Source organism: Colletes latitarsis, chromosome 5, assembly GCF_051014445.1.
Source record: "Colletes latitarsis isolate SP2378_abdomen chromosome 5, iyColLati1, whole genome shotgun sequence".
Lineage (NCBI taxonomy): Eukaryota > Metazoa > Arthropoda > Insecta > Hymenoptera > Colletidae > Colletes > Colletes latitarsis.
Window position 1 is genome coordinate 17,513,642 of NC_135138.1, and position 72,089 is coordinate 17,585,730.

The following is a 72,089-nucleotide window of genomic DNA, read 5'->3' on the forward strand; positions in this document are numbered from 1 at the left end:
GTCTGGGTTAGGTCCGGGAAATGCACGCATCTGGCTCATGATTTTGCCTTCTTCGCATACTTGTTGGCCAGATCCTGGGTTTTTTTCGTGTTTGAATCACGTAGGAATGTGGTAACACACTGAGGTAGTCAATTAAACCTGGTTTCGATCAGTATTTCAGAGGATAACACCGGTTAGGTCTGGGTTAGGTCTGGGATATGCGCGCATCTGGCTTATACTTTCGCCTTTTTCGCAAACTTGGTGGCCAGATCCTGGGTTTTTTCCGTGTTTGATTCACGTAGTAATGTGGTAACACACTGAAGCAGTCAATTAAACCTGGTTTCGATCAATATTTTAGAGGATAACACCGGTTAGGTCTGGGTTAGGTCTGGGTTATGCCCGCATCTGGCTCATGATTTTGCCTTCTTCGCATACTTGTTGGCCAGATCCTGGGTTTTTTTCGTGTTTGAATCACGTTGTAATGTGGTAAGACACTGAAGCAGTCAATTAAACCTGGTTTCGATCAATATTTTAGAGGATAACACCGGTTAGGTCTGGGTTAGGTCTGGGTTATGCCCGCATCTGGCTCATGATTTTGCCTTCTTCGCATACTTGTTGGCCAGATCCTGGGTTTTTTTCGTGTTTGAATCACGTAGTAATGTGGTAACACACTGAAGGAGTCAATTAAACCTGGTTTCGATCATTATTTTAGAGGATAACACCGGTTAGGTCTGGGTTAGGTCTGGGTTATGCCCGCATCTGGCTCATGATTTTGCCTTCTTCGCATACTTGTTGGCCAGACCCCGGGTTTTTTTCATGTTTGAATCACGTAGTAATGTGGTAACACACTGAAGCAGTCAATTAAACCTGGTTTCGATCAATATTTTAGAGGATGACACCGGTTAGGTCTGGCTTAGGTCTGGGTTATACCCGCATCTGGCTCATGATTTTGCCTTCTTCGCATACTTGTTGGCCAGATCCTCGGATTTTTTCGTGTTTGAATCACGTAGTAATGTGGTAACACACTGAAGCAGTCAATTAAACCAGGTTTCGATCAATATTTTAGAGGACAACACCGGTTAGGTCTGGGTTAGGTCTGGGATATGCGCGCATCTGGCTTATACTTTCGCCTTTTTCGCAAACTTGTTGGCCAGATCCTGGGGTTTTTCCGTGTTTGAATCACGTAGTAATGTGGTACCACACTGAGGCAGTCAATTAAACTTGGTTTCGATCAATATTTCACAGGATAACACCGGTTAGGTCTGGGTTAGGTCCGGGATATGCGCGCATCTGGCTTATACTTTCGCCTTTTTCGCAAACTTGTTGGCCAGATCCTGGGGTTTTTCCGTGTTTGAATCACGTAGTAATGTGGTACCACACTGAGGCAGTCAATTAAACCTGGGTTCGGACAGCATTTTAGAGGATAACACCGGTTAGGTCTGGGTTAGGTCTGGGTTATGCCCGCATCTGGCTCATGATTTTGCATCCTTCGCATACTTGTTGGCCAGATCCTGGGTTTTTTTCGTGTTTGAATCACGTAGGAATGTGGTAACACACTGAAGCAGTCAATTAAACCTGGTTTCGAACAATATTTCAGAGGATAACACCGGTTAGGTCTGGGTTAGGTCCGGGATATGCCCGCATCTGGCTCATGATTTTGCCTTCTTCGCATACTTGTTGGCCAGATCCTGGGTTTTTTTCGTGTTTGAATCACGTAGGAATGTGGTAACACACTGAGGTAGTCAATTAAACCTGGTTTCGATCAATATTTCAGAGGATAACACCGGTTAGGTCTGGGTTAGGTCCGGGAAATGCACGCATCTGGCTCATGATTTTGCCTTCTTCGCATACTTGTTGGCCAGATCCTGGGTTTTTTTCGTGTTTGAATCACGTAGGAATGTGGTAACACACTGAGGTAGTCAGTTAAACCTGGTTTCGATCAGTATTTCAGAGGATAACACCGGTTAGGTCTGGGTTAGGTCTGGGATATGCGCGCATCTGGCTTATACTTTCGCCTTTTTCGCAAACTTGGTGGCCAGATCCTGGGTTTTTTCCGTGTTTGATTCACGTAGTAATGTGGTAACACACTGAAGCAGTCAATTAAACCTGGTTTCGATCAATATTTTAGAGGATAACACCGGTTAGGTCTGGGTTAGGTCTGGGTTATGCCCGCATCTGGCTCATGATTTTGCCTTCTTCGCATACTTGTTGGCCAGATCCTGGGTTTTTTTCGTGTTTGAATCACGTTGTAATGTGGTAAGACACTGAAGCAGTCAATTAAACCTGGTTTCGATCAATATTTTAGAGGATAACACCGGTTAGGTCTGGGTTAGGTCTGGGTTATGCCCGCATCTGGCTCATGATTTTGCCTTCTTCGCATACTTGTTGGCCAGATCCTGGGTTTTTTTCGTGTTTGAATCACGTAGTAATGTGGTAACACACTGAAGGAGTCAATTAAACCTGGTTTCGATCATTATTTTAGAGGATAACACCGGTTAGGTCTGGGTTAGGTCTGGGTTATGCCCGCATCTGGCTCATGATTTTGCCTTCTTCGCATACTTGTTGGCCAGACCCCGGGTTTTTTTCGTGTTTGAATCACGTAGTAATGTGGTAACACACTGAAGCAGTCAATTAAACCTGGTTTCGATCAATATTTTAGAGGATGACACCGGTTAGGTCTGGCTTAGGTCTGGGTTATACCCGCATCTGGCTCATGATTTTGCCTTCTTCGCATACTTGTTGGCCAGATCCTCGGATTTTTTCGTGTTTGAATCACGTAGTAATGTGGTAACACACTGAAGCAGTCAATTAAACCAGGTTTCGATCAATATTTTAGAGGACAACACCGGTTAGGTCTGGGTTAGGTCTGGGATATGCGCGCATCTGGCTTATACTTTCGCCTTTTTCGCAAACTTGTTGCCCAGATCCTGGGGTTTTTCCGTGTTTGAATCACGTAGTAATGTGGTACCACACTGAGGCAGTCAATTAAACCTGGTTTCGATCAATATTTCACAGGATAACACCGGTTAGGTCTGGGTTCGGTCCGGGATATGCGCGCATCTGGCTTATACTTTCGCCTTTTTCGCAAACTTGTTGGCCAGATCCTGGTGTTTTTCCGTGTTTGAATCACGTAGTAATGTGGTACCACACTGAGGCAGTCAATTAAACCTGGGTTCGGACAGCATTTTAGAGGATAACACCGGTTAGGTCTGGGTTAGGTCTGGGTTATGCCCGCATCTGGCTCATGATTTTGCATCCTTCGCATACTTGTTGGCCAGATCCTGGGTTTTTCTCGTGTTTGAATCACGTAGTAATGTGGTAACACACTGAAGCAGTCAATTAAACCTCGTTTCGCTCAGTATTTTAGAGGATAACACCGGTTAGGTCTGGCTTAGGTCTGGGTTATACCCGCATCTGGCTCATGATTTTGCCTTCTTCGCATACTTGTTGTCCAGATCCTGGGTTTTTTTCGTGGTTGAATCACGTAGTAATGTGGTAACACACTGAAGCAGTCAATTAAACCTGGTTTCGAACAATATTTCAGAGGATAACACCGGTTAGGTCTGGGTTAGGTCCGGGATATGCCCGCATCTGGCTCATGATTTTGCCTTCTTCGCATACTTGTTGGCCAGATCCTGGGTTTTTTTCGTGTTTGAATCACGTAGGAATGTGGTAACACACTGAGGTAGTCAATTAAACCTGGTTTAAATCAATATTTCAGAGGATAACACCGGTTAGGTCTGGGTTAGGTCCGGGAAATGCACGCATCTGGCTCATGATTTTGCCTTCTTCGCATACTTGTTGGCCAGATCCTGGGTTTTTTTCGTGTTTGAATCACGTAGGAATGTGGTAACACACTGAGGTAGTCAATTAAACCTGGTTTCGATCAGTATTTCAGAGGATAACACCGGTTAGGTCTGGGTTAGGTCTGGGATATGCGCGCATCTGGCTTATACTTTCGCCTTTTTCGCAAACTTGGTGGCCAGATCCTGGGTTTTTTCCGTGTTTGATTCACGTAGTAATGTGGTAACACACTGAAGCAGTCAATTAAACCTGGTTTCGATCAATATTTTAGAGGATAACACCGGTTAGGTCTGGGTTAGGTCTGGGTTATGCCCGCATCTGGCTCATGATTTTGCCTTCTTCGCATACTTGTTGGCCAGATCCTGGGTTTTTTTCGTGTTTGAATCACGTTGTAATGTGGTAATACACTGAAGCAGTCAATTAAACCTGGTTTCGATCAATATTTTAGAGGATAACACCGGTTAGGTCTGGGTTAGGTCTGGGTTATGCCCGCATCTGGCTCATGATTTTGCCTTCTTCGCATACTTGTTGGCCAGATCCTGGGTTTTTTTCGTGTTTGAATCACGTAGTAATGTGGTAACACACTGAAGGAGTCAATTAAACCTGGTTTCGATCATTATTTTAGAGGATAACACCGGTTAGGTCTGGGTTAGGTCTGGGTTATGCCCGCATCTGGCTCATGATTTTGCCTTCTTCGCATACTTGTTGGCCAGACCCCGGGTTTTTTTCGTGTTTGAATCACGTAGTAATGTGGTAACACACTGAAGCAGTCAATTAAACCTGGTTTCGATCAATATTTTAGAGGATGACACCGGTTAGGTCTGGCTTAGGTCTGGGTTATACCCGCATCTGGCTCATGATTTTGCCTTCTTCGCATACTTGTTGGCCAGATCCTCGGATTTTTTCGTGTTTGAATCACGTAGTAATGTGGTAACACACTGAAGCAGTCAATTAAACCAGGTTTCGATCAATATTTTAGAGGACAACACCGGTTAGGTCTGGGTTAGGTCTGGGATATGCGCGCATCTGGCTTATACTTTCGCCTTTTTCGCAAACTTGTTGGCCAGATCCTGGGGTTTTTCCGTGTATGAATCACGTAGTAATGTGGTACCACACTGAGGCAGTCAATTAAACCTGGTTTCGATCAATATTTCACAGGATAACACCGGTTAGGTCTGGGTTAGGTCCGGGATATGCGCGCATCTGGCTTATACTTTCGCCTTTTTCGCAAACTTGTTGGCCAGATCCTGGGGTTTTTCCGTGTTTGAATCACGTAGTAATGTGGTACCACACTGAGGCAGTCAATTAAACCTGGGTTCGGACAGCATTTTAGAGGATAACACCGGTTAGGTCTGGGTTAGGTCTGGGTTATGCCCGCATCTGGCTCATGATTTTGCATCCTTCGCATACTTGTTGGCCAGATCCTGGGTTTTTCTCGTGTTTGAATCACGTAGTAATGTGGTAACACACTGGAACTGTCAATTAAACCTGGTTTCGATCAATATTTTAGAGGATAACACCAGCTAGGTCTGGGTTAGATCTGGGATATGCGCGCATCTGGCATATACTTTCGCCTTTTTCGCATACTTGTTGGCCAGATCCTGGGTTTTTTCCGTGTTTGAATCACGTAGTAATGTGGTAACACACTGAAGCATTCAATTAGGCCTGGTTTCGATCAATATTTTAGAGGATAACACCGGTTAGGTCTGGGTTTCGTCTGGGTTATGCCCGCATCTGGCTCATGATTTTGCCATCTTCGCATACTTGTTGGCCAGATCCGGGGTTTTTTTCGTGTTTGAATCACGTAGTAATGTGGTAACACACTGAAGCAGTCAATTAACCCTCGCTTCGCTCAGTATTTTAGAGGATAACACCGGTTAGGTCTGGCTTAGGTCTGGGTTATACCCGCATCTGGCTCATGATTTTGCCTTCTTCGCATACTTGTTGGCCAGATCCTGGGTTTTTTTCGGGTTTGAATAACGCAGTAATATGGTAACACACTGAAGCAGTCAATTAAACCAGGTTTCGATCAATATTTTAGAGGATAACACCGGTTAGGTCTGGGTTAGGTCTGGGATATGCGCGCATCTGGCTTATACTTTCGCCTTTTTCGCAAACTTGTTGGCCAGATCCTGGGTTTTTTTCGTGTTTGAATCACGTAGTAATGTGGTAATACACTGAAGCAGTCAATTAAACCTGGTTTCGATCAATATTTTAGAGGATAACACCGGTTAGGTCTGGGTTAGGTCTGGGTTATGCCCGCATCTGGCTCATGATTTTGCCTTCTTCGCGTACTTGTTGGCCAGATCCTGGGTTTTTTCCGTGTTTGAATCACGTAGTAATGTGGCAACACACTGAAGCAGTCAATTAAACCAGGTTTCGATCATTATTATAGAGGATAATACCGGTTAGGTCTGGGTTAGGTCTGGGATATGCGAGCATGTGGCCTATACTTTCGCCTTTTTCGCAAACTTTTGGCCAGATCCTGGGTTTTTTCCGTGTTTGAAACACGTAGTAATGTGGTACCACACTGTGGTAGTCTATTAAACCTGGTTTCGATCAATATTTCAGAGGATAACACCGGTTAGGTCTGGGTTAGGTCCGGGGCATGCACGCATCTGGCTCATGATTTCGCCATTTTCGCAAACTTGTTGGCCAGATCCTGGGTTTTTTCCGTGTTTGAATCACGTAGTAATGTTGTACCACACTGAGGCAGTCAATTAAACCTGGATTCGGACAGTATTTTAGAGGATAACACCGGTTAGGTCTGGGTTATGCCCGCATCTGGCTCATGATTTTGCCTTCTTCGCATACTTGTTGGCCAGATCCCGGGTTTTTTTCGTGTTCGAATCACGTAGTAATGTGGTAACACACTGAAGCAGTCAATTAAGCCTGGTTTCGATCAATATTTTAGAGGATAACACCGGTTAGGTCTGGGTTTCGTCTGGGTTATGCCCGCATCTGGCTCATGATTTTGCCTTCTTCGCATACTTGTTGGCCAGATCCTGGGTTTTTTTCGTGTTCGAATCACGTAGTAATGTGGTAACACACTGAAGCAATCAATTAAACCTGGTTTCAATCAATATTTTAGAGGATAGCACCGGTTAGGTATGGGTTAGGTCTGGGATATGCGCGCATCTGGCTTGTACTTTCGCCTTTTTCGCAAACGTGTTGGCCAGATCCTGGGTTTTTTCCGTGTTTGAATCACGTAGGAATGTGGTAACACACTGAAGCAGTCAATTAAGCCTGGTTTCGATTAATATTTTAGAGGATAACACCGGTTAGGTCTGGCTTAGGTCTGGGTTATACCCGCATCTGGCTCATGATTTTGCCTTCTTCGCATACTTGTTGTCCAGATCCTGGGTTTTTTTCGTGTTTGAATCACGTAGGAATGTGGTAACACACTGAAGCAGTCAATTAAACCTGGTTTCGAACAATATTTCAGAGGATAACACCGGTTAGGTCTGGGTTAGGTCCGGGATATGCCCGCATCTGGCTCATGATTTTGCCTTCTTCGCATACTTGTTGGCCAGATCCTGGGTTTTTTTCGTGTTTGAATCACGTAGGAATGTGGTAACACACTGAAGTAGTCAATTAAACCTGGTTTCGATCAATATTTCAGAGGATAACACCGGTTAGGTCTGGGTTAGGTCCGGGAAATGCACGCATCTGGCTCATGATTTCGCCATTTTCGCAAACTTGTTGGCCAGATCCTGGGTTTTTTCCGTGTTTGAATCACGTAGGAATGTGGTAACACACTGAGGTAGTCAATTAAACCTGGTTTCGATCAATACTTCAGAGGATAACACCGTTTAGGTCTGGGTTAGGTCCGGGAAATGCACGAATCTGGCTCATGATTTCGCCATTTTCGCAAACTTGTTGGCCAGATCCTGGGTTTTTTCCGTGTTTGAATCACGTAGTAATGTTGTACCACCCTGAGGCAGTGAATTAAACCTGGATTCGGACAGTATTTAAGAGGATAACACCGTTTAGGTCTGGGTTAGGTCTGGGTTATGCCCGCATCTGGCTCATGATTTTGCCTTCTTCGCATACTTGTTGGCCAGATCCTCGGATTTTTTCGTGTTTGAATCACGTAGTAATGTGGTAACACACTGAAGCAGTCAATTAAACCAGGTTTCGATCAATATTATAGAGGATAACACCGGTTAGGTCTGGGTTAGGTCTGGGATATGCGCGCATCTGGCTTATACTTTCGCCTTTTTCGCAAACTTGTTGGCCAGATCCTGGGTTTTTTCCGTGTTTGAATCACGTAGTAATGTGGTACCACACTGAGGCAGTCAATTAAACCTGGTTTCGATCAATATTTCACAGGATAACACCGGTTAGGTCTGGGTTAGGTCCGGGATATGCCCGCATCTGGCTCATGATTTTGCCTTCTTCGCATACTTGTTGGCCAGATCCTGGGTTTTTTTCGTGTTTGAATCACGTAGTAATGTGGTAATACACTGAAGCAGTCAACTTAACCTGGTTTCGATCAATATTTTAGAGGATAACACCGGTTAGATCTGGGTTAGGTCTGGGTTATGCCCGCATCTGGCTCATGATTTTGCCTTCTTCGCATACTTGTTGGTCAGATCCTGGGTTTTTTTCGTGTTTGAATCACGTAGTAATGTGGTAACACACTGAAGGAGTCATTAAACCTGGTTTCGATCATTATTTTAGAGGATAACACCGGTTAGGTCTGGGTTAGGTCTGGGTTATGCCCGCATCTGCCTCATGATTTTGCCTTCTTCGCATACTTGTTGGCCAGATCCCGGGTTTTTTTCGTGTTTGAATCACGTAGTAATGTGGTAACACACTGAAGCAGTCAATTAAACCAGGTTTCGATCAATATTTTAGAGGATAACACCGGTTAGGTCTGGGTTAGGTCTGGGATATGCGCGCATCTGGCTTATACTTTCGCCTTTTTCGCAACTTGTTGGCCAGATCCTGGGTTTTTTCCGTGTTTGAATCACGTAGTAATGTGGTACCACACTGAGGCAGTCAATTAAACCTGGTTTCGATCAATATTTCACAGGATAACACCGGTTAGGTCTGGGTTAGGTCCGGGATATGCCCGCATCTGGCTCATGATTTTGCCTTCTTCGCATACTTGTTGGCCAGATCCTGGGTTTTTTTCGTGTTTGAATCACGTAGTAATGTGGTAATACACTGAAGCAGTCAACTTAACCTGGTTTCGATCAATATTTTAGAGGATAACACCGGTTAGATCTGGGTTAGGTCTGGGTTATGCCCGCATCTGGCTCATGATTTTGCCTTCTTCGCATACTTGTTGGTCAGATCCTGGGTTTTTTTCGTGTTTGAATCACGTAGTAATGTGGTAACACACTGAAGGAGTCAATTAAACCTGGTTTCGATCATTATTTTAGAGGATAACACCGGTTAGGTCTTGGTTAGGTCTGGGTTATGCCCGCATCTGCCTCATGATTTTGCCTTCTTCGCATACTTGTTGGCCAGATCCCGGGTTTTTTTCGTGTTTGAATCACGTAGTAATGTGGTAACACACTGAAGCAGTCAATTAAACCTGGTTTCGATCAATATTTTAGAGGATGACACCGGTTAGGTCTGGGTTAGGTCTGGGTGATGCCCGCATCTGGCTCATGATTTTGCCTTCTTCGCATACTTGTTGGCCAGATCCCGGGTTTTTTTCGTGTTTGAATCACGTAGTAATGTGGTAACACACTGAAGCAGTCAATTAAACCTGGTTTCGATCAATATTTTAGAGGATGACACCGGTTAGGTCTGGGTTAGGTCTGGGTTATGCCCGCATCTGGCTCATGATTTTGCCTTCTTCGCATACTTGTTGGCCAGATCCTGGGGTTTTCTCGTGTTTGAATCACGTAGTAATGTGGTAACACACTGAAACTGTCAATTAAACCTGGTTTCAATCAATATTTTAGAGGATAACACCGGTTAGGTCTGGGTTAGGTCTGGGATATGCGCGCATCTGGCATATACTTTCGCCTTTTTCGCATACTTGTTGGCCAGATCCTGGGTTTTTACCGTGTTTGAATCACGTAGTAATATGGTAATACACTGAAGCAGTCAATTAAACCTCGTTTCGCTCAGTATTTTAGAGGATAACACCGGTTATGTCTGGCTTAGGTCTGGGTTATACCCGCATCTGGCTCATGATTTCGCCATTTTCGCAAACTTGTTGGCCAGATCCTGGGTTTTTTCCGTGTTTGAATCACGTAGTAATATGGTAATACACTGAAGCAGTCAAGTAAACCTGGTTTCGATCAATATTTTACAGGATAACACCGGTTAGGTCTGGGTTAGGTCTGGGTTATGCCCGCATCTGGCTCATGATTTTGCCATCTTCGCATACTTGTTGGCCAGATCCTGGGTTTTTTTCGTGTTTGAATCACGTAGTAATGTGGTAACACACTGAAGCAGTCAATTAAACCTCGTTTCGCTCAGTATTTTAGAGGATAACACCGGTTAGGTCTGGCTTAGGTCTGGGTTATACCCGCATCTGGCTCATGATTTTGCCTTCTTCGCATACTTGTTGTCCAGATCCTGGGTTTTTTTCGTGTTTGAATCACGTAGGAATGTGGTAACACACTGAAGCAGTCAATTAAACCTGGTTTCGAACAATATTTCAGAGGATAACACCGGTTAGGTCTGGGTTAGGTCCGGGATATGCCCGCATCTGGCTCATGATTTTGCCTTCTTCGCATACTTGTTGGCCAGATCCTGGGTTTTTTTCGTGTTTGAATCACGTAGGAATGAGGTAACACACTGAGGTAGTCAATTAAACCTGGTTTCGATCAATATTTCAGAGGATAACACCGGTTAGGTCTGGGTTAGGTCCGGGAAATGCACGCATCTGGCTCATGATTTCGCCATTTTCGCAAACTTGTTGGCCAGATCCTGGGTTTTTTCCGTGTTTGAATCACGTAGGAATGTGGTAACACACTGAGGTAGTCAATTAAACCTGGTTTCGATCAATACTTCAGAGGATAACACCGTTTAGGTCTGGGTTAGGTCCGGGATATGCCCGCATCTGGCTCATGATTTTGCCTTCTTCGCAAACTTGTTGGCCAGATCCTGGGTTTTTTCCGTGTTTGAATCACGTAGTAATGTTGTACCACCCTGAGGCAGTGAATTAAACCTGGATTCGGACAGTATTTAAGAGGATAACACCGGTTAGGTCTGGGTTAGGTCTGGGTTATGCCCGCATCTGGCTCATGATTTTGCCTTCTTCGCATACTTGTTGGCCAGATCCTCGGATTTTTTCGTGTTTGAATCACGTAGTAATGTGGTAACACACTGAAGCAGTCAATTAAACCAGGTTTCGATCAATATTTTAGAGGATAACACCGGTTAGGTCTGGGTTAGGTCTGGGATATGCGCGCATCTGGCTTATACTTTCGCCTTTTTCGCAAACTTGTTGGCCAGATCCTGGGTTTTTTTCGTGTTTGAATCACGTAGTAATGTGGTACCACACTGAGGCAGTCAATTAAACCTGGTTTCGATCAATATTTCACAGGATAACACCGGTTAGGTCTGGGTTAGGTCCGGGATATGCCCGCATCTGGCTCATGATTTTGCCTTCTTCGCATACTTGTTGGTCAGATCCTGGGTTTTTTTCGTGTTTGAATCACGTAGTAATGTGGTAACACACTGAAGGAGTCAATTAAACCTGGTTTCGATCATTATTTTAGAGGATAACACCGGTTAGGTCTGGGTTAGGTCTGGGTTATGCCCGCATCTGCCTCATGATTTTGCCTTCTTCGCATACTTGTTGGTCAGATCCTGGGTTTTTTTCGTGTTTGAATCACGTAGTAATGTGGTAACACACTGAAGGAGTCAATTAAACCTGGTTTCGATCATTATTTTAGAGGATAACACCGGTTAGGTCTGGGTTAGGTCTGGGTTATGCCCGCATCTGCCTCATGATTTTGCCTTCTTCGCATACTTGTTGGCCAGATCCCGGGTTTTTTTCGTGTTTGAATCACGTAGTAATGTGGTAACACACTGAAACTGTCAATTAAACCTGGTTTCGATCAATATTTTAGAGGATAACACCGGTTAGGTCTGGGTTAGGTCTGGGATGTGCGCGCATCTGGCATATACTTTCGCCTTTTTCGCATACTTGTTGGCCAGATCCTGGGTTTTTTCCGTGTTTGAATCACGTAGTAATATGGTAATACACTGAAGCAGTCAATTAAACCTCGTTTCGCTCAGTATTTTAGAGGATAACACCGGTTATGTCTGGCTTAGGTCTGGGTTATACCCGCATCTGGCTCATGATTTTGCCTTCTTCGCATACTTGTTGGCCAGATCCTGGGTTTTTTCCGTGTTTGAATCACGTAGTAATGTGGTAATACACTGAAGCAGTCAATTAAACCTGGTTTCGATCAATATTTTACAGGATAACACCGGTTAAGTCTGGGTTAGGTCTGGGTTATGCCCGCATCTGGCTCATGATTTTGCCTTCTTCGCATACTTGTTGGCCAGATCCTGGGTTTTTTTCGTGTTTGAATCATGTAGTAATGTGGTAACACACTGAAGCAGTCAATTAAACCTCGTTTCGCTCAGTATTTTAGAGGATAACACCGGTTATGTCTGGCTTAGGTCTGGGTTATACCCGCATCTGTCTCATGATTTTGCCTTCTTCGCATACTTGTTGGCCAGATCCTGGGTTTTTTCCGTGTTTGAATCACGTAGTAATATGGTAATACACTGAAGCAGTCAATTAAACCTGGTTTCGATCAATATTTCAGAGGATAACACCGGTTAGCTCTGGGTTACATCCGGGAAATGCACGCATCTGGCTCATGATTTCGCCATTTTCGCAAACTTGTTGGCCAGATCCTGGGTTTTTTCCGTGTTTGAATCACGTAGGAATGTGGTAACACACTGCGGTAGTCAATTAAACCTGGTTTCGATCAATACTTCAGAGGATAACACCGTTTAGGTCTGGGTTAGGTCCGGGAAATGCACGCATCTGGCTCATGATTTCGCCATTTTCGCAAACTTGTTGGCCAGATCCCGGGTTTTTTTCGTGTTTGAATCACGTAGTAATGTGGTAACACACTGAGGCAGTCAATTAAACCTGGTTTCGATCAATATTTTAGAGGATGACACCGGTTAGGTCTGGGTTAGGTCTGGGTTATGCCCGCATCTGGCTCATGATTTTGCCTTCTTCGCATACTTGTTGGCCAGATCCCTGGTTTTTTTCGTGTTTGAATCACGTAGTAATGTGGTAACACACTGAAGCAGTCAATTAAACCTGGTTTCGATCAATATTTTAGAGGATGACACCGGTTAGATCTGGGTTAGGTCTGGGTTATGCCCGCATCTGGCTCATGATTTTGCCTTCTTCGCATACTTGTTGGCCAGATCCCGGGTTTTTTTCGTGTTTGAATCACGTAGTAATGTGGTAACACACTGAAGCAGTCAATTAAACCTGGTTTCGATCAATATTTTAGAGGATGACACCGGTTAGGTCTGGGTTAGGTCTTGGGATATGCGCGCATCTGGCTTATACTTTCGCCTTTTTCGCAAACTTTTTGGCCAGATCCTGGGTTTTTTCCGTGTTTGAATCACGTAGTAATGTGGTACCACACTGTGGTAGTCAACTAAACCTGGTTTCGATCAATATTTCAGAGGATAACACCGGTTAGGTCTGGTTTAGGTCCGGGAAATGCACGCATCTGGCTCATGATTTCGCCATTTTCGCAAACATGTTGGCCAGATCCTGGGTTTTTTCCGTGTTTGAATCACGTAGTAATGTTGTACCACACTGAGGCAGTCAATTAAACCTGGATTCGGACAGTATTTTAGAGGATAACACCGGTTAGGTCTGGGTTAGGTCTGGGTTATGCCCGCATCTGGCTCATGATTTTGCCTTCTTCGCATACTTGTTGGCCAGATCCTGGGTTTTTCTCGTGTTTGAATCACGTAGTAATGTGGTAACACACTGAAACTGTCAATTAAACCTGGTTTCGATCAATATTTTAGAGGATAACACCGGTTAGGTCTGGGTTAGGTCTGGGATATGCGCGCATCTGGCTTATACTTTCGCCTTTTTCGCAAACTTTTTGGCCAGATCCTGGGTTTTTTCCGTGTTTGAATCACGTAGTAATGTGGTACCACACTGTGGTAGTCAACTAAACCTGGTTTCGATCAATATTTCAGAGGATAACACCGGTTAGGTCTGGGTTAGGTCCGGGAAATGCACGCATCTGGCTCATGATTTCGCCATTTTCGCAAACTTGTTGGCCAGATCCTGGGTTTTTTCCGTGTTTGAATCACGTAGTAATGTTGTACCACACTGAGGCAGTCAATTAAACCTGGATTCGGACAGTATTTTAGAGGATAACACCGGTTAGGTCTGGGTTAGGTCTGGGTTATGCCCGCATCTGGCTCATGATTTTGCCTTCTCCGCATACTTGTTGGCCAGATCCTGGGTTTTTCTCGTGTTTGACTCACGTAGTAATGTGGTAACACACTGAAACTGTCAATTAAACCTGGTTTCGATCAATATTTTAGAGGATAACACCGGTTAGGTCTGGGTTAGGTCTGGGATATGCGCGCATCTGGCATATACTTTCGCCTTTTTCGCATACTTGTTGGCCAGATCCTGGGTTTTTTCCGTGTTTGAATCACGTAGTAATGTGGTAACACACTGAAGCAGTCAACTAAGCCTGGTTTCGATCAATATTTTAGAGGATAACACCGGTTAGGTCTGGGTTAGGTCTGGGTTATGCCCGCATCTGGCTCATGATTTTGCCTTCTTCGCATACTTGTTGGCCAGATCCTGGGTTTTTTTCGTGTTTGAATCACGTAGTAATGTGGTAACACACTGAAGCAGTCAATTAAACCTCGTTTCGCTCAGTATTTCAGAGGATAACACCGGTTATGTCTGGCTTAGGTCTGGGTTATACCCGCATCTGGCTCATGATTTTGCCTTCTTCGCATACTTGTTGGCCAGATCCTGGGTTTTTTCCGTGTTTGAATCACGTAGTAATATGGTAATACACTGAAGCAGTCAATTAAACCTGGTTTCGATCAATATTTCAGAGGATAACACCGGTTAGCTCTGGGTTAGGTCCGGGAAATGCACGCATCTGGCTCATGATTTTGCCTTCTTCGCATACTTGTTGCCCAGATCCTGGGTTTTTTCCGTGTTTGAATCACGTAGTAATGTGGTAACACACTGAAGGAGTCAATTAAACCTCGTTTCGCTCAGTATTTTAGAGGATAACACCGGTTATGTCTGGCTTAGGTCTGGGTTATACCCGCATCTGGCTCATGATTTTGCCTTCTTCGCATACTTGTTGTCCAGATCCTGGGTTTTTTTCGTGTTTGAATCACGTAGGAATGTGGTAACACACTGAAGCAGTCAATTAAACCTGGTTTCGATCAATATTTCAGAGGATAACACCGGTTAGGTCTGGGTTAGGTCCGGGATATGCCCGCATCTGGCTCATGATTTTGCCTTCTTCGCATACTTGTTGGCCAGATCCTGGGTTTTTTTCGTGTTTGAATCACGTCGGAATGTGGTAACACACTGAGGTAGTCAACTAAACCTGGTTTCGATCAATATTTCAGAGGATAACACCGGTTAGGTCTGGGTTAGGTCCGGGAAATGCACGCATCTGGCTCATGATTTCGCCATTTTCGCAAACTTGTTGGCCAGATCCTGGGTTTTTTCCGTGTTTGAATCACGTAGGAATGTGGTAACACACTGAGGTAGTCAATTAAACCTGGTTTCGATCAATACTTCAGACGATAACACCGTTTAGGTCTGGGTTAGTTCCGGGAAATGCACGCATCTGGCTCATGATTTCGCCATTTTCGCAAACTTGTTGGCCAGATCCTGGGTTTTTTCCGTGTTTGAACCACGTAGTAATGTTGTACCACACTGAGGCAGTGAATTAAACCTGGATTCGGACAGTATTTTAGAGGATAACACCGGTTAGGTCTGGGTTCGGTCTGGGTTATGCCCGCATCTGGCTCATGATTTTGCCTTCTTCGCATACTTGTTGGCCAGATCCTGGGTTTTTTTCGTGTTTGAATCACGTAGTAATGTGGTAACACACAGAAGGAGTCAATTAAACCTGGTTTCGATCATTATTTTAGAGGATAACACCGGTTAGGTCTGGGTTAGGTCTGGGTTATGCCCGCATCTGGCTCATGATTTTGCCTTCTTCGCATACTTGTTGGCCAGATCCTGGGTTTTTTTCGTGTTTGAATCACGTCGGAATGTGGTAACACACTGAGGTAGTCAACTAAACCTGGTTTCGATCAATATTTCAGAGGATAACACCGGTTAGGTCTGGGTTAGGTCTGGGATATGCGCGCATCTGGCTTATACTTTCGCCTTTTTCGCAAACTTGTTGGCCAGATCCTGGGTTTTTTCCGTGTTTGAATCACGTAGTAATGTGGTACCACACTGAGGCAGTCAATTAAACCTGGTTTCGATCAATATTTCACAGGATAACACCGGTTAGGTCTGGGTTAGGTCTGGGATATGCCCGCATCTGGCTCATGATTTTGCCTTCTTCGCATACTTGTTGGCCAGATCCCGGGTTTTTTTCGTGTTTGAATCACGTAGTAATGTGGTAACACACTGAAGCAGTCAATTAAACCTGGTTTCGATCAATATTTTAGAGGATAACACCGGTTAGGTCTGGGTTAGGTCTGGGTTATGCCCGCATCTGGCTCATTATTTTGCCTTCTTCGCATACTTGTTGGCCAGATCCTGGGTTTTTTTCGTGTTTGAATCACGTAGTAATGTGGTAACACACTGAAGGAGTCAGTTAAACCTGGTTTCGATCATTATTTTAGAGGATAACACCGGTTAGGTCTGGGTTAGGTCTGGGTTATGCCCGCATCTGGCTCATGATTTTGCCTTCTTCGCATACTTGTTGGCCAGATCCTGGGTTTTTTTCGTGTTTGAATCACGTAGTAATGTGGTAACACACTGAAGGAGTCAATTAAACCTGGTTTCGATCATTATTTTAGAGGATAACACCGGTTAGGTCTGGGTTAGGTCTGGGTTATGCCCGCATCTGGCTCATGATTTTGCCTTCTTCGCATACTTGTTGGCCAGATCCCGGGTTTTTTTCGTGTTTGAATCACGTAGTAATGTGGTAACACACTGAAGCAGTCAATTAAACCTGGTTTCGATCAATATTTTAGAGGATGACACCGGTTAGGTCTGGGTTAGGTCTGGGTTATGCCCGCATCTGGCTCATGATTTTGCCTTCTTCGCATACTTGTTGGCCAGATCCTGGATTTTTTTCGTGTTTGAATCACGTAGTAATGTGGTAACACACTGAAGCAGTCAATTAAACCAGGTTTCGATCAATATTATAGAGGATAACACCGGTTAGGTCTGGGTTAGGTCTGGGATATGCGCGCATCTGGCTTATACTTTCGCCTTTTTCGCAAACTTGTTGGCCAGATCCTGGGTTTTTTCCGTGTTTGAATCACGTAGTAATGTGGTACCACACTGAGGCAGTCAATTAAACCTGGTTTCGATCAATATTTCACAGGATAACACCGGTTAGGTCTGGGTTAGGTCCGGGATATGCCCGCATCTGGCTCATGATTTTGCCTTCTTCGCATACTTGTTGGCCAGATCCTGGGTTTTTTTCGTGTTTGAATCACGTAGTAATGTGGTAATACACTGAAGCAGTCAACTTAACCTGGTTTCGATCAATATTTTAGAGGATAACACCGGTTAGATCTGGGTTAGGTCTGGGTTATGCCCGCATCTGGCTCATGATTTTGCCTTCTTCGCATACTTGTTGGTCAGATCCTGGGTTTTTTTCGTTTTTGAATCACGTAGTAATGTGGTAACACACTGAAGGAGTCAATTAAACCTGGTTTCGATCATTATTTTAGAGGATAACACCGGTTAGGTCTGGGTTAGGTCTGGGTTATGCCCGCATCTGCCTCATGATTTTGCCTTCTTCGCATACTTGTTGGCCAGATCCCGGGTTTTTTTCGTGTTTGAATCACGTAGTAATGTGGTAACACACTGAAGCAGTCAATTAAACCAGGTTTCGATCAATATTTTAGAGGATAACACCGGTTAGGTCTGGGTTAGGTCTGGGATATGCGCGCATCTGGCTTATACTTTCGCCTTTTTCGCAACTTGTTGGCCAGATCCTGGGTTTTTTCCGTGTTTGAATCACGTAGTAATGTGGTACCACACTGAGGCAGTCAATTAAACCTGGTTTCGATCAATATTTCACAGGATAACACCGGTTAGGTCTGGGTTAGGTCCGGGATATGCCCGCATCTGGCTCATGATTTTGCCTTCTTCGCATACTTGTTGGCCAGATCCTGGGTTTTTTTCGTGTTTGAATCACGTAGTAATGTGGTAATACACTGAAGCAGTCAACTTAACCTGGTTTCGATCAATATTTTAGAGGATAACACCGGTTAGATCTGGGTTAGGTCTGGGTTATGCCCGCATCTGGCTCATGATTTTGCCTTCTTCGCATACTTGTTGGTCAGATCCTGGGTTTTTTTCGTGTTTGAATCACGTAGTAATGTGGTAACACACTGAAGGAGTCAATTAAACCTGGTTTCGATCATTATTTTAGAGGATAACACCGGTTAGGTCTTGGTTAGGTCTGGGTTATGCCCGCATCTGCCTCATGATTTTGCCTTCTTCGCATACTTGTTGGCCAGATCCCGGGTTTTTTTCGTGTTTGAATCACGTAGTAATGTGGTAACACACTGAAGCAGTCAATTAAACCTGGTTTCGATCAATATTTTAGAGGATGACACCGGTTAGGTCTGGGTTAGGTCTGGGTGATGCCCGCATCTGGCTCATGATTTTGCCTTCTTCGCATACTTGTTGGCCAGATCCCGGGTTTTTTTCGTGTTTGAATCACGTAGTAATGTGGTAACACACTGAAGCAGTCAATTAAACCTGGTTTCGATCAATATTTTAGAGGATGACACCGGTTAGGTCTGGGTTAGGTCTGGGTTATGCCCGCATCTGGCTCATGATTTTGCCTTCTTCGCATACTTGTTGGCCAGATCCTGGGGTTTTCTCGTGTTTGAATCACGTAGTAATGTGGTAACACACTGAAACTGTCAATTAAACCTGGTTTCAATCAATATTTTAGAGGATAACACCGGTTAGGTCTGGGTTAGGTCTGGGATATGCGCGCATCTGGCATATACTTACGCCTTTTTCGCATACTTGTTGGCCAGATCCTGGGTTTTTACCGTGTTTGAATCACGTAGTAATATGGTAATACACTGAAGCAGTCAATTAAACCTCGTTTCGCTCAGTATTTTAGAGGATAACACCGGTTATGTCTGGCTTAGGTCTGGGTTATACCCGCATCTGGCTCATGATTTCGCCATTTTCGCAAACTTGTTGGCCAGATCCTGGGTTTTTTCCGTGTTTGAATCACGTAGTAATATGGTAATACACTGAAGCAGTCAAGTAAACCTGGTTTCGATCAATATTTTACAGGATAACACCGGTTAGGTCTGGGTTAGGTCTGGGTTATGCCCGCATCTGGCTCATGATTTTGCCATCTTCGCATACTTGTTGGCCAGATCCTGGGTTTTTTTCGTGTTTGAATCACGTAGTAATGTGGTAACACACTGAAGCAGTCAATTAAACCTCGTTTCGCTCAGTATTTTAGAGGATAACACCGGTTAGGTCTGGCTTAGGTCTGGGTTATACCCGCATCTGGCTCATGATTTTGCCTTCTTCGCATACTTGTTGTCCAGATCCTGGGTTTTTTTCGTGTTTGAATCACGTAGGAATGTGGTAACACACTGAAGCAGTCAATTAAACCTGGTTTCGAACAATATTTCAGAGGATAACACTGGTTAGGTCTGGGTTAGGTCCGGGATATGCCCGCATCTGGCTCATGATTTTGCCTTCTTCGCATACTTGTTGGCCAGATCCTGGGTTTTTTTCGTGTTTGAATCACGTAGGAATGAGGTAACACACTGAGGTAGTCAATTAAACCTGGTTTCGATCAATATTTCAGAGGATAACACCGGTTAGGTCTGGGTTAGGTCCGGGAAATGCACGCATCTGGCTCATGATTTCGCCATTTTCGCAAACTTGTTGGCCAGATCCTGGGTTTTTTCCGTGTTTGAATCACGTAGGAATGTGGTAACACACTGAGGTAGTCAATTAAACCTGGTTTCGATCAATACTTCAGAGGATAACACCGTTTAGGTCTGGGTTAGGTCCGGGATATGCCCGCATCTGGCTCATGATTTTGCCTTCTTCGCAAACTTGTTGGCCAGATCCTGGGTTTTTTCCGTGTTAGAATCACGTAGTAATGTTGTACCACCCTGAGGCAGTGAATTAAACCTGGATTCGGACAGTATTTAAGAGGATAACACCGGTTAGGTCTGGGTTAGGTCTGGGTTATGCCCGCATCTGGCTCATGATTTTGCCTTCTTCGCATACTTGTTGGCCAGATCCTCGGATTTTTTCGTGTTTGAATCACGTAGTAATGTGGTAACACACTGAAGCAGTCAATTAAACCAGGTTTCGATCAATATTTTAGAGGATAACACCGGTTAGGTCTGGGTTAGGTCTGGGATATGCGCGCATCTGGCTTATACTTTCGCCTTTTTCGCAAACTTGTTGGCCAGATCCTGGGTTTTTTTCGTGTTTGAATCACGTAGTAATGTGGTACCACACTGAGGCAGTCAATTAAACCTGGTTTCGATCAATATTTCACAGGATAACACCGGTTAGGTCTGGGTTAGGTCCGGGATATGCCCGCATCTGGCTCATGATTTTGCCTTCTTCGCATACTTGTTGGTCAGATCCTGGGTTTTTTTCGTGTTTGAATCACGTAGTAATGTGGTAACACACTGAAGGAGTCAATTAAACCTGGTTTCGATCATTATTTTAGAGGATAACACCGGTTAGGTCTGGGTTAGGTCTGGGTTATGCCCGCATCTGCCTCATGATTTTGCCTTCTTCGCATACTTGTTGGTCAGATCCTGGGTTTTTTTCGTGTTTGAATCACGTAGTAATGTGGTAACACACTGAAGGAGTCAATTAAACCTGGTTTCGATCATTATTTTAGAGGATAACACCGGTTAGGTCTGGGTTAGGTCTGGGTTATGCCCGCATCTGCCTCATGATTTTGCCTTCTTCGCATACTTGTTGGCCAGATCCCGGGTTTTTTTCGTGTTTGAATCACGTAGTAATGTGGTAACACACTGAAACTGTCAATTAAACCTGGTTTCGATCAATATTTTAGAGGATAACACCGGTTAGGTCTGGGTTAGGTCTGGGATGTGCGCGCATCTGGCATATACTTTCGCCTTTTTCGCATACTTGTTGGCCAGATCCTGGGTTTTTTCCGTGTTTGAATCACGTAGTAATATGGTAATACACTGAAGCAGTCAATTAAACCTCGTTTCGCTCAGTATTTTAGAGGATAACACCGGTTATGTCTGGCTTAGGTCTGGGTTATACCCGCATCTGGCTCATGATTTTGCCTTCTTCGCATACTTGTTGGCCAGATCCTGGGTTTTTTCCGTGTTTGAATCACGTAGTAATGTGGTAATACACTGAAGCAGTCAATTAAACCTGGTTTCGATCAATATTTTACAGGATAACACCGGTTAAGTCTGGGTTAGGTCTGGGTTATGACCGCATCTGGCTCATGATTTTGCCTTCTTCGCATACTTGTTGGCCAGATCCTGGGTTTTTTTCGTGTTTGAATCATGTAGTAATGTGGTAACACACTGAAGCAGTCAATTAAACCTCGTTTCGCTCAGTATTTTAGAGGATAACACCGGTTATGTCTGGCTTAGGTCTGGGTTATACCCGCATCTGTCTCATGATTTTGCCTTCTTCGCATACTTGTTGGCCAGATCCTGGGTTTTTTCCGTGTTTGAATCACGTAGTAATATGGTAATACACTGAAGCAGTCAATTAAACCTGGTTTCGATCAATATTTCAGAGGATAACACCGGTTAGCTCTGGGTTACATCCGGGAAATGCACGCATCTGGCTCATGATTTCGCCATTTTCGCAAACTTGTTGGCCAGATCCTGGGTTTTTTCCGTGTTTGAATCACGTAGGAATGTGGTAACACACTGCGGTAGTCAATTAAACCTGGTTTCGATCAATACTTCAGAGGATAACACCGTTTAGGTCTGGGTTAGGTCCGGGAAATGCACGCATCTGGCTCATGATTTCGCCATTTTCGCAAACTTGTTGGCCAGATCCCGGGTTTTTTTCGTGTTTGAATCACGTAGTAATGTGGTAACACACTGAGGCAGTCAATTAAACCTGGTTTCGATCAATATTTTAGAGGATGACACCGGTTAGGTCTGGGTTAGGTCTGGGTTATGCCCGCATCTGGCTCATGATTTTGCCTTCTTCGCATACTTGTTGACCAGATCCTGGGTTTCTTTCGTGTTTGATTCACGTAGTAATGTGGTAACACACTGAAGCAGTCAATTAAACCTGGTTTCGATCAATATTTTAGAGGATGACACCGGTTAGATCTGGGTTAGGTCTGGGTTATGCCCGCATCTGGCTCATGATTTTGCCTTCTTCGCATACTTGTTGGCCAGATCCTGGGTTTTTTTCGTGTTTGAATCACGATGTAATGTGGTAACACACTGAAGGAGTCAATTAAACCTGGTTTCGATCATTATTTTAGAGGATAACACCGGTTAGGTCTGGGTTAGGTCTGGGTTATGCCCGCATCTGGCTCATGATTTTGCCTTCTTCGCATACTTGTTGGCCAGATCCCGGGTTTTTTTCGTGTTTGAATCACGTAGTAATGTGGTAACACACTGAGGCAGTCAATTAAACCTGGTTTCGATCAATATTTTAGAGGATGACACCGGTTAGGTCTGGGTTAGGTCTGGGTTATGCCCGCATCTGGCTCATGATTTTGCCTTCTTCGCATACTTGTTGGCCAGATCCCGGGTTTTTTTCGTGTTTGAATCACGTAGTAATGTGGTAACACACTGAAGCAGTCAATTAAACCTGGTTTCGATCAATATTTTAGAGGATGACACCGGTTAGGTCTGGGTTAGGTCTTGGGATATGCGCGCATCTGGCTTATACTTTCGCCTTTTTCGCAAACTTTTTGGCCAGATCCTGGGTTTTTTCCGTGTTTGAATCACGTAGTAATGTGGTACCACACTGTGGTAGTCAACTAAACCTGGTTTCGATCAATATTTCAGAGGATAACACCGGTTAGGTCTGGTTTAGGTCCGGGAAATGCACGCATCTGGCTCATGATTTCGCCATTTTCGCAAACATGTTGGCCAGATCCTGGGTTTTTTCCGTGTTTGAATCACGTAGTAATGTTGTACCACACTGAGGCAGTCAATTAAACCTGGATTCGGACAGTATTTTAGAGGATAACACCGGTTAGGTCTGGGTTAGGTCTGGGTTATGCCCGCATCTGGCTCATGATTTTGCCTTCTTCGCATACTTGTTGGCCAGATCCTGGGTTTTTCTCGTGTTTGAATCACGTAGTAATGTGGTAACACACTGAAACTGTCAATTAAACCTGGTTTCGATCAATATTTTAGAGGATAACACCGGTTAGGTCTGGGTTAGGTATGGGATATGCGCGCATCTGGCTTATACTTTCGCCTTTTTCGCAAACTTTTTGGCCAGATCCTGGGTTTTTTCCGTGTTTGAATCACGTAGTAATGTGGTACCACACTGTGGTAGTCAACTAAACCTGGTTTCGATCAATATTTCAGAGGATAACACCGGTTAGGTCTGGGTTAGGTCCGGGAAATGCACGCATCTGGCTCATGATTTCGCCATTTTCGCAAACTTGTTGGCCAGATCCTGGGTTTTTTCCGTGTTTGAATCACGTAGTAATGTTGTACCACACTGAGGCAGTCAATTAAACCTGGATTCGGACAGTATTTTAGAGGATAACACCGGTTAGGTCTGGGTTAGGTCTGGGTTATGCCCGCATCTGGCTCATGATTTTGCCTTCTCCGCATACTTGTTGGCCAGATCCTGGGTTTTTCTCGTGTTTGACTCACGTAGTAATGTGGTAACACACTGAAACTGTCAATTAAACCTGGTTTCGATCAATATTTTAGAGGATAACACCGGTTAGGTCTGGGTTAGGTCTGGGATATGCGCGCATCTGGCATATACTTTCGCCTTTTTCGCATACTTGTTGGCCAGATCCTGGGTTTTTTCCGTGTTTGAATCACGTAGTAATGTGGTAACACACTGAAGCAGTCAACTAAGCCTGGTTTCGATCAATATTTTAGAGGATAACACCGGTTAGGTCTGGGTTAGGTCTGGGTTATGCCCGCATCTGGCTCATGATTTTGCCTTCTTCGCATACTTGTTGGCCAGATCCTGGGTTTTTTTCGTGTTTGAATCACGTAGTAATGTGGTAACACACTGAAGCAGTCAATTAAACCTCGTTTCGCTCAGTATTTCAGAGGATAACACCGGTTATGTCTGGCTTAGGTCTGGGTTATACCCGCATCTGGCTCATGATTTTGCCTTCTTCGCATACTTGTTGGCCAGATCCTGGGTTTTTTCCGTGTTTGAATCACGTAGTAATATGGTAATACACTGAAGCAGTCAATTAAACCTGGTTTCGATCAATATTTCAGAGGATAACATCGGTTAGGTCTGGGTTAGGTCCGGGAAATGCACGCATCTGGCTCATGATTTTGCCTTCTTCGCATACTTGTTGGCCAGATCCTGGGTTTTTTCCGTGTTTGAATCACGTAGTAATGTGGTAACACACTGAAGGAGTCAATTAAACCTCGTTTCGCTCAGTATTTTAGAGGATAACACCGGTTATGTCTGGCTTAGGTCTGGGTTATACCCGCATCTGGCTCATGATTTTGCCTTCTTCGCATACTTGTTGTCCAGATCCTGGGTTTTTTTCGTGTTTGAATCACGTAGGAATGTGGTAACACACTGAAGCAGTCAATTAAACCTGGTTTCGATCAATATTTCAGAAGATAACACCGGTTAGGTCTGGGTTAGGTCCGGGATATGCCCGCATCTGGCTCATGATTTTGCCTTCTTCGCATACTTGTTGGCCAGATCCTGGGTTTTTTTCGTGTTTGAATCACGTCGGAATGTGGTAACACACTGAGGTAGTCAACTAAACCTGGTTTCGATCAATATTTCAGAGGATAACACCGGTTAGGTCTGGGTTAGGTCCGGGAAATGCACGCATCTGGCTCATGATTTCGCCATTTTCGCAAACTTGTTGGCCAGATCCTGGGTTTTTTCCGTGTTTGAATCACGTAGGAATGTGGTAACACACTGAGGTAGTCAATTAAACCTGGTTTCGATCAATACTTCAGACGATAACACCGTTTAGGTCTGGGTTAGTTCCGGGAAATGCACGCATCTGGCTCATGATTTCGCCATTTTCGCAAACTTGTTGGCCAGATCCTGGGTTTTTTCCGTGTTTGAACCACGTAGTAATGTTGTACCACACTGAGGCAGTGAATTAAACCTGGATTCGGACAGTATTTTAGAGGATAACACCGGTTAGGTCTGGGTTCGGTCTGGGTTATGCCCGCATCTGGCTCATGATTTTGCCTTCTTCGCATACTTGTTGGCCAGATCCTGGGTTTTTTTCGTGTTTGAATCACGTAGTAATGTGGTAACACACAGAAGGAGTCAATTAAACCTGGTTTCGATCATTATTTTAGAGGATAACACCGGTTAGGTCTGGGTTAGGTCTGGGTTATGCCCGCATCTGGCTCATGATTTTGCCTTCTTCGCATACTTGTTGGCCAGATCCTGGGTTTTTTTCGTGTTTGAATCACGTCGGAATGTGGTAACACACTGAGGTAGTCAACTAAACCTGGTTTCGATCAATATTTCAGAGGATAACACCGGTTAGGTCTGGGTTAGGTCTGGGATATGCGCGCATCTGGCTTATACTTTCGCCTTTTTCGCAAACTTGTTGGCCAGATCCTGGGTTTTTTCCGTGTTTGAATCACGTAGTAATGTGGTACCACACTGAGGCAGTCAATTAAACCTGGTTTCGATCATTATTTCACAGGATAACACCGGTTAGGTCTGGGTTAGGTCTGGGATATGCCCGCATCTGGCTCATGATTTTGCCTTCTTCGCATACTTGTTGGCCAGATCCCGGGTTTTTTTCGTGTTTGAATCACGTAGTAATGTGGTAACACACTGAAGCAGTCAATTAAACCTGGTTTCGATCAATATTTTAGAGGATAACACCGGTTAGGTCTGGGTTAGGTCTGGGTTATGCCCGCATCTGGCTCATTATTTTGCCTTCTTCGCATACTTGTTGGCCAGATCCTGGGTTTTTTTCGTGTTTGAATCACGTAGTAATGTGGTAACACACTGAAGGAGTCAGTTAAACCTGGTTTCGATCATTATTTTAGAGGATAACACCGGTTAGGTCTGGGTTAGGTCTGGGTTATGCCCGCATCTGGCTCATGATTTTGCCTTCTTCGCATACTTGTTGGCCAGATCCTGGGTTTTTTTCGTGTTTGAATCACGTAGTAATGTGGTAACACACTGAAGGAGTCAATTAAACCTGGTTTCGATCATTATTTTAGAGGATAACACCGGTTAGGTCTGGGTTAGGTCTGGGTTATGCCCGCATCTGGCTCATGATTTTGCCTTCTTCGCATACTTGTTGGCCAGATCCCGGGTTTTTTTCGTGTTTGAATCACGTAGTAATGTGGTAACACACTGAAGCAGTCAATTAAACCTGGTTTCGATCAATATTTTAGAGGATGACACCGGTTAGGTCTGGGTTAGGTCTGGGTTATGCCCGCATCTGGCTCATGATTTTGCCTTCTTCGCATACTTGTTGGCCAGATCCTGGATTTTTTTCGTGTTTGAATCACGTAGTAATGTGGTAACACACTGAAGCAGTCAATTAAACCAGGTTTCGATCACTATTTTAGAGGATAACACCGGTTAGGTCTGGGTTAGGTCTGGGTTATGCTCGCATCTGGCTCATGATTTTGCCATTTTCGCAAACTTGTTGGCCAGATCCCGGGTTTTTTTCGTGTTTGAATCACGTAGTAATGTGGTAACACACTGAAGCAGTCAATTAAACCTGGTTTCGATCAATATTTTAGAGGATGACACCGGTTAGGTCTGGGTTAGGTCTGGGATATGCGCGCATCTGGCTTATACTTTCGCCGTTTTCGCAAACTTTTGGGCCAGATCCTGGGTTTTTTCCGTGTTTGAATCACGTAGTAATGTGGTACCACACTGTGGTAGTCAATTAAACCTGGTTTCGATCAATTTTTCAGAGGATAACACCGGTTAGGTCTGGGTTAGGTCCGGGAAATGCACGCATCTGGCTCATGATTTCGCCATTTTCGCAAACTTGTTGGCCAGATCCTGGGTTTTTTCCGTGTTTGAATCACGTAGTAATGTTGTACCACACTGAAGCAGTCAACTAAGCCTGGTTTCGATCAATATTTTAGAGGATAACACCGGTTAGGTCTGGGATAGGTCTGGGTTATGCCCGCATCTGGCTCATGATTTTGCTTTCTTCGCATACTTGTTGGCCAGATCCTGGGTTTTTTTCGTGTTTGAATCACGTAGTAATGTGGTAACACACTGAAGCAGTCAATTAAACCTGGTTTCGATCAATATTTCAGAGGATAACACCGGTTAGGTCTGGGTTAGGTCCGGGAAATGCACGCATCTGGCTCATGATTTTGCCTTCTTCGCATACTTGTTGGCCAGATCCTGGGTTTTTTCCGTGTTTGAATCACGTAGTAATGTGGTAACACACTGAAGCTGTCAATTAAACTTCGTTTCGCTCAGTATTTTAGAGGATAACACCGGTTATGTCTGGCTTAGGTCTGGGTTATACCCGCATCTGGCTCATGATTTTGCCTTCTTCGCATACTTGTTGTCCAGATCCTGGGTTTTTTTCGTGTTTGAATCACGTAGGAATGTGGTAACACACTGAAGCAGTCAATTAAACCTGGTTTCGATCAATATTTCAGAGGATAACACCGGTTAGGTCTGGGTTAGGTCCGGGATATGCCCGCATCTGGCTCATGATTTTGCCTTCTTCGCATACTTGTTGGCCAGATCCTGGGTTTTTTTCGTGTTTGAATCACGTCGGAATGTGGTAACACACTGAGGTAGTCAACTAAACCTGGTTTCGATCAATATTTCAGAGGATAACACCGGTTAGGTCTGGGTTAGGTCCGGGAAATGCACGCATCTGGCTCATGATTTCGCCATTTTCGCAAACTTGTTGGCCAGATCCTGGGTTTTTTCCGTGTTTGAATCACGTAGGAATGTGGTAACACACTGAGGTAGTCAATTAAACCTGGTTTCGATCAATACTTCAGACGATAACACCGTTTAGGTCTGGGTTAGTTCCGGGAAATGCACGCATCTGGCTCATGATTTCGCCATTTTCGCAAACTTGTTGGCCAGATCCTGTGTTTTTTCCATGTTTGAATCACGTAGTAATGTTGTACCACACTGAGGCAGTGAAATAAACCTGGATTCGGACAGTATTTTAGAGGATAACACCGGTTAGGTCTGGGTTAGGTCTGGGTTATGCCCGCATCTGGCTCATGATTTTGCCTTCTTCGCATACTTGTTGGCCAGATCCTCGGATTTTTTCGTGTTTGAATCACGTAGTAATGTGGTAACACACTGAAGCAGTCAATTAAACCAGGTTTCGATCAATATTTTAGAGGATAACACCGGTTAGGTCTGGGTTAGGTCTGGGATATGCGCGCATCTGGCTTATACTTTCGCCTTTTTCGCAAACTTGTTGGCCAGATCCTGGGTTTTTTCCGTGTTTGAATCACGTAGTAATGTGGTACCACACTGAGGCAGTCAATTAAACCTGGTTTCGATCAATATTTCACAGGATAACACCGGTTAGGTCTGGGTTAGGTCTGGGATATGCCCGCATCTGGCTCATGATTTTGCCTTCTTCGCATACTTGTTGGCCAGATCCTGGGTTTTTTTCGTGTTTGAATCACGTCGGAATGTGGTAACACACTGAGGTAGTCAACTAAACCTGGTTTCGATCAATACTTCAGACGATAACACCGTTTAGGTCTGGGTTAGTTCCGGGAAATGCACGCATCTGGCTCATGATTTCGCCATTTTCGCAAACTTGTTGGCCAGATCCTGGGTTTTTTCCGTGTTTGAATCACGTAGTAATGTTGTACCACACTGAGGCAGTGAATTAAACCTGGATTCGGACAGTATTTTAGAGGATAACACCGGTTAGGTCTGGGTTAGGTCTGGGTTATGCCCGCATCTGGCTCATGATTTTGCCTTCTTCGCATACTTGTTGGCCAGATCCTGGGTTTTTTTCGTGTTTGAATCACGTAGTAATGTGGTAACACACTGAAGGAGTCAATTAAACCTGGTTACGATCATTATTTTAGAGGATAACACCGGTTAGGTCTGGGTTAGGTCTGGGTTATGCCCGCATCTGGCTCATGATTTTGCCTTCTTCGCATACTTGTTGGCCAGATCCTGGGTTTTTTTCGTGTTTGAATCACGTCGGAATGTGGTAACACACTGAGGTAGTCAACTAAACCTGGTTTCGATCAATATTTCAGAGGATAACACCGGTTAGGTCTGGGTTAGGTCTGGGATATGCGCGCATCTGGCTTATACTTTCGCCTTTTTCGCAAACTTGTTGGCCAGATCCTGGGTTTTTTCAGTGTTTGAATCACGTAGTAATGTGGTACCACACTGAGGCAGTCAATTAAACCTGGTTTCGATCAATATTTCACAGGATAACACCGGTTAGGTCTGGGTTAGGTCTGGGATATGCCCGCATCTGGCTCATGATTTTGCCTTCTTCGCATACTTGTTGGCCAGATCCCGGGTTTTTTTCGTGTTTGAATCACGTAGTAATGTGGTAACACACTGAAGCAGTCAATTAAACCTGGTTTCGATCAATATTTTAGAGGATAACACCGGTTAGGTCTGGGTTAGGTCTGGGTTATGCCCGCATCTGGCTCATGATTTTGCCTTCTTCGCATACTTGTTGGCCAGATCCTGGATTTTTTTCGTGTTTGAATCACGTAGTAATGTGGTAACACACTGAAGCAGTCAATTAAACCAGGTTTCGATCACTATTTTAGAGGATAACACCGGTTAGGTCTGGGTTAGGTCTGGGTTATGCTCGCATCTGGCTCATGATTTTGCCATTTTCGCAAACTTGTTGGCCAGATCCCGGGTTTTTTTCGTGTTTGAATCACGTAGTAATGTGGTAACACACTGAAGCAGTCAATTAAACCTGGTTTCGATCAATATTTTAGAGGATGACACCGGTTAGGTCTGGGTTAGGTCTGGGATATGCGCGCATCTGGCTCATGATTTTGCCTTCTTCGCATACTTGTTGGCCAGATCCCGGGTTTTTTTCGTGTTTGAATCACGTAGTAATGTGGTAACACACTGAAGCAGTCAATTAAACCTGGTTTCGATCAATATTTTAGAGGATGACACCGGTTAGGTCTGGGTTAGGTCTGGGTTATGCCCGCATCTGGCTCATGATTTTGCCTTCTTCGCATACTTGTTGGCCAGATCCTGGATTTTTTTCGTGTTTGAATCACGTAGTAATGTGGTAACACACTGAAGCAGTCAATTAAACCAGGTTTCGATCACTATTTTAGAGGATAACACCGGTTAGGTCTGGGTTAGGTCTGGGTTATGCTCGCATCTGGCTCATGATTTTGCCATTTTCGCAAACTTGTTGGCCAGATCCCGGGTTTTTTTCGTGTTTGAATCACGTAGTAATGTGGTAACACACTGAAGCAGTCAATTAAACCTGGTTTCGATCAATATTTTAGAGGATGACACCGGTTAGGTCTGGGTTAGGTCTGGGATATGCGCGCATCTGGCTTATACTTTCGCCGTTTTCGCAAACTTTTTGGCCAGATCCTGGGTTTTTTCCATGTTTGAATCACGTAGTAATGTGGTACCACACTGTGGTAGTCAATTAAACCTGGTTTCGATCAATATTTCAGAGGATAACACCGGTTAGGTCTGGGTTAGGTCCGGGAAATGCACGCATCTGGCTCATGATTTCGCCATTTTCGCAAACTTGTTGGCCAGATCCTGGGTTTTTTCCGTGTTTGAATCACGTAGTAATGTTGTACCACACTGAAGCAGTCAACTAAGCCTGGTTTCGATCAATATTTTAGAGGATAACACCGGTTAGGTCTGGGATAGGTCTGGGTTATGCCCGCATCTGGCTCATGATTTTGCTTTCTTCGCATACTTGTTGGCCAGATCCTGGGTTTTTTTCGTGTTTGAATCACGTAGTAATGTGGTAACACACTGAAGCAGTCAATTAAACCTGGTTTCGATCAATATTTCAGAGGATAACACCGGTTAGGTCTGGGTTAGGTCCGGGAAATGCACGCATCTGGCTCATGATTTTGCCTTCTTCGCATACTTGTTGGCCAGATCCTGGGTTTTTTCCGTGTTTGAATCACGTAGTAATGTGGTAACACACTGAAGCTGTCAATTAAACTTCGTTTCGCTCAGTATTTTAGAGGATAACACCGGTTATGTCTGGCTTAGGTCTGGGTTATACCCGCATCTGGCTCATGATTTTGCCTTCTTCGCATACTTGTTGTCCAGATCCTGGGTTTTTTTCGTGTTTGAATCACGTAGGAATGTGGTAACACACTGAAGCAGTCAATTAAACCTGGTTTCGATCAATATTTCAGAGGATAACACCGGTTAGGTCTGGGTTAGGTCCGGGATATGCCCGCATCTGGCTCATGATTTTGCCTTCTTCGCATACTTGTTGGCCAGATCCTGGGTTTTTTTCGTGTTTGAATCACGTCGGAATGTGGTAACACACTGAGGTAGTCAACTAAACCTGGTTTCGATCAATATTTCAGAGGATAACACCGGTTAGGTCTGGGTTAGGTCCGGGAAATGCACGCATCTGGCTCATGATTTCGCCATTTTCGCAAACTTGTTGGCCAGATCCTGGGTTTTTTCCGTGTTTGAATCACGTAGGAATGTGGTAACACACTGAGGTAGTCAATTAAACCTGGTTTCGATCAATACTTCAGACGATAACACCGTTTAGGTCTGGGTTAGTTCCGGGAAATGCACGCATCTGGCTCATGATTTCGCCATTTTCGCAAACTTGTTGGCCAGATCCTGTGTTTTTTCCATGTTTGAATCACGTAGTAATGTTGTACCACACTGAGGCAGTGAAATAAACCTGGATTCGGACAGTATTTTAGAGGATAACACCGGTTAGGTCTGGGTTAGGTCTGGGTTATGCCCGCATCTGGCTCATGATTTTGCCTTCTTCGCATACTTGTTGGCCAGATCCTCGGATTTTTTCGTGTTTGAATCACGTAGTAATGTGGTAACACACTGAAGCAGTCAATTAAACCAGGTTTCGATCAATATTTTAGAGGATAACACCGGTTAGGTCTGGGTTAGGTCTGGGATATGCGCGCATCTGGCTTATACTTTCGCCTTTTTCGCAAACTTGTTGGCCAGATCCTGGGTTTTTTCCGTGTTTGAATCACGTAGTAATGTGGTACCACACTGAGGCAGTCAATTAAACCTGGTTTCGATCAATATTTCACAGGATAACACCGGTTAGGTCTGGGTTAGGTCTGGGATATGCCCGCATCTGGCTCATGATTTTGCCTTCTTCGCATACTTGTTGGCCAGATCCTGGGTTTTTTTCGTGTTTGAATCACGTCGGAATGTGGTAACACACTGAGGTAGTCAACTAAACCTGGTTTCGATCAATACTTCAGACGATAACACCGTTTAGGTCTGGGTTAGTTCCGGGAAATGCACGCATCTGGCTCATGATTTCGCCATTTTCGCAAACTTGTTGGCCAGATCCTGGGTTTTTTCCGTGTTTGAATCACGTAGTAATGTTGTACCACACTGAGGCAGTGAATTAAACCTGGATTCGGACAGTATTTTAGAGGATAACACCGGTTAGGTCTGGGTTAGGTCTGGGTTATGCCCGCATCTGGCTCATGATTTTGCCTTCTTCGCATACTTGTTGGCCAGATCCTGGGTTTTTTTCGTGTTTGAATCACGTAGTAATGTGGTAACACACTGAAGGAGTCAATTAAACCTGGTTTCGATCATTATTTTAGAGGATAACACCGGTTAGGTCTGGGTTAGGTCTGGGTTATGCCCGCATCTGGCTCATGATTTTGCCTTCTTCGCATACTTGTTGGCCAGATCCTGGGTTTTTTTCGTGTTTGAATCACGTCGGAATGTGGTAACACACTGAGGTAGTCAACTAAACCTGGTTTCGATCAATATTTCAGAGGATAACACCGGTTAGGTCTGGGTTAGGTCTGGGATATGCGCGCATCTGGCTTATACTTTCGCCTTTTTCGCAAACTTGTTGGCCAGATCCTGGGTTTTTTCAGTGTTTGAATCACGTAGTAATGTGGTACCACACTGAGGCAGTCAATTAAACCTGGTTTCGATCAATATTTCACAGGATAACACCGGTTAGGTCTGGGTTAGGTCTGGGATATGCCCGCATCTGGCTCATGATTTTGCCTTCTTCGCATACTTGTTGGCCAGATCCCGGGTTTTTTTCGTGTTTGAATCACGTAGTAATGTGGTAACACACTGAAGCAGTCAATTAAACCTGGTTTCGATCAATATTTTAGAGGATAACACCGGTTAGGTCTGGGTTAGGTCTGGGTTATGCCCGCATCTGGCTCATTATTTTGCCTTCTTCGCATACTTGTTGGCCAGATCCTCGGATTTTTTCGTGTTTGAATCACGTAGTAATGTGGTAACACACTGAAGCAGTCAATTAAACCAGGTTTCGATCAATATTTTAGAGGATAACACCGGTTAGGTCTGGGTTAGGTCTGGGATATGCGCGCATCTGGCTTATACTTTCGCCTTTTTCGCAAACTTGTTGGCCAGATCCTGGGTTTTTTCCGTGTTTGAATCATGTAGTAATGTGGTACCACACTGAAGCAGTCAATAAAACCTGGTTTCGATCAATATTTCACAGGATAACACCGGTTAGGTCTGGGTTAGGTCTGGGTTATGCCCGCATCTGGCTCATGATTTTGCCTTCTTCGCATACTTGTTGGCCAGATCCCGGGTTTTTTTCGTGTTTGAATCACGTAGTAATGTGGTAACACACTGAAGCAGTCAATTAAACCTGGTTTCGATCAATATTTTAGAGGATGACACCGGTTAGGTCTGGGTTAGGTCTGGGTTATGCCCGCATCTGGCTCATGATTTTGCCTTCTTCGCATACTTGTTGGCCAGATCCTGGGTTTTTTTCGTGTTTGAATCACGTCGGAATGTGGTAACACACTGAGGTAGTCAACTAAACCTGGTTTCGATCAATATTTCAGAGGATAACACCGGTTAGGTCTGGGTTAGGTCCAGGAAATGCACGCATCTGGCTCATGATTTCGCCATTTTCGCAAACTTGTTGGCCAGATCCTGGGTTTTTTCCGTGTTTGAATCACGTAGTAATGTTGTACCTCACTGAGGCAGTGAATTAAACCTGGATTCGGACAGCATTTTAGAGGATAACACCGGTTAGGTCCGGGTTAGGTCTGGGTTATGCCCGCATCTGGCTCATGATTTTGCCTTCTTCGCATACTTGTTGGCCAGATCCTCGGATTTTTTCGTGTTTGAATCACGTAGTAATGTGGTACCACACTGAGGCAGTCAATTAAACCTGGTTTCGATCAATATTTCACAGGATAACACCGGTTAGGTCTGGGTTAGGTCCGGGATATGCCCGCATCTGGCTCATGATTTTGCCTTCTTCGCATACTTGTTGGCCAGATCCTGGGTTTTTTTCGTGTTTGAATCACGTAGTAATGTGGTAATACACTGAAGCAGTCAATTAAACCTGGTTTCGATCAATATTTTAGAGGATAACACCGGTTAGGTCTGGGTTAGGTCTGGGTTATGCCCGCATCTGGCTCATGATTTTGCCTTCTTCGCATACTTGTTGGCCAGATCCTGGGTTTTTTTCGTGTTTGAATCACGTAGTAATGTGGTAACACACTGAAGGAGTCAATTAAACCTGGTTTCGATCATTATTTTAGAGGATAACACCGGTTAGGTCTGGGTTAGGTCTGGGTTATGCCCGCATCTGGCTCATGATTTTGCCTTCTTCGCATACTTGTTGGCCAGATCCCGGGTTTTTTTCGTGTTTGAATCACGTAGTAATGTGGTAACACACTGAAGCAGTCAATTAAACCTGGTTTCGATCAATATTTTAGAGGATGACACCGGTTAGGTCTGGGTTAGGTCTGGGTTATGCCCGCATCTGGCTCATGATTTTGCCTTCTTCGCATACTTGTTGGCCAGATCCCGGGATTTTTCCGTGTTTGAATCACGTAGTAATGTGGTAACACACTGAAGCAGTCAATTAAACCTGGTTTCGATCAATATTTTAGAGGATGACACCGGTTAGGTCTGCGTTAGGTCTGGGATATGCGCGCATCTGGCTTATACTTTCGAATTTTTCGCAAACTTTTTGGCCAGATCCTGGGTTTTTTCCGTGTTTGAATCACGTAGTAATGTGGTACCACACTGTGGTAGTCAACTAAACCTGGTTTCGATCAATATTTCAGAGGATAACACCGGTTAGGTCTGGGTTAGGTCCGGGAAATACACGCATCTGGCTCATGATTTCGCCATTTTCGCAAACTTGTTGGCCAGATCCTGGGTTTTTTCCGTGTTTGAATCACGTAGTAATGTTGTACCACACTGAGGCAGTCAATTAAACCTGGATTCGGACAGTATTTTAGAGGATAACACCGGTTAGGTCTGGGTTAGGTCCGGGAAATACACGCATCTGGCTCATGATTTCGCCATTTTCGCAAACTTGTTGGCCAGATCCTGGGATTTTTCCGTGTTTGAATCACGTAGTAATGTTGTACCACACTGAGGCAGTCAATTAAACCTGGATTCGGACAGTATTTTAGAGGATAACACCGGTTAGGTCTGGGTTAGGTCCGGGAAATACACGCATCTGGCTCATGATTTCGCCATTTTCGCAAACTTGTTGGCCAGATCCTGGGTTTTTTCCGTGTTTGAATCACGTAGTAATGTTGTACCACACTGAGGCAGTCAATTAAACCTGGTTTCGATCAATATTTCAGAGGATAACACCGGTTAGGTCTGGGTTAGGTCCGGGAAATGCACGCATCTGGCTCATGATTTTGCCTTCTTCGCATACTTGTTGGCCAGATCCTGGTTTTTTTCCGTGTTTCAATCACGTAGTAATGTGGTAACACACTGAAGCAGTCAATTAAACCTCGTTTCGCTCAGTATTTTAGAGGATAACACCGGTTATGTCTGGCTTAGGTCTGGGTTATACCCGCATCTGGCTCATGATTTTGCCTTCTTCGCATACTTGTTGTCCAGATCCTGGGTATTTTTCGTGTTTGAATCACGTAGGAATGTGGTAACACACTGAAGCAGTCAATTAAACCTGGTTTCGATCAATATTTCAGAGGATAACACCGGTTAGGTCTGGGTTAGGTCCGGGAAATGCACGCATCTGGCTCATGATTTCGCCATTTTCGCAAACTTGTTGGCCAGATCCTGGGTTTTTTCCGTGTTTGAATCACGTAGGAATGTGGTAACACACTGAGGTAGTCAATTAAACCTGGTTTCGATCAATACTTCAGACGATAACACCGTTTAGGTCTGGGTTAGTTCCGGGAAATGCACGCATCTGGCTCATGATTTCGCCATTTTCGCAAACTTGTTGGCCAGATCCTGGGTTTTTTCCGTGTTTGAATCACGTAGTAATGTGGTACCACACTGAGGCAGTCAATTAAACCTGGTTTCGATCAATATTTTAGAGGATAACACCGGTTAGGTCTGGGTTAGGTCTGGGATATGCGCGCATCTGGCTTATACTTTCGCCTTTTTCGCAAACTTGTTGGCCAGATCCTGGGTTTTTTCCGTGTTTGAATCACGTAGTAATGTGGTACCACACTGAGGCAGTCAATTAAACCTGGTTTCGATCAATATTTCACAGGATAACACCGGTTAGGTCTGGGTTAGGTCCGGGATATGCCCGCATCTGGCTCATGATTTTGCCTTCTTCGCATACTTGTTGGCCAGATCCTGGGTTTTTTTCGTGTTTGAATCACGTAGTAATGTGGTAATACACTGAAGCAGCCAATTAAACCTGGTTTCGATCAATATTTTAGAGGATAACACCGGTTAGGTCTGGGTTAGGTCTGGGTTATACCCGCATCTGGCTCATGATTTTGCCTTCTTCGCATACTTGTTGGCCAGATCCTGGGTTTTTTTCGTGTTTGAATCACGTAGTAATGTGGTAACACACTGAAGGAGTCAATTAAACCTGGTTTCGATCATTATTTTAGAGGATAACACCGGTTAGGTCTGGGTTAGGTCTGGGTTATGCCCGCATCTGGCTCATGATTTTGCCTTCTTCGCATACTTGTTGGCCAGATCCCGGGTTTTTTTCGTGTTTTAATCACGTAGTAATGTGGTAACACACTGAAGCAGTCAATTAAACCTGGTTTCGATCAATATTTTAGAGGATGACACCGGTTAGGTCTGGGTTAGGTCTGGGATATGCGCGCATCTGGCTTATACTTCCGCCTTTTTCGCAAACATTTTGGCCAGATCCTGGGTTTTTTCCGTGTTTGAATCACGTAGTAATGTGGTAACACACTGAAGCAGTCAATTAAACCTGGTTTCGATCAATATTTCAGAGGATAACACCGGTTAGGTCTGGGATAGGTCCGGGATATGCCCGCATCTGGCTCATGATTTTGCCTTCTTCGCATACTTGTTGGCCAGATCCTGGGTTTTTTTCGTGTTTGAATCACGTAGGAATGTGGTAACACACTGAGGTAGTCAATTAAACCTGGTTTCGATCAATATTTCAGAGGATAACACCGGTTAGGTCTGGATTAGGTCCGGGAAATGCACGCATCTGGCTCATGATTTTGCCTTCTTCGCATACTTGTTGGCCAGATCCTGGGTTTTTTTCGTGTTTGAATCACGTAGTAATGTGGTAATACACTGAAGCAGTCAATTAAACCTGGTTTCGATCAATATTTTAGAGGATAACACCGGTTAGGTCTGGGTTAGGTCTGGGTTATGCCCGCATCTGGCTCATGATTTTGCCTTCTTCGCATACTTGTTGGCCAGATCCTGGGTTTTTTTCGTGTTTGAATCACGTAGTAATGTGGTAACACACTGAAGGAGTCAATTAAACCTGGTTTCGATCATTATTTTAGAGGATAACACCGGTTAGGTCTGGGTTAGGTCTGGGTTATGCCCGCATCTGGCTCATGATTTTGCCTTCTTCGCATACTTGTTGTCCAGATCCTGGGTTTTTTTCGTGTTTGAATCACGTAGGAATGTGGTAACACACTGAAGCAGTCAATTAAACCTGGTTTCGATCAATATTTCAGAGGATAACACCGGTTAGGTCTGGGTTAGGTCCGGGAAATGCACGCATCTGGCTCATGATTTCGCCATTTTCGCAAACTTGTTGGCCAGATCCTGGGTTTTTTCCGTGTTTGAATCACGTATGAATGTGGTAACACACTGAGGTAGTCAATTAAACCTGGTTTCGATCAATACTTCAGACGATAACACCGTTTAGGTCTGGGTTAGTTCCGGGAAATGCACGCATCTGGCTCATGATTTCGCCATTTTCGCAAACTTGTTGGCCAGATCCTGGGTTTTTTCCGTGTTTGAATCACGTAGTAATGTGGTACCACACTGAGGCAGTCAATTAAACCTGGTTTCGATCAATATTTTAGAGGATAACACCGGTTAGGTCTGGGTTAGGTCTGGGATATGCGCGCATCTGGCTTATACTTTCGCCTTTTTCGCAAACTTGTTGGCCAGATCCTGGGTTTTTTCCGTGTTTGAATCACGTAGTAATGTGGTACCACACTGAGGCAGTCAATTGAACCTGGTTTCGATCAATATTTCACAGGATAACACCGGTTAGGTCTGGGTTAGGTCCGGGATATGCCCGCATCTGGCTCATGATTTTGCCTTCTTCGCATACTTGTTGGCCAGATCCTGGGTTTTTTTCGTGTTTGAATCACGTAGTAATGTGGTAATACACTGAAGCAGTCAATTAAACCTGGTTTCGATCAATATTTTAGAGGATAACACCGGTTAGGTCTGGGTTAGGTCTGGGTTATGCCCGCATCTGGCTCATGATTTTGCCTTCTTCGCATACTTGTTGGCCAGATCCTGGGTTTTTTTCGTGTTTGAATCACGTAGTAATGTGGTAACACACTGAAGGAGTCAATTAAACCTGGTTTCGATCATTATTTTAGAGGATAACACCGGTTAGCCCTGGGTTAGGTCTGGGTTATGCCCGCATCTGGCTCATGATTTTGCCTTCTTCGCATACTTGTTGGCCAGATCCTGGGTTTTTTTCGTGTTTGAATCACGTAGTATTGTGGTAACACACTGAAGCAGTCAATTAAACCTGGTTTCGATCAATATTTTAGAGGATGACACCGGTTAGGTCTGGGTTAGGTCTGGGATATGCGCGCATCTGGCATATACTTTCGCCTTTTTCGCATACTTGTTGGCCAGATCCTGGGTTTTTTCCGCGTTTGAATCACGTAGTAATGTGGTAACACACTGAAGCAGTCAACTAAGCCTGGTTTCGATCAATATTTTAGAGGATAACACCGGTTAGGTCTGGGTTAGGTCTGGGTTATGCCCGCATCTGGCTCATGATTTTGCCTTCTTCGCATACTTGTTGGCCAGATCCTGGGTTTTTTTCGTGTTTGAATCACGTAGTAATGTGGTAACACACTGAAGCAGTCAATTAAACCTCGTTTCGCTCAGTATTTTAGAGGATAACACCGGTTATGTCTGGCTTAGGTCTGGGTTATACCCGCATCTGGCTCATGATTTTGCCTTCCTCGCATACTTGTTGTCCAGATCCTGGGTTTTTTTCGTGTTTGAATCACGTAGGAATGTGGTAACACACTGAAGCAGTCAATTAAACCTGGTTTCGATCAATATTTCAGAGGATAACACCGGTTAGGTCTGGGTTAGGTCCGGGATATGCCCGCATCTGGCTCATGATTTTGCCTTCTTCGCATACTTGTTGGCCAGATCCTGGGTTTTTTTCGTGTTTGAATCACGTAGGAATGTGGTAACACACTGAGGTAGTCAATTAAACCTGGTTTCGATCAATATTTCAGAGGATAACACCGGTTAGGTCTGGATTAGGTCCGGGAAATGCACGCATCTGGCTCATGATTTTGCCTTCTTCGCATACTTGTTGGCCAGATCCTGGGTTTTTTTCGTGTTTGAATCACGTAGTAATGTGGTAATACACTGAAGCAGTCAATTAAACCTGGTTTCGATCAATATTTTAGAGGATAACACCGGTTAGGTCTGGGTTAGGTCTGGGTTATGCCCGCATCTGGCTCATGATTTTGCCTTCTTCGCATACTTGTTGGCCAGATCCTGGGTTTTTTTCGTGTTTGAATCACGTAGTAATGTGGTAACACACTGAAGGAGTCAATTAAACCTGGTTTCGATCATTATTTTAGAGGATAACACCGGTTAGGTCTGGGTTAGGTCTGGGTTATGCCCGCATCTGGCTCATGATTTTGCCTTCTTCGCTACTTGTTGGGCAGATCCCGGGTTTTTTTCGTGTTTGAATCACGTAGTAATGTGGTAACACACTGAAGCAGTCAATTAAACCTGGTTTCGATCAATATTTTAGAGGATGACACCGGTTAGGTCTGGGTTAGGTCTGGGATATGCGCGCATCTGGCTTATACTTTCGCCTTTTTCGCAAACATTTTGGCCAGATCCTGGGTTTTTTCCGTGTTTGAATCACGTAGTAATGTGGTACCACACTGTGGTAGTCAACTAAACCTGGTTTCGATCAATATTTTAGAGGTTAACACCGGTTAGGTCTGGGTTAGGTCTGGGATATGCGCGCATCTGGCATATACTTTCGCCTTTTTCGCATACTTGTTGGCCAGATCCTGGGTTTTTTCCGTGTTTGAATCACGTAGTAATGTGGTAACACACTGAAGCAGTCAACTAAGCCTGGTTTCGATCAATATTTTAGAGGATAACACCGGTTAGGTCTGGGTTAGGTCCGGGATATGCCCGCATCTGGCTCATGATTTTGCCTTCTTCGCATACTTGTTGGCCAGATCCTGGGTTTTTTTCGTGTTTGAATCACGTAGGAATGTGGTAACACACTGAGGTAGTCAATTAAACCTGGTTTCGATCAATATTTCAGAGGATAACACCGGTTAGGTCTGGATTAGGTCCGGGAAATGCACGCATCTGGCTCATGATTTCGCCATTTTCGCAAACTTGTTGGCCAGATCCTGGGTTTTTTCCGTGTTTGAATCACGTAGTAATGTTGTACCACACTGAGGCAGTGAATTAAACCTGGATTCGGACAGTATTTTAGAGGATAACACCGGTTAGGTCTGGGTTAGGTCTGGGTTATGCCCGCATCTGGCTCATGATTTTGCCTTCTTCGCAAACTTGTTGGCCAGATCCTGGGTTTTTTCCGTGTTTGAATCACGTAGTAATGTTGTACCACACTGAGGCAGTGAATTAAACCTGGATTCGGACAGTATTTTAGAGGATAACACCGGTTAGGTCTGGGTTAGGTCTGGGTTATGCCCGCATCTGGCTCATGATTTTGCCTTCTTCGCATACTTGTTGGCCAGATCCTCGGATTTTTTCGTGTTTGAATCACGTAGTAATGTGGTAACACACTGAAGCAGTCAATTAAACCAGGTTTCGATCAATATTTTAGAGGATACCACCGGTTAGGTCTGGGTTAGTTCTGGGATATGCGCGCATCTGGCTTATACTTTCGCCTTTTTCGCAAACTTGTTGGCCAGATCCTGGGTTTTTTCCGTGTTTGAATCACGTAGTAATGTGGTACCACACTGAGGCAGTCAATAAAACCTGGTTTCGATCAATATTTCACAGGATAACACCGGTTAGGTCTGGGTTAGGTCCGGGATATGCCCGCATCTGGCTCATGATTTTGCCTTCTTCGCATACTTGTTGGCCAGATCCTGGGTATTTTTCGTGTTTGAATCACGTAGGAATGTGGTAACACACTGAAGCAATCAATTAAACCTGGTTTCGATCAATATTTCAGAGGATAACACCGGTTAGCTCTGGGTTAGGTACGGGATATGCCCGCATCTGGCTCATGATTTTGTCTTCTTCGCATACTTGTTGGCCAGATCCTGGGTTTTTTCCGTGTTTGAATCACGTAGTAAAGTGGTAATACACTGAAGCAGTCAATTAAACCTGGTTTCGATCAATATTTTAGAGGATAACACCGGTTAGGTCTGGGTTAGGCCTGGGTTATGCCCGCATCTGGCTCATGATTTTGCCTTCTTCGCATACTTGTTGGCCAGATCCTGGGTTTTTTTCGTGATTGAATCACGTAGTAATGTGGTAACACACTGAAGCAGTCAAATAAACCTCGTTTCGCTCAGTATTTTAGAGGATAACACCGGTTAGGTCTGGCTTAGGTCTGGGTTATACCCGCATCTGGCTCATGATTTTGCCTTCTTCGCATACTTGTTGTCCAGATCCTGGGTTTTTTTCGTGTTTGAATCGCGTAGGAATGTGGTAACACACTGAAGCAGTCAATTAAACCTGGTTTCGATCAATATTTCAGAGGATAACACCGGTTAGGTCTGGGTTAGGTCCGGGATATGCCCGCATCTGGCTCATGATTTTGCCTTCTTCGCATACTTGTTGGCCAGATCCTGGGTTTTTTTCGAGTTTGAATCACGTAGGAATGTGGTAACACACTGAGGTAGTCAATTAAACCTGGTTTCGATCAATATTTCAGAGGATAACACCGGTTAGGTCTGGGTTAGGTCCGGGAAATGCACGCATCTGGCTCATGATTTCGCCATTTTCGCAAACTTGTTGGCCAGATCCTGGGTTTTTTCCGTATTTGAATCACGTAGTAATGTTGTACCACACTGAGGCAGTGAATTAAACCTAGATTCGGACAGTATTTTAGAGGATAACACCGGTTAGGTCGGGGTTAGGTCTGGGTTATGCCCGCATCTGGCTCATGATTTTGCCTTCTTCGCATACTTGTTGGCCAGATCCTCGGATTTTTTCGTGTTTGAATCACGTAGTAATGTGGTAACACACTGAAGCAGTCAATTAAACCAGGTTTCGATCAATATTTTAGAGGATAACACCGGTTAGGTCTGGGTTAGGTCTGGGATATGCGCGCATCTGGCTTATACTTTCGCCTTTTTCGCAAACTTGTTGGCCAGATCCTGGGTTTTTTCCGTGTTTGAATCATGTAGTAATGTGGTACCACACTGAAGCAGTCAATAAAACCTGGTTTCGATCAATATTTCACAGGATAACACCGGTTAGGTCTGGGTTAGGTCCGGGATATGCCCGCATCTGGCTCATGATTTTGCCTTCTTCGCATACTTGTTGGCCAGATCCTGGGTTTTTTTCGTGTTTGAATCACGTTGTAATGTGGTAATACACTGAAGCAGTCAATTAAACCTGGTTTCGATCAATATTTTAGAGGATAACACCGGTTTGGTCTGGGTTAGGTCTGGGTTATGCCCGCATCTCGCTCATGATTTTGCCTTCTTCGCATACTTGTTGGCCAGATCCTGGGTTTTTTTCGTGTTTGAATCACGTAGTAATGTTGTAACACACTGAAGCAGTCAATTAAACCTGGTTTCGATCAATATTTTAGAGGATAACACCGGTTGGGTCTGGGTTAGGTCTGGGTTATGCCCACGTCTGGCTCATGGTTTTGCCTGCTTCGCAATACTTGTTGGCCAGATCCTGGGTTTTTTTCGTTTTTGAATCACGTAGTAATGTGGTAATACACTGAAGCAGTCAATAAAACCTGGTTTCGATCAATATTTTAGAGGATAACACCGGTTAGGTCTGGGTTAGGTCTGGGTTATGCCCGCATCTGGCTCATGATTTTGCCTTCTTCGCATACTTGTTGGCCAGATCCTGGGTCTTTTTCGTGTTTGAATCACGTAGTAATGTGGTAAAACACTGAAGCAGTCCATTAAACCTGGTTTCGATCAGTATTTTAGAGGATAACACCGGTTAGGTCTGGGTTAGGTCTGGGATATGCGCGCATCTGGCATATACTTTCGCCTTTTACGCAAACTTGTTGGCTAGATCCTGGGTTTTTTTCGTGATTGAATCACGTAGTAATGTGGTAACACACTGAAGCAGTCAATTAAACCTGGTTTCGATCAATATCTGGGTTAGGTCTGGGTTAGGTCTGGGATATCCGCGCATCTGGCTTATACTTTCGCCTTTTTCGCAAACTTTTTGGCCAGATCCTGGGTTTTTTCCGTGTTTGAATCACGTAGTAATGTTGTACCACACTGAGGCAGTCTATTAAACCTGGATTCGGACAGTATATTAGGGGATAACACCGGTTAGGTCTGGGTTAGGTCTGGGTTATGCCCGCATCTGGCATATACTTTCGCCTTTTACGCAAACTTGTTGGCTAGATCCAGAGTTTTCTTCGTGATTGAATCACGTAGTAATGTGGTAACACACTGAAGCAGTCCATTAAACCTGGTTTCGATCAATATTTTAGAGGATAACACCGGTTAGGTCTGGGTTAGGTCTGGGATATGCGCGCATCTGGCATATACTTTCGCCTTTTACGCAAACTTGTTGGCTAGATCCTGGGTTTTTTTCGTGATTGAATCACGTAGTCATGTGGTAACACACTGGAGCAGTCAATCAAACCTGGTTTCGATCAATATTTTAGAGGATAACACCGGTTAGGTCAGGGTTAGGTCTGGGATATGCGCGCATCTGGCTTATACTTTCGCCTTTTTCGCAAACTTTTTGGCCTGATCCTGGGTTTTTTCCGTGTTTGAATCACGTAGTAATGTTGTACCACACTGAGGCAGTCAATTAAACCTGGATTCGGACAGTATATTAGAGGTTAACACCGGTTAGGTCAGGGTTAGGTCTGGGTTATGCCCGCATCTGGCATATACTTTCGCCTTTTACGCAAACTTGTTGGCTAGATTCAGGGTTTTTTTCGTGTTTGAATCACGTAGTAATGTGGTAACACACTGAAGCAGTCAATTAAACCTGGTTTCGATCAATATTTTAGAGGATAACACCGGTTAGGTCTGGGTTAGGTCTGGGATATGCGCGCATGTGGCATATACTTTCGCCTTTTACGCAAACTTGTTGGCTAGATCCTGGGTTTTTTTCGTGATTGAATCACGTAGTCATGTGGTAACACACTCAAGCAGTCAATCAAACCTGGTTTCGATCAATATTTTAGAGGATAACACCGGTTAGGTCAGGGTTAGGTCTGGGCTATGCGCGCATCTGGCTTATACTTTCGCCTTTTTCGCAAACTTTTTGGCCAGATCCTGGGTTTTTTCCATGTTTGAATCACGTAGTAATGTTGTACCACACTGAGGCAGTCAATTAAACCTGGATTCGGACAGTATATTAGAGGATAACACCGGTTAGGTCTGGGTTAGGTCTGGGTTATGCCCGCATCTGGCATATACTTTCGCCTTTTACGCAAACTTGTTGGCTAGATCCAGGGTTTTTTTCGTGATTGAATCACGTAGTAATGTGGTAACACACTGAAGCAGTCAATTAAACCTGGTTTCGATCCATATTTCAGAGGATAACACCGGTTAGGTCTTGGATAGTTCCGGGAAATGCACGCATCTGGCTCATGATTTCGCCCTTTTCGCAAACTTGTTGGCCAGATCCTGGGTTTTTTCCGTGTTTGAATCACGTAGTAATGTGGTAATACACTGAAGCAGTCAATTAAACCTGGTTTCGATCAATATTTTAGAGGATAACACCGGTTAGGTCTGGGTTAGGTCTGGGTTATGCCCGCATCAGGCTCATGATTTTGCCTTCTTCGCATACTTGTTGGCCAGATCCTGGGTTTTTTTCGTGTTTGAATCACGTAGTAATGTGGTAACACACAGAAGCAGTCAATTAAACCTGGTTTCGATCAATATTTTAGAGGATAACACCGGTTAGGTCTGGGTTAGGTCTGGGATATGCGCGCATCTGGCTTATACTTTCGCCTTTTTCGCATACTTGTTGGCCAGATCCTGGGTTTTTTTCGTGTTTGAATCACGTAGTAATGTGGTAACACACTGAAGCAGTCAATTGAACCTGGTTTCGATCAATATTTTAGAGGATAACACCGGTTAGGTCTGGGTTAGGTCTGGGTTATGCCCGCATCTGGCTCATGATTTTGCCTTCTTCGCATACTTGTTGGCTAGATCCTGGGTTTTTTTCGTGTTTGAATCACGTAGTAATGTGGTAACACACTGAAGCAGTCAATTGAACCTGGTTTCGATCAATATTTTAGAGGATAACACCGGTTAGGTCTGGGTTATGTCTGGGATATGCGCGCATCTGGCTTACACTTTCGCCATTTTCGCAAACTTGTTGCCCAGATCCTGGGTTTTCTCCGTGTTTGAATCACGTAGTAATGTTGTACCACACTGAGGCAGTCAATTAAACCTGGTTTCGATCCATATTTCAGAGGATAACACCGGTAAGGCCTGGGATAGGTCCGGGAAATGCACGCATCTGGCTCATGATTTCGCCTTTTTCGCAAACTTGTTGGCCAGATCCTGGGGTTTTTCCGTGTTTGAATCACGTAGTAATGTGGTAATACACTGAAGCAGTCAATTAAACCTGGTTTCGATCAATATTTTAGAGGATAACACCGGTTAGGTCTGGGTTAGGTCTGGGTTATGCCCGCATCTGGCTCATGATTTTGCCTTCTTCGCATACTTGTTGGCCAGATCCTGGGTTTTTTTCGTGTTTGAATCACGTAGGAATGTGGTAACACACTGAGGTAGTCAATTAAACCTGGTTTCGATCAATATTTCAGAGGATAACACCGGTTAGGTCTGGGTTAGGTCCGGGATATGCCCGCATCTGGCTCATGATTTTGCCTTCTTCGCATACTTGTTGGCCAGATCCTGGGTTTTTTTCGTGTTTGAATCACGTAGGAATGTGGTAACACACTGAGGTAGTCAATTAAACCTGGTTTCGATCAATATTTCAGAGGATAACACCGGTTAGGTCTGGATTAGGTCCGGGAAATGCACGCATCTGGCTCATGATTTTGCCTTCTTCGCATACTTGTTGGCCAGATCCTGGGTTTTTTTCGTGTTTGAATCACGTAGTAATGTGGTAATACACTGAAGCAGTCAATTAAACCTGGTTTCGATCAATATTTTAGAGGATAACACCGGTTAGGTCTGGGTTAGGTCTGGGTTATGCCCGCATCTGGCTCATGATTTTGCCTTCTTCGCATACTTGTTGGCCAGATCCTGGGTTTTTTTCGTGTTTGAATCACGTAGTAATGTGGTAACACACTGAAGGAGTCAATTAAACCTGGTTTCGATCATTATTTTAGAGGATAACACCGGTTAGGTCTGGGTTAGGTCTGGGTTATGCCCGCATCTGGCTCATGATTTTGCCTTCTTCGCTACTTGTTGGGCAGATCCCGGGTTTTTTTCGTGTTTGAATCACGTAGTAATGTGGTAACACACTGAAGCAGTCAATTAAACCTGGTTTCGATCAATATTTTAGAGGATGACACCGGTTAGGTCTGGGTTAGGTCTGGGATATGCGCGCATCTGGCTTATACTTTCGCCTTTTTCGCAAACATTTTGGCCAGATCCTGGGTTTTTTCCGTGTTTGAATCACGTAGTAATGTGGTACCACACTGTGGTAGTCAACTAAACCTGGTTTCGATCAATATTTTAGAGGTTAACACCGGTTAGGTCTGGGTTAGGTCTGGGATATGCGCGCATCTGGCATATACTTTCGCCTTTTTCGCATACTTGTTGGCCAGATCCTGGGTTTTTTCCGTGTTTGAATCACGTAGTAATGTGGTAACACACTGAAGCAGTCAACTAAGCCTGGTTTCGATCAATATTTTAGAGGATAACACCGGTTAGGTCTGGGTTAGGTCCGGGATATGCCCGCATCTGGCTCATGATTTTGCCTTCTTCGCATACTTGTTGGCCAGATCCTGGGTTTTTTTCGTGTTTGAATCACGTAGGAATGTGGTAACACACTGAGGTAGTCAATTAAACCTGGTTTCGATCAATATTTCAGAGGATAACACCGGTTAGGTCTGGATTAGGTCCGGGAAATGCACGCATCTGGCTCATGATTTCGCCATTTTCGCAAACTTGTTGGCCAGATCCTGGGTTTTTTCCGTGTTTGAATCACGTAGTAATGTTGTACCACACTGAGGCAGTGAATTAAACCTGGATTCGGACAGTATTTTAGAGGATAACACCGGTTAGGTCTGGGTTAGGTCTGGGTTATGCCCGCATCTGGCTCATGATTTTGCCTTCTTCGCAAACTTGTTGGCCAGATCCTGGGTTTTTTCCGTGTTTGAATCACGTAGTAATGTTGTACCACACTGAGGCAGTGAATTAAACCTGGATTCGGACAGTATTTTAGAGGATAACACCGGTTAGGTCTGGGTTAGGTCTGGGTTATGCCCGCATCTGGCTCATGATTTTGCCTTCTTCGCATACTTGTTGGCCAGATCCTCGGATTTTTTCGTGTTTGAATCACGTAGTAATGTGGTAACACACTGAAGCAGTCAATTAAACCAGGTTTCGATCAATATTTTAGAGGATACCACCGGTTAGGTCTGGGTTAGTTCTGGGATATGCGCGCATCTGGCTTATACTTTCGCCTTTTTCGCAAACTTGTTGGCCAGATCCTGGGTTTTTTCCGTGTTTGAATCACGTAGTAATGTGGTACCACACTGAGGCAGTCAATAAAACCTGGTTTCGATCAATATTTCACAGGATAACACCGGTTAGGTCTGGGTTAGGTCCGGGATATGCCCGCATCTGGCTCATGATTTTGCCTTCTTCGCATACTTGTTGGCCAGATCCTGGGTATTTTTCGTGTTTGAATCACGTAGGAATGTGGTAACACACTGAAGCAATCAATTAAACCTGGTTTCGATCAATATTTCAGAGGATAACACCGGTTAGCTCTGGGTTAGGTACGGGATATGCCCGCATCTGGCTCATGATTTTGTCTTCTTCGCATACTTGTTGGCCAGATCCTGGGTTTTTTCCGTGTTTGAATCACGTAGTAAAGTGGTAATACACTGAAGCAGTCAATTAAACCTGGTTTCGATCAATATTTTAGAGGATAACACCGGTTAGGTCTGGGTTAGGCCTGGGTTATGCCCGCATCTGGCTCATGATTTTGCCTTCTTCGCATACTTGTTGGCCAGATCCTGGGTTTTTTTCGTGATTGAATCACGTAGTAATGTGGTAACACACTGAAGCAGTCAAATAAACCTCGTTTCGCTCAGTATTTTAGAGGATAACACCGGTTAGGTCTGGCTTAGGTCTGGGTTATACCCGCATCTGGCTCATGATTTTGCCTTCTTCGCATACTTGTTGTCCAGATCCTGGGTTTTTTTCGTGTTTGAATCGCGTAGGAATGTGGTAACACACTGAAGCAGTCAATTAAACCTGGTTTCGATCAATATTTCAGAGGATAACACCGGTTAGGTCTGGGTTAGGTCCGGGATATGCCCGCATCTGGCTCATGATTTTGCCTTCTTCGCATACTTGTTGGCCAGATCCTGGGTTTTTTTCGAGTTTGAATCACGTAGGAATGTGGTAACACACTGAGGTAGTCAATTAAACCTGGTTTCGATCAATATTTCAGAGGATAACACCGGTTAGGTCTGGGTTAGGTCCGGGAAATGCACGCATCTGGCTCATGATTTCGCCATTTTCGCAAACTTGTTGGCCAGATCCTGGGTTTTTTCCGTATTTGAATCACGTAGTAATGTTGTACCACACTGAGGCAGTGAATTAAACCTAGATTCGGACAGTATTTTAGAGGATAACACCGGTTAGGTCGGGGTTAGGTCTGGGTTATGCCCGCATCTGGCTCATGATTTTGCCTTCTTCGCATACTTGTTGGCCAGATCCTCGGATTTTTTCGTGTTTGAATCACGTAGTAATGTGGTAACACACTGAAGCAGTCAATTAAACCAGGTTTCGATCAATATTTTAGAGGATAACACCGGTTAGGTCTGGGTTAGGTCTGGGATATGCGCGCATCTGGCTTATACTTTCGCCTTTTTCGCAAACTTGTTGGCCAGATCCTGGGTTTTTTCCGTGTTTGAATCATGTAGTAATGTGGTACCACACTGAAGCAGTCAATAAAACCTGGTTTCGATCAATATTTCACAGGATAACACCGGTTAGGTCTGGGTTAGGTCCGGGATATGCCCGCATCTGGCTCATGATTTTGCCTTCTTCGCATACTTGTTGGCCAGATCCTGGGTTTTTTTCGTGTTTGAATCACGTTGTAATGTGGTAATACACTGAAGCAGTCAATTAAACCTGGTTTCGATCAATATTTTAGAGGATAACACCGGTTTGGTCTGGGTTAGGTCTGGGTTATGCCCGCATCTCGCTCATGATTTTGCCTTCTTCGCATACTTGTTGGCCAGATCCTGGGTTTTTTTCGTGTTTGAATCACGTAGTAATGTGGTAACACACTGAAGCAGTCAATTAAACCTGGTTTCGATCAATATTTTAGAGGATAACACCGGTTGGGTCTGGGTTAGGTCTGGGTTATGCCCACGTCTGGCTCATGGTTTTGCCTGCTTCGCAATACTTGTTGGCCAGATCCTGGGTTTTTTTCGTTTTTGAATCACGTAGTAATGTGGTAATACACTGAAGCAGTCAATAAAACCTGGTTTCGATCAATATTTTAGAGGATAACACCGGTTAGGTCTGGGTTAGGTCTGGGTTATGCCCGCATCTGGCTCATGATTTTGCCTTCTTCGCATACTTGTTGGCCAGATCCTGGGTCTTTTTCGTGTTTGAATCACGTAGTAATGTGGTAAAACACTGAAGCAGTCCATTAAACCTGGTTTCGATCAGTATTTTAGAGGATAACACCGGTTAGGTCTGGGTTAGGTCTGGGATATGCGCGCATCTGGCATATACTTTCGCCTTTTACGCAAACTTGTTGGCTAGATCCTGGGTTTTTTTCGTGATTGAATCACGTAGTAATGTGGTAACACACTGAAGCAGTCAATTAAACCTGGTTTCGATCAATATCTGGGTTAGGTCTGGGTTAGGTCTGGGATATCCGCGCATCTGGCTTATACTTTCGCCTTTTTCGCAAACTTTTTGGCCAGATCCTGGGTTTTTTCCGTGTTTGAATCACGTAGTAATGTTGTACCACACTGAGGCAGTCTATTAAACCTGGATTCGGACAGTATATTAGGGGATAACACCGGTTAGGTCTGGGTTAGGTCTGGGTTATGCCCGCATCTGGCATATACTTTCGCCTTTTACGCAAACTTGTTGGCTAGATCCAGAGTTTTCTTCGTGATTGAATCACGTAGTAATGTGGTAACACACTGAAGCAGTCCATTAAACCTGGTTTCGATCAATATTTTAGAGGATAACACCGGTTAGGTCTGGGTTAGGTCTGGGATATGCGCGCATCTGGCATATACTTTCGCCTTTTACGCAAACTTGTTGGCTAGATCCTGGGTTTTTTTCGTGATTGAATCACGTAGTCATGTGGTAACACACTGGAGCAGTCAATCAAACCTGGTTTCGATCAATATTTTAGAGGATAACACCGGTTAGGTCAGGGTTAGGTCTGGGATATGCGCGCATCTGGCTTATACTTTCGCCTTTTTCGCAAACTTTTTGGCCTGATCCTGGGTTTTTTCCGTGTTTGAATCACGTAGTAATGTTGTACCACACTGAGGCAGTCAATTAAACCTGGATTCGGACAGTATATTAGAGGTTAACACCGGTTAGGTCAGGGTTAGGTCTGGGTTATGCCCGCATCTGGCATATACTTTCGCCTTTTACGCAAACTTGTTGGCTAGATTCAGGGTTTTTTTCGTGTTTGAATCACGTAGTAATGTGGTAACACACTGAAGCAGTCAATTAAACCTGGTTTCGATCAATATTTTAGAGGATAACACCGGTTAGGTCTGGGTTAGGTCTGGGATATGCGCGCATGTGGCATATACTTTCGCCTTTTACGCAAACTTGTTGGCTAGATCCTGGGTTTTTTTCGTGATTGAATCACGTAGTCATGTGGTAACACACTCAAGCAGTCAATCAAACCTGGTTTCGATCAATATTTTAGAGGATAACACCGGTTAGGTCAGGGTTAGGTCTGGGCTATGCGCGCATCTGGCTTATACTTTCGCCTTTTTCGCAAACTTTTTGGCCAGATCCTGGGTTTTTTCCATGTTTGAATCACGTAGTAATGTTGTACCACACTGAGGCAGTCAATTAAACCTGGATTCGGACAGTATATTAGAGGATAACACCGGTTAGGTCTGGGTTAGGTCTGGGTTATGCCCGCATCTGGCATATACTTTCGCCTTTTACGCAAACTTGTTGGCTAGATCCAGGGTTTTTTTCGTGATTGAATCACGTAGTAATGTGGTAACACACTGAAGCAGTCAATTAAACCTGGTTTCGATCCATATTTCAGAGGATAACACCGGTTAGGTCTTGGATAGTTCCGGGAAATGCACGCATCTGGCTCATGATTTCGCCCTTTTCGCAAACTTGTTGGCCAGATCCTGGGTTTTTTCCGTGTTTGAATCACGTAGTAATGTGGTAATACACTGAAGCAGTCAATTAAACCTGGTTTCGATCAATATTTTAGAGGATAACACCGGTTAGGTCTGGGTTAGGTCTGGGTTATGCCCGCATCAGGCTCATGATTTTGCCTTCTTCGCATACTTGTTGGCCAGATCCTGGGTTTTTTTCGTGTTTGAATCACGTAGTAATGTGGTAACACACAGAAGCAGTCAATTAAACCTGGTTTCGATCAATATTTTAGAGGATAACACCGGTTAGGTCTGGGTTAGGTCTGGGATATGCGCGCATCTGGCTTATACTTTCGCCTTTTTCGCATACTTGTTGGCCAGATCCTGGGTTTTTTTCGTGTTTGAATCACGTAGTAATGTGGTAACACACTGAAGCAGTCAATTGAACCTGGTTTCGATCAATATTTTAGAGGATAACACCGGTTAGGTCTGGGTTAGGTCTGGGTTATGCCCGCATCTGGCTCATGATTTTGCCTTCTTCGCATACTTGTTGGCTAGATCCTGGGTTTTTTTCGTGTTTGAATCACGTAGTAATGTGGTAACACACTGAAGCAGTCAATTGAACCTGGTTTCGATCAATATTTTAGAGGATAACACCGGTTAGGTCTGGGTTATGTCTGGGATATGCGCGCATCTGGCTTACACTTTCGCCATTTTCGCAAACTTGTTGCCCAGATCCTGGGTTTTCTCCGTGTTTGAATCACGTAGTAATGTTGTACCACACTGAGGCAGTCAATTAAACCTGGTTTCGATCCATATTTCAGAGGATAACACCGGTAAGGCCTGGGATAGGTCCGGGAAATGCACGCATCTGGCTCATGATTTCGCCTTTTTCGCAAACTTGTTGGCCAGATCCTGGGGTTTTTCCGTGTTTGAATCACGTAGTAATGTGGTAATACACTGAAGCAGTCAATTAAACCTGGTTTCGATCAATATTTTAGAGGATAACACCGGTTAGGTCTGGGTTAGGTCTGGGTTATGCCCGCATCTGGCTCATGATTTTGCCTTCTTCGCATACTTGTTGGCCAGATCCAGGGTTTTTTTCGTGTTTGAATCACGTAGTAATGTGGTAACACACTGAAGCAGTCAATTAAACCTGGTTTCGATCAATATTTTAGAGGATAACACCGGTTAGGTCTGGGTTAGGTCTGGGATATGCGCGCATCTGGCTCATACTTTCGCCTTCTTCGCATACTTGTTGGCCAGATCCTGGGTTTTTTCGGGTTTGAATCACGTGGTAATGTGGTAACACACTGAAGCAGTCAATTAAACCTCGTTTCGCTCAGTATTTTAGAGGATAACACCGGTTATGTCTGGCTTAGGTCTGGGTTATACCCGCATCTGGCTCATGATTTTGCCTTCTTCGAATACTTGTTGGCCAGATCCTGGGTTTTTTTCGTGTTTGAATCACGTAGTAATGTGGTAATACACTGAAGCAGTCAATTAAACCTGGATTCGATCAATATTTTAGAGGATAACACCGGTTAGGTCTGGGTTAGGTCTGGGTTATGCCCGCATCTGGCTCATGATTTTGCCTTCTTCGCAAACTTTTTGGCCAGATCCTGGGTTTTTTCCGTGTTTGAATCACGTAGTAATGTTGTACCACACTGAGGCAGTCAATTAAACCTGGATTCGGACAGTATATTAGAGGATAACACCGGTTAGGTCTGGGTTAGGACTGGGTTATGCCCGCATCTGGCATATACTTTCGCCTTTTACGCAAACTTGTTGGCTAGATCCAGGGTTTTTTTCGTGATTGAATCACGTAGTAATGTGGTAACACACTGAAGCAGTCAATTAAACCTGGTTTCGATCCATATTTCAGAGGATAACACCGGTTAGGTCTTGGATAGTTCCGGGAAATGCACGCATCTGGCTCATGATTTCGCCCTTTTCGCAAACTTGTTGGCCAGATCCTGGGTTTTTTCCGTGTTTGAATCACGTAGTAATGTGGTAATACACTGAAACAGTCAATTAAACCTGGTTTCGATCAATATTTTAGAGGATAACACCGGTTAGGTCTGGGTTAGGTCTGGGTTATGCCCGCATCAGGCTCATGATTTTGCCTTCTTCGCATACTTGTTGGCCAGATCCTGGGTTTTTTTCGTGTTTGAATCACGTAGTAATGTGGTAACACGCAGAAGCGGTCAATTAAACCTGGTTTCGATCAATATTTTAGAGGATAACACCGGTTAGGTCTGGGTTAGGTCTGGGATATGCGCGCATCTGGCTTATACTTTCGCCTTTTTCGCAAACTTGTTGGCCAGATCCTGGGTTTTTTTCGTGTTTGAATCACGTAGTAATGTGGTAACACACAGAAGCTGTCAATTAAACCTGGTTTCGATCAATATTTTAGAGGATAACACCGGTTAGGTCTGGGTTAGGTCTGGGATATGCGCGCATCTGGCTTATACTTTCGCCTTTTTCGCAAACTTGTTGGCCAGATCCTGGGTTTTTTTCGTGTTTGAATCACGTAGTAATGTGGTAACACACTGAAGCAGTCAACTAAACCTGGTTTCGATCAATATTTTAGAGGATAACACCGGTTAGGTCTGGGTTAGGTCTGTGATATGCGCGCATCTGGCATATACTTTCGCCTTTTTCGCATACTTGTTGGCCAGATCCTGGGTTTTTTCCGTGTTTGAATCACGTAGTAATGTGGTAACACACTGAAGCAGTCAACTAAGCCTGGTTTCGATCAATATTTTAGAGGATAACACCGGTTAGGTCTGGGTTAGGTCTGGGTTATGCCCGCATCTGGCTCATGATTTTGCCTTCTTCGCATACTTGTTGGCCAGATCCTGGGTTTTTTTCGTGTTTGAATCACGTAGTAATGTGGTAACACACTGAAGCAGTCAATTGAACCTGGTTTCGATCAATATTTTAGAGGATAACACCGGTTAGGTCTGGGTTAGGTCTGGGTTATGCCCGCATCTGGCTCATGATTTTGCCTTCTTCGCATACTTGTTGGCCAGATCCTGGGTTTTTTTCGTGTTTGAATCACGTAGTAATGTGGTAACACACTGAAGCAGTCAATTAAACCTGGTTTCGATCAATATTTTAGAGGATAACACCGGTTAGGTCTGGGTTATGTCTGGGATATGCGCGCATCTGGCTTACACTTTCGCCATTTTCGCAAACTTGTTGCCCAGATCCTGGGTTTTCTCCGTGTTTGAATCACGTAGTAATGTTGTACCACACTGAGGCAGTCAATTAAACCTGGTTTCGATCCATATTTCAGAGGATAACACCGGTAAGGCCTGGGATAGGTCCGGGAAATGCACGCATCTGGCTCATGATTTCGCCTTTTTCGCAAACTTGTTGGCCAGATCCTGGGGTTTTTCCGTGTTTGAATCACGTAGTAATGTGGTAATACACTGAAGCAGTCAATTAAACCTGGTTTCGATCAATATTTTAGAGGATAACACCGGTTAGGTCTGGGTTAGGTCTGGGTTATGGCCGCATCTGGCTCATGATTTTGCCTTCTTCGCATACTTGTTGGCCAGATCCAGGGTTTTTTTCGTGTTTGAATCACGTAGTAATGTGGTAACACACTGAAGCAGTCAATTAAACCTGGTTTCGATCAATATTTTAGAGGATAACACCGGTTAGGTCTGGGTTAGGTCTGGGATATGCGCGCATCTGGCTCATACTTTCGCCTTCTTCGCATACTTGTTGGCCAGATCCTGGGTTTTTTCGGGTTTGAATCACGTGGTAATGTGGTAACACACTGAAGCAGTCAATTAATCCTCGTTTCGCTCAGTATTTTAGAGGATAACACCGGTTATGTCTGGCTTAGGTCTGGGTTATACCCGCATCTGGCTCATGATTTTGCCTTCTTCGAATACTTGTTGGCCAGATCCTGGGTTTTTTTCGTGTTTGAATCACGTAGTAATGTGGTAATACACTGAAGCAGTCAATTAAACCTGGATTCGATCAATATTTTAGAAGATAACACCGGTTAGGTCTGGGTTAGGTCTGGGTTATGCCCGCATCTGGCTCATGATTTTGCCTTCTTCGCAAACTTTTTGGCCAGATCCTGGGTTTTTTCCGTGTTTGAATCACGTAGTAATGTTGTACCACACTGAGGCAGTCAATTAAACCTGGATTCGGACAGTATATTAGAGGATAACACCGGTTAGGTCTGGGTTAGGACTGGGTTATGCCCGCATCTGGCATATACTTTCGCCTTTTACGCAAACTTGTTGGCTAGATCCAGGGTTTTTTTCGTGATTGAATCATGTAGTAATGTGGTAACACACTGAAGCAGTCAATTAAACCTGGTTTCGATCCATATTTCAGAGGATAACACCGGTTAGGTCTTGGATAGTTCCGGGAAATGCACGCATCTGGCTCATGATTTCGCCCTTTTCGCAAACTTGTTGGCCAGATCCTGGGTTTTTTCCGTGTTTGAATCACGTAGTAATGTGGTAATACACTGAAACAGTCAATTAAACCTGGTTTCGATCAATATTTTAGAGGATAACACCGGTTAGGTCTGGGTTAGGTCTGGGTTATACCCGCATCTGGCTCATGATTTTGCCTTCTTCGAATACTTGTTGGCCAGATCCTGGGTTTTTTTCGTGTTTGAATCACGTAGTAATGTGGTAATACACTGAAACAGTCAATTAAACCTGGTTTCGATCAATATTTTAGAGGATAACACCGGTTAGGTCTGGGTTAGGTCTGGGTTATGCCCGCATCTGGCTCATGATTTTGCCTTCTTCGCATACTTGTTGGCCAGATCCAGGGTTTTTTTCGTGTTTGAATCACGTAGTAATGTGGTAACACACTGAAGCAGTCAATTAAACCTGGTTTCGATCAATATTTTAGAGGATAACACCGGTTAGGTCTGGGTTAGGTCTGGGATATGCGCGCATCTGGCTCATACTTTCGCCTTCTTCGCATACTTGTTGGCCAGATCCTGGGTTTTTTCGGGTTTGAATCACGTGGTAATGTGGTAACACACTGAAGCAGTCAATTAAACCTCGTTTCGCTCAGTATTTTAGAGGATAACACCGGTTATGTCTGGCTTAGGTCTGGGTTATACCCGCATCTGGCTCATGATTTTGCCTTCTTCGAATACTTGTTGGCCAGATCCTGGGTTTTTTTCGTGTTTGAATCACGTAGTAATGTGGTAATACACTGAAGCAGTCAATTAAACCTGGATTCGATCAATATTTTAGAGGATAACACCGGTTAGGTCTGGGTTAGGTCTGGGTTATGCCCGCATCTGGCTCATGATTTTGCCTTCTTCGCATACTTGTTGGCCAGATCCTGGGTTTTTTCCGTGTTTGAATCACGTAGTAATGTTGTACCACACCGAGGCAGTCAATTAAACCTGGATTCGGACAGTATATTAGAGGATAACACCGGTTAGGTCTGGGTTAGGACTGGGTTATGCCCGCATCTGGCATATACTTTCGCCTTTTACGCAAACTTGTTGGCTAGATCCAGGGTTTTTTTCGTGATTGAATCACGTAGTAATGTGGTAACACACTGAAGCAGTCAATTAAACCTGGTTTCGATCCATATTTCAGAGGATAACACCGGTTAGGTCTTGGATAGTTCCGGGAAATGCACGCATCTGGCTCATGATTTCGCCCTTTTCGCAAACTTGTTGGCCAGATCCTGGGTTTTTTCCGTGTTTGAATCACGTAGTAATGTGGTAATACACTGAAACAGTCAATTAAACCTGGTTTCGATCAATATTTTAGAGGATAACACCGGTTAGGTCTGGGTTAGGTCTGGGTTATGCCCGCATCAGGCTCATGATTTTGCCTTCTTCGCATACTTGTTGGCCAGATCCTGGGTTTTTTTCGTGTTTGAATCACGTAGTAATGTGGTAACACGCAGAAGCAGTCAATTAAACCTGGTTTCGATCAATATTTTAGAGGATAACACCGGTTAGGTCTGGGTTAGGTCTGGGATATGCGCGCATCTGGCTTATACTTTCGCCTTTTTCGCAAACTTGTTGGCCAGATCCTGGGTTTTTTTCGTGTTTGAATCACGTAGTAATGTGGTAACACACAGAAGCTGTCAATTAAACCTGGTTTCGATCAATATTTTAGAGGATAACACCGGTTAGGTCTGGGTTAGGTCTGGGATATGCGCGCATCTGGCTTATACTTTCGCCTTTTTCGCAAACTTGTTGGCCAGATCCTGGGTTTTTTTCGTGTTTGAATCACGTAGTAATGTGGTAACACACTGAAGCAGTCAACTAAACCTGGTTTCGATCAATATTTTAGAGGATAACACCGGTTAGGTCTGGGTTAGGTCTGGGATATGCGCGCATCTGGCATATACTTTCGCCTTTTTCGCATACTTGTTGGCCAGATCCTGGGTTTTTTCCGTGTTTGAATCACGTAGTAATGTGGTAACACACTGAAGCAGTCAACTAAGCCTGGTTTCGATCAATATTTTAGAGGATAACACCGGTTAGGTCTGGGTTAGGTCTGGGTTATGCCCGCATCTGGCTCATGATTTTGCCTTCTTCGCATACTTGTTGGCCAGATCCTGGGTTTTTTTCGTGTTTGAATCACGTAGTAATGTGGTAACACACTGAAGCAGTCAATTGAACCTGGTTTCGATCAATATTTTAGAGGATAACACCGGTTAGGTCTGGGTTAGGTCTGGGTTATGCCCGCATCTGGCTCATGATTTTGCCTTCTTCGCATACTTGTTGGCCAGATCCTGGGTTTTTTTCGTGTTTGAATCACGTAGTAATGTGGTAACACACTGAAGCAGTCAATTAAACCTGGTTTCGATCAATATTTTAGAGGATAACACCGGTTAGGTCTGGGTTATGTCTGGGATATGCGCGCATCTGGCTTACACTTTCGCCATTTTCGCAAACTTGTTGCCCAGATCCTGGGTTTTCTCCGTGTTTGAATCACGTAGTAATGTTGTACCACACTGAGGCAGTCAATTAAACCTGGTTTCGATCCATATTTCAGAGGATAACACCGGTAAGGTCTGGGATAGGTCCGGGAAATGCACGCATCTGGCTCATGATTTCGCCTTTTTCGCAAACTTGTTGGCCAGATCCTGGGTTTTTTCCGTGTTTGAATCACGTAGTAATGTGGTAATACACTGAAGCAGTCAATTAAACCTGGTTTCGATCAATATTTTAGAGGATAACACCGGTTAGGTCTGGGTTAGGTCTGGGTTATGCCCGCATCTGGCTCATGATTTTGCCTTCTTCGCATACTTGTTGGCCAGATCCTGGGTTTTTTTCGTGTTTGAATCACGTAGTAATGTGGTAATACACTGAAGCAGTCAATTAAACCTGGTTTCGATCAATATTTTAGAGGATAACACCGGTTAGGTCTGGGTTAGGTCTGGGATATGCGCGCATCTGGCTCATACTTTCGCCTTCTTCGCATACTTGTTGGCCAGATCCTGGGTTTTTTTCGTGTTTGAATCACGAGGTAATGTGGTAATGCACTGAAGCAGTCAATTAAACCTTGTTTCGATCAATATTTTAGAGGATAGCACCGGTTAGGTCTGGGTTAGGTCTGGGTTATGCCCGCATCTGGCTTATACTTTCGCCTTATTCGCAAACTTGTTTGCTAGATCCTGGGTTTTTTTCGGGTTTGAATCACGTGGTAATGTGGTAACACACTGAAGCAGTCAATTAAACCTCGTTTCGCTCAGTATTTTAGAGGATAACACCGGTTATGTCTGGCTTAGGTCTGGGTTATACCCGCATGTGGCTCTTGATTTTGCCTTCTTCGCATACTTGTTGGCCAGATCCTGGGTTTTTTCCGTGTTTGAATCACGTAGTAATGTGGTAATACACTGAAGCAGTCAATTAAACCTGGTTTCGATCAATATTTTAGAGGATAACACCGGTTAGGTCTGGGTTAGGTCTGGGTTATGCCCGCATCTGGCTCATGATTTTGCCTTCTTCGCATACTTGTTGGCCAGATCCTGGGTATTTTTCGTGTTTGAATCACGTAGGAATGTGGTAACACACTGAAGCAGTCAATTAAACCTGGTTTCGATCAATATTTCAGAGGATAACACCGGTTAGGTCTGGGTTAGGTACGGGATATGCCCGCATCTGGCTCATGATTTTGCCTTCTTCGCATACTTGTTGGCCAGATCCTGGGTTTTTTCCGTGTTTGAATCTCGTAGTAATGTGGTAATACACTGAAGCAGTCAATTAAACCTGGTTTCGATCAATATTTTAGAGGATAACACCGGTTAGGTCTGGGTTAGGTACGGGATATGCCCGCATCTGGCTCATGATTTTGCCTTCTTCGCATACTTGTTGGCCAGATCCTGGGTTTTTTCCGTGTTTGAATCTCGTAGTAATGTGGTAATACACTGAAGCAGTCAATTAAACCTGGTTTCGATCAATATTTTAGAGGATAACACCGGTTAGGTCTGGGTTAGGTCTGGGTTTTGCCCGCATCTGGCTCATGATTTTGCCTTCTTCGCATACTTGTTGGCCAGATCCTGGGTTTTTTTCGTGTTTGAATCACGTAGTAATGTGGTAACACACTGAAGCAGTCAATTAAACCTCGTTTCGCTCAGTATTTTAGAGGATAACACCGGTTATGTCTGGCTTAGGTCTGGGTTATACCCGCATCTGGCTCATGATTTTGCCTTCTTCGCATACTTGTTGTCCAGATCCTGGGTTTTTTTCGTGTTTGAATCACGTAGGAATGTGGTAGCACACTGAAGCAGTCAATTAAACCTGGTTTCGATCAATATTTCAGAGGATAACACCGGTTAGGTCTGGGTTAGGTCCGGGATATGCCCGCATCTGGCTCATGATTTTGCCTTCTTCGCATACTTGTTGGCCAGATCCTGGGTTTTTTTCGTGTTTGATTCACGTAGGAATGTGGTAACACACTGAGGTAGTCAATTAAACCTGGTTTCGATCAATATTTCAGAGGATAACACCGGTTAGGTCTGGGATAGGTCCGGGAAATGCACGCATCTGGCTCATGATTTCGCCATTTTCGCAAACTTGTTGGCCAGATCCTGGGTTTTTTTCCGTGTTTGAATCACGTAGTAATGTTGTACCACACTGAGGCAGTGAATTAAACCTGGATTCGGACAGTATATTAGAGGATAACACCGGTTAGGTCTGGGTTAGGTCTGGGTTATGCCCGCATCTGGCTCATGATTTTGCATTCTTCGCATACTTGTTGGCCAGATCCTGGGTTTTTTCCGTGTTTGAATCACGTAGTAATGTTGTACCACACTGAGACAGTGAATTAAACCTGGATTCGGACAGTATTTTAGAGGATAAGACCGGTTAGGTCTGGGTTAGGTCTGGGTTATGCCCGCATCTGGCTCATGATTTTGCCTTCTTCGCATACTTGTTGGCCAGATCCTCGGATTTTTTCGTGTTTGAATCACGTAGTAATGTGGTAATACACTGAAGCAGTCAATTAAACCTGGTTTCGATCAATATTTTAGAGGATAACACCGGTTAGGTCTGGGTTAGGTCTGGGTTATGCCCGCATCTGGCTCATGATTTTGCCTTCTTCGCATACTTGTTGGCCAGATCCTGGGTATTTTTCGTGTTTGAATCACGTAGGAATGTGGTAACACACTGAAGCAGTCAATTAAACCTGGTTTCGATCAATATTTCAGAGGATAACACCGGTTAGGTCTGGGTTAGGTACGGGATATGCCCGCATCTGGCTTATACTTTCGCCTTTTTCGCAAACTTGTTGGCCAGATCCTGGGTTTTTTCCGTGTTTGAATCACGTAGTAATGTGGTACCACACTGAGGCAGTCAATAAAACCTGGTTTCGATCAATATTTCACAGGATAACACCGGTTAGGTCTGGGTTAGGTCCGGGATATGCCCGCATCTGGCTCATGATTTTGCCTTCTTCGCATACTTGTTGGCCAGATCCTGGGTTTTTTTCGTGTTTGAATCACGTAGTAATGTGGTAACACACTGAAGCAATCAATTAAACCTGGTTTCGATCAATATTTTAGAGGATAACACCGGTTAGGTCTGGGTTAGGTCTGGGATATGCGCGCATCTGGCTCATACTTTCGCCTTCTTCGCATACTTGTTGGCCAGATCCTGGGTTTTTTTCGTGTTTGAATCACGTAGTAATGTGGTAATGCACTGAAGCAGTCAATTAAACCTTGTTTCGATCATTATTTTAGAGGATAGCACCGGTTAGGTCTGGGTTAGGTCTGGGTTATGCCCGCATCTGGCTTATACTTTCGCCTTTTTCGCAAACTTGTTTCCTAGATCCTGGGTTTTTTTCGGGTTTGAATCACGTGGTAATGTGGTAACACACTGAAGCAGTCAATTAAACCTCGTTTCGCTCAGTATTTTAGAGGATAACACCGGTTATGTCTGGCTTAGGTCTGGGTTATACCCGCATCTGGCTCATGATTTTGCCTTCTTCGCATACTTGTTGGCCAGATCCTGGGTTTTTTCCGTGTTTGAATCACGTAGTAATGTGGTAATACACTGAAGCAGTCAATTAAACCTGGTTTCGATCAATATTTTAGAGGATAACACCGGTTAGGTCTGGGTTAGGTCTGGGTTATGCCCGCATCTGGCTCATGATTTTGCCTTCTTCGCATACTTGTTGGCCAGATCCTGGGTATTTTTCGTGTTTGAATCACGTAGGAATGTGGTAACACACTGAAGCAGTCAATTAAACCTGGTTTCGATCAATATTTCAGAGGATAACACCGGTTAGGTCTGGGTTAGGTACGGGATATGCCCGCATCTGGCTCATGATTTTGCCTTCTTCGCATACGTGTTGGCCAGATCCTGGGTTTTTTCCGTGTTTGAATCACGTAGTAATGTGGTAATACACTGAAGCAGTCAATTAAACCTGGTTTCGATCAATATTTTAGAGGATAACACCGGTTAGGTCTGGGTTAGGTCTGGGTTATGCCCGCATCTGGCTCATGATTTTGCCTTCTTCGCATACTTGTTGGCCAGATCCTGGGTTTTTTTCGTGTTTGAATCACGTAGTAATGTGGTAACACACTGAAGCAGTCAATTAAACCTCGTTTCGCTCAGTATTTTAGAGGATAACACCGGTTATGTCTGGCTTAGGTCTGGGTTATACCCGCATCTGGCTCATGATTTTGCCTTCTTCGCATACTTGTTGTCCAGATCCTGGGTTTTTTTCGTGTTTGAATCACGTAGGAATGTGGTAACACACTGAGGTAGTCAATTAAACCTGGTTTCGATCAATATTTCAGAGGATAACACCGGTTAGGTCTGGGTTAGGCCCGGGAAATGCACGCATCTGGCTCATGATTTCGCCATTTTCGCAAACTTGTTGGCCAGATTCTGGGTTTTTTCCGTGTTTGAATCACGTAGTAATGTTGTACCACACTGAAGCAGTCAATTAAACCTGGCTTCGATCAATATTTTAGAGGATAACACCGGTTGGGTCTGTGTTAGGTCTGGGTTATGCCCACGTCTGGCTCATGGTTTTGCCTGCTTCGCAATACTTGTTGGCCAGATCCTGGGTTTTTTTCGTATTTGAGTCACGTAGTAATGTGGTAATACACTGAAGCAGTCATTTAAACCTGGTTTCGATCAATATTTTAGAGGATAACACCGGTTAGGTCTGGGTTAGGTCTGGGTTATGCCCGCATCTGGCTCATGATTTTGCCTTCTTCGCATACTTGTTGGCCAGATCCTGGGTTTTTTCGTGTTTGAATCACGTAGTAATATGGTAAAACACTGAAGCAGTCAATTAAACCTGGTTTCGATCAGTATTTTAGAGGATAACACCGGTTAGGTCTGGGTTAGGTCTGGGATATGCGCGCATCTGGCATATACTTTCGCCTTTTTCGCAAACTTTTTGGCCAGATCCTGGGTTTTTTCCGTGTTTGAATCACGTAGTAATGTTGTACCACACTGAGGCAGTCAATTAAACCTGGATTCGGACAGTATATTAGAGGATAACACCGGTTAGGTCTGGGTTAGGTCTGGGTTATGCGCGCATCTGGCATATACTTTAGCCTTTTACGCAAACTTGTTGGCTAGATCCAGGGTTTTCTTCGTGATTGAATCACGTAGTCATGTGGTAACACACTGGAGCAGTCAGTCAAACCTGGGTTCGATCAATATTTTAGAGGATAACACCGGTTAGGTCAGGGTTAGGTCTGGGATATGCGCGCATCTGGCTTATACTTTCGCCTTTTTCGCAAACTTTTTGGCCAGATCCTGGGTTTTTTCCGTGTTTGAATCACGTAGTAATGTTGTACCACACTGAGGCAGTCAATTAAACCTGGATTCGGACAGTATATTAGAGGATAACACCGGTTAGGTCTGGGTTAGGTCTGGGTTATGCCCGCATCTGGCTCATGATTTTGCCTTCTTCGCATACTTGTTGGCCAGATCCTGGGTTTTTTTCGTGTTTGAATCACGTAGTAATGTGGTAACACACTGAAGCAGTCAATTAAACCTGGTTTCGATCAATATTTTAGAGGATAACACCGGTTAGGTCTGGGTTAGGTCTAGGATATGCGCGCATCTGGCTCATGATTTTGCCTTCTTCGCATACTTGTTGGCTAGATCCTGGGTTTTTTTCGTGATTGAATCACGTAGTAATGTGGTAACACACTGAAGCAGTCAATTAAACCTGGTTTCGATCAATATTTTAGAGGATAACACCGGTTAGGTCTGGGTTAGGTCTGGGTTATGCCCGCATCTGGCTCATGATTTTGCCTTCTTCGCATACTTGTTGGCCAGATTCTGGGTTTTTTTCGTGTTTGAATCACGTAGTAATGTGGTAACACACTGATGCAGTCAATTGAACCTGGTTTCGATCAATATTTTAGAGGATAACACGGGTTAGGTCTGGGTTAGGTCTGGGTTATGCCCGCATCTGGCTCATGATTTTGCCTTCTTCGCATACTTGTTGGCCAGATCCTGGGTTTTTTTCGTGTTTGAATCACGTAGTAATGTGGTAACACACTGAAGCAGTCAATTAAACCTGGTTTCGATCAATATTTTAGAGGATAACACCGGTTAGGTCTGGGTTATGTCTGGGATATGCGCGCATCTGGCTTACACTTTCGCCATTTTCGCAAACTTGTTGCCCGGATCCTGGGTTTTCACCGCGTTTGAATCACGTAGTAATGTTGTACCACACTGAGGCAGTCAATTAAACCTGGTTTCGATCCATATTTCAGAGGATAACACCGGTAAGGTCTGGGATAGGTCCGGGAAATGCACGCATCTGGCTCATGATTTCGCCTTTTTCGCAAACTTGTTGGACAGATCCTGGGTTTTTTCCGTGTTTGAATCACGTAGTAATGTGGTAATACACTGAAGCAGTCAATTAAACCTGGTTTCGGTCAATATTTTAGAGGATAACACCGGTTAGGTCTGGGTTAGGTCTGGGTTATGCCCGCATCTGGCTCATGATTTTGCCTTCTTCGCATACTTGTTGGCTAGATCCTGGGTTTTTTTCGTGATTGAATCACGTAGTAATGTGGTAACACACTGAAGCAGTCAATTAAACCTGGCTTCGATCAATATTTTAGAGGATAACACCGGTTAGGTCTGGGTTAGGTCTGGGATATGCGCGCATCTGGCTCATACATTCGCCTTCTTCGCATACTTGTTGGCCAGATCCTTGGTTTTTTTCGTGTTTGAATCACGTAGTAATGTGGTAATGCACTGAAGCAGTCAATTAAACCTTGTTTCGATCAATATTTTAGAGGATAGCACCGGTTAGGTCTGGGTTAGGTCTGGGTTATGCCCGCATCTGGCTTATACTTTCGCCTTTTTCGCAAACTTGTTTGCTAGATCCTGGGTTTTTTTCGGGTTTGAATCACGTGGTAATGTGGTAACACACTGAAGCAGTCAATTAAACCTCGTTTCGCTCAGTATTTTAGAGGATAACACCGGTTATGTCTGGCTTAGGTCTGGGTTATACCCGCATCTGGCTCATGATTTTGCCTTCCTCGCATTCTTGTTGGCCAGATCCTGGGTTTTTTCCGTGTTTGAATCACGTAGTAATGTGGTAATACACTGAAGCAGTCAATTAAACCTGGTTTCGATCAATATTTTAGAGGATAACACCGGTCAGGTCTGGGTTAGGTCTTGGTTATGCCCGCATCTGGCTCATGATTTTGCCTTCTTCGCATACTTGTTGGCCAGATCCTGGGTATTTTTCGTGTTTGAATCACGTAGGAATGTGGTAACACACTGAAGCAGTCAATTAAACCTGGTTTCGATCAATATTTCACAGGATAACACCGGTTAGGTCTGGTTTAGGTCCGGGATATGCCCGCATCTGGCTCATGATTTTGCCTTCTTCGCATACTTGTTGGCCAGATCCTGGGTTTTTTTCGTGTTTGAATCACGTAGTAATGTGGTAATACACTGAAGCAGTCAATTAAACCTGGTTTCGATCAATATTTTAGAGGATAACACCGGTTAGGTCTGGGTTAGGTCTGGGTTATGCCCGCATCTGGCTCATGATTTTGCCTTCTTCGCATACTTGTTAGCCAGATCCTGGGTTTCTTTCGTGTTTGAATCACGTAGAAATGTGGTAACACACTGAAGGAGTCAACTAAACCTGGTTTCGATCATTATTTTAGAGGATAACACCGGTGAGGTCTGGGTTAGGTCTGGGTTATGCCCGCATCTGGCTCATGATTTTGCCTTCTTCGCATACTTGTTGGCCAGATCCCGGGTTTTTTTCGTGTTTGAATCACGTAGTAATGTGGTAACACACTGAAGCAGTCAATTAAACCTGGTTTCGATCAATATTTTAGAGGATGACACCGGTTAGGTCTGGGTTAGGTCTGGGTTATGCCCGCATCTGGCTCATGATTTTGCCTTCTTCGCATACTTGTTGGCCAGATCCTGGATTTTTTTCGTGTTTGAATCACGTAGTAATGTGGTAACACACTGAAGCAGTCAATTAAACCTGGTTTCGATCAATATTTCAGAGGATGACACCGGTTAGGTCTGGGTTAGTTCTGGGATATGCGCGCATCTGGCTTATACTTTCGCCTTTTTCGCAAACTTTTTGGCCAGATCCTAGGTTTTTTCCGTGGTTGAATCACGTAGTAATGTGGTACCACACAGTGGTAGTCAATTAAACCTGGTTTCGATCAATATTTCAGAGGATAACACCGGTTAGGTCTGGGTTAGGTCTGGGTTATGCCCGCATCTGGCTCATGATTTTGCCTTCTTCGCATACTTGTTGGCCAGATCCTGGGTTTTTTTCGTGTTTGAATCACGTAGTAATGTGGTAACACACTGAAGCAGTCAATTAAACCTGGTTTCGATCAATATATTAGAGGATAACACCGGTTAGGTCTGGGTTATGTCTGGGATATGCGCGCATCTGGCTTACACTTTCGCCATTTTCGCAAACTTGTTGCCCAGATCCTGGGTTTTCTCCGTGTTTGAATCACGTAGTAATGTTGTACCACACTGAGGCAGTCAATTAAACCTGGTTTCGATCCATATTTCAGAGGATAACACCGGTAAGGTCTGGGATAGGTCCGGGAAATGCACGCATCTGGCTCATGATTTCGCCTTCTTCGCATACTTGTTGGCCAGATCCTGGGTTTTTTTCGTGTTTGAATCACGTAGTAATGTGGTAACACACTGAAGCAGTCAATTAAACCTCGTTTCGCTCAGTATTTTAGAGGATAACACCGGTTATGTCTGGCTTAGGTCTGGGTTATACCCGCATCTGGCTCATGATTTTGCCTTCTTCGCATACTTGTTGGCCAGATCCTGGGTTTTTTTCGTGTTTGAATCACGTTGTAATGTGGTAATACACTGAAGCAGTCAATTAAACCTGGTTTCGATCAATATTTTAGAGGATAACATCGGTTAGGTCTAGGTTAGGTCTGGGTTATGCCCGCATCTGGCTCATGATTTTGCCTTCTTCGCATACTTGTTGGCCAGATCCTGGGTATTTTTCGTGTTTGAATCACGTAGGAATGTGGTAACACACTGAAGCAGTCAATTAAACCTGGTTTCGATCAATATTTCAGAGGATAACACCGGTCAGGTCTGGGTTAGGTACGGGATATGCCCGCATCTGGCTCATGATTTTGCCTTCTTCGCATACTTGTTGGCCAGATCCTGGGTTTTTTCCGTGTTTGAATCACGTAGGAATGTGGTAACACACTGAGGTAGTCAATTAAACCTGGTTTCGATCAATACTTCAGAGGATAACACCGTTTAGGTCTGGGTTAGGTCCGGGAAATGCACGCATCTGGCTCATGATTTCGCCATTTTCGCAAACTTGTTGGCCAGATCCTGGGTTTTTTTCGTGTTTGAATCACGTAGTAATGTGGTAACACACTGAAGGAGTCAATTAAACCTGGTTTCGATCATTATTTTAGAGGATAACACCGGTTAGGTCTGGGTTAGGTCTGGGTTATGCCCGCATCTGGCTCATGATTTTGCCTTCTTCGCATACTTGTTGGCCAGATCCCGGGTTTTTTTCGTGTTTGAAACACGTAGTAATGTGGTACCACACTGAGGCAGTCAATTAAACCTGGTTTCGATCAATATTTCACAGGATAACACCGGTTAGGTCTGGGTTAGGTCCGGGATATGCCCGCATCTGGCTCATGATTTTGCCTTCTTCGCATACTTGTTGGCCAGATCCTGGGTTTTTTTCGTGTTTGAATCACGTAGTAATGTGGTAATACACTGAAGCAGTCAATTAAACCTGGTTTCGATCAATATTTTAGAGGATAACACCGGTTAGGTCTGGGTTAGGTCTGGGTTATGCCCGCATCTGGCTTATACTTTCGCCTTTTTCGCAAACTTGTTTGCTAGATCCTGGGTTTTTTTCGGGTTTGAATCACGTGGTAATGTGGTAACACACTGAAGCAGTCAATTAAACCTCGTTTCGCTCAGTATTTTAGAGGATAACACCGGTTATGTCTGGCTTAGGTCTGGGTTATACCCGCATCTGGCTCATGATTTTGCCTTCTTCGCATTCTTGTTGGCCAGATCCTGGGTTTTTTCCGTGTTTGAATCACGTAGTAATGTGGTAATACACTGAAGCAGTCAATTAAACCTGGTTTCGATCAATATTTTAGAGGATAACACCGGTTAGGTCTGGGTTAGGTCTTGGTTATTCCCGCATCTGGCTCATGATTTTGCCTTCTTCGCAAACTTGTTGGCCAGATCCTGGGTTTTTTTCGTGTTTGAATCACGTAGTAATGTGGTAACACACTGAAGCAGTCAATTAAACCTGGTTTCGATCAATATTTTAGAGGATAACACCGGTTAGGTCTGGGTTAGGTCTGGGTTATGCCCGCATCTGGCTCATGATTTTGCCTTCTTCGCATACTTGTTGGCCAGATCCTGGGTTTTTTTCGTGTTTGAATCACGTAGTAATGTGGTAACACACTGAAGCAGTCAATTAAACCTGGTTTCGATCAATATTTCACAGGATAACACCGGTTAGGTCTGGTTTAGGTCCGGGATATGCCCGCATCTGGCTCATGATTTTGCCTTCTTCGCATACTTGTTGGCCAGATCCTGGGTTTTTTTCGTGTTTGAATCACGTAGTAATGTGGTAATACACTGAAGCAGTCAATTAAACCTGGTTTCGATCAATATTTTAGAGGATAACACCGGTTAGGTCTGGGTTAGGTCTGGGTTATGCCCGCATCTGGCTCATGATTTTGCCTTCTTCGCATACTTGTTAGCCAGATCCTGGGTTTCTTTCGTGTTTGAATCACGTAGAAATGTGGTAACACACTGAAGGAGTCAACTAAACCTGGTTTCGATCATTATTTTAGAGGATAACACCGGTTAGGTCTGGGTTAGGTCTGGGTTATGCCCGCATCTGGCTCATGATTTTGCCTTCTTCGCATACTTGTTGGCCAGATCCTGGGTTTTTTTCGTGTTTGAATCACGTAGTAATGTGGTAACACACTGAAGCAGTCAATTAAACCTGGTTTCGATCAATATTTTAGAGGATGACACCGGTTAGGTCTGGGTTAGGTCTGGGTTATGCCCGCATCTGGCTCATGATTTTGCCTTCTTCGCATACTTGTTGGCCAGATCCTGGATTTTTTTCGTGTTTGAATCACGTAGTAATGTGGTAACACACTGAAGCAGTCAATTAAACCTGGTTTCGATCAATATTTTAGAGGATGACACCGGTTAGGTCTGGGTTAGGTCTGGGATATGCGCGCATCTGGCTTATACTTTCGCCTTTTTCGCAAACTTTTTGGCCAGATCCTGGGTTTTTTCCGTGTTTGAATCACGTAGTAATGTGGTACCACACTGTGGTAGTCAATTAAACCTGGTTTCGATCAATATTTCAGAGGATAACACCGGTTAGGTCTGGGTTAGGTCTGGGTTATGCCCGCATCTGGCTCATGATTTTGCCTTCTTCGCATACTTGTTGGCCAGATCCTGGGTTTTTTTCGTGTTTGAATCACGTAGTAATGTGGTAACACACTGAAGCAGTCAATTAAACCTGGTTTCGATCAATATTTTAGAGGATAACACCGGTTAGGTCTGGGTTATGTCTGGGATATGCGCGCATCTGGCTTACACTTTCGCCATTTTCGCAAACTTGTTGCCCAGATCCTGGGTTTTCTCCGTGTTTGAATCACGTAGTAATGTTGTACCACACTGAGGCAGTCAATTAAACCTGGTTTCGATCCATATTTCAGAGGATAACACCGGTAAGGTCTGGGATAGGTCCGGGAAATGCACGCATCTGGCTCATGATTTCGCCTTTTTCGCAAACTTGTTGGCCAGATCCTGGGGTTTTTCCGTGTTTGAATCACGTAGTAATGTGGTAACACACTGAAGCAGTCAATTAAACCTGGTTTCGATCAATATTTTAGAGGATGACACCGGTTAGGTCTGGGTTAGGTCTGGGATATGCGCGCATCTGGCTTATACTTTCGCCTTTTTCGCAAACTTTTTGGCCAGATCCTGGGTTTTTTCCGTGTTTGAATCACGTAGTAATGTGGTACCACACTGTGGTATTCAATTAAACCTGGTTTCGATCAATATTTCAGAGGATAACACCGGTTAGGTCTGGGTTAGGTCTGGGTTATGCCCGCATCTGGCTCATGATTTTGCCTTCTTCGCATACTTGTTGGCCAGATCCTGGGTTTTTTTCGTGTTTGAATCACGTAGTAATGTGGTAACACACTGAAGCAGTCAATTAAACCTGGTTTCGATCAATATTTTAGAGGATAACACCGGTTAGGTCTGGGTTATGTCTGGGATATGCGCGCATCTGGCTTACACTTTCGCCATTTTCGCAAACTTGTTGCCCAGATCCTGGGTTTTCTCCGTGTTTGAATCACGTAGTAATGTTGTACCACACTGAGGCAGTCAATTAAACCTGGTTTCGATCCATATTTCAGAGGATAACACCGGTAAGGTCTGGGATAGGTCCGGGAAATGCACGCATCTGGCTCATGATTTCGCCTTTTTCGCAAACTTGTTGGCCAGATCCTGGGGTTTTTCCGTGTTTGAATCACGTAGTAATGTGGTAATACACTGAAGCAGTCAATTAAACCTGGTTTCGAACAGTATTTTAGAGGATAACACCGGTTAGGTCTGGGTTAGGTCTGGGATATGCGCGCATCTGGCATATACTTTCGCCTTTTACGCAAACTTGTTGGCTAGATCCTGGGTTTTTTTCGTGA